This window comes from Apium graveolens, chromosome 2, assembly GCF_009905375.1.
Source record: "Apium graveolens cultivar Ventura chromosome 2, ASM990537v1, whole genome shotgun sequence".
In the NCBI taxonomy this organism is placed as follows: domain Eukaryota; kingdom Viridiplantae; phylum Streptophyta; class Magnoliopsida; order Apiales; family Apiaceae; genus Apium; species Apium graveolens.
This window is the reverse complement of record NC_133648.1, coordinates 141,392,203-141,464,291: the sequence shown is the minus strand read 5'-3', so window position 1 is coordinate 141,464,291 and position 72,089 is coordinate 141,392,203. Positions and strand designations below refer to the sequence as shown.

Below are 72,089 nucleotides of genomic sequence, written 5' to 3'. Positions count from 1 at the left end.
AGAAAATAACACATGCAAATGATTTCTCTTAATCCTTAAATCACAAATCAACCCATAATCAAATAGACAACTCATTTTTAATAAACACTTATCAATTTAACTTTTGGAAATCAAAACCTTTTTTGAAATTTAAACGATCCAAGCATGCAAACACCAAAATCAAATTTTAAGGTATTAGAGTTCAGTTTTTAACATCATAACTCGCCACCGGTTCACCGGAGTTCATCACTGGTGGCGGTGGCTTCACGGTGGTGCCCTCATTCGAGGGTATCCAACCATAGAACCACCGATTCTCTAAAAAAATGCAGCAACACTATATGCAATATGATTTCATCACAATAATCACAGAAACAAGAATTGATCAAGCAAACCCCAGGTCTCGGCTCAAAACCGAACCCAAACACACACACACACTTCACATGCAAGCATAAACACACACATGCACACTCCAATAATGACTTATATGTGTTAAACAAGAGATTTTGAGAAGGATTGGTGAGAGTTATCAAAGAAGCAAGGAGTTTACCAAGAGAAAAGAAGGAGAACCGAGAGAGAGAGAGAGAGAGAGAGAGAGAGAGAGAGAGAGAGAGAGAGAGAGAGAGAGAGAGAGAGAGAGAGAGAGAGAGAGAGAGAGAGAGAGAGAGAGAGAGAGAGAGAGAGAGAGAGAGAGAGAAAGAGAGAAAGAGAGAAGATAGATTGATGTGCTCGGGAAAAAGAAAGAAAAGGGGGGAAAGGATGAGTTTTATACTCAATCAAAATCAAGGGGAATTTAGTACATTTCTAATTCCCTTTTATAAAGTTATTTTCCTTTCTCTTTTTACTCCCATAGATTATTGGTGAAAAAATAAATATATCTCTCTCAGAAAATTGGAAATTATAGCGATTGGCGATTTTGAAATGTAGATCTCGAAATTATCTTTCCAACCATTACTCATAATAGATTTTTGAGGAAACGGTTAATTTTATATGATTTTCGCAAGTTCGAGCTTATAATAACACTTTTCCACTTAAAAATCAATTTAAAATACAAAGACCACCAAATAAATCCTTTCATCATTTTTAAAAAGTCTCTAGGACTACTATAAAGATAACAAAACAAATCCCATGTTTTTATCTTACTCGGATAATTTTATAAAAATGCGCGAAGGTTAAATAAACCTTTATTTAAATCAAATAATTCCTTTAAATTCATAAAAAATGTCACAGAGCACATAGTCATGCACACAAGCAAGCAATCACACATATACGATCACATAACGACTCAGGTCTGATCATAGATTTTATCCCTCTTTAATCGTTATCCTTTTCTACGCGTACCGGGTCACGTTCAGCCTGACGGCCCGACGCTCAGCGTTTCGATTACGCTTCTCATTATCATTATCGATTGACACGTCACTTAGGACGAAATACTTTATTTACACATTCAATTCATTCAATCACACATAATTCACATTTTGTATTCTTTAACTCCTTATTAGGACGGGTTCCGTTCTACCTGACGGCCCGACGACACAGCTTAACTCCTAAGTTGACTCTTTAAATTGGAACATTTTTATTTACGCTCCTATATTCTAATATACAGAAAAGACAATTAATCAGCACTTAGTCACATAATTATAATCACATCACATAAAGCATACTTTATTGACTTAATTACGTCGCAAAATTCTCAGTTGTCACAATCTACTCTCCTTAAAGGGATTTTGTCCCCAGAATCTAATCTAAGCAAATAGATGGGGATACTTTTCTTTCATTTCGCTTTCTAATTCCCAAGTCGATTCTTCAACTAATGGATTTCTCCACAACACTCTAACTAGAGGTACAACTTTATTTCTAAGCGCCCTCTCTTTTCGGTCCAAAATTCGAACTGGCTGTTCCACATAGGACAAATCTGGTTGGATTTCCACTGGTTCCAACTCGATCACATGGCTCGCATCAGCATTATACTTCTTCAGAAGAGATACATGAAATAAATTATGCAGATGTTGCATTTACGGAGGTAGGGCCACCTCATATGCCACTTTCCCAACTCGACGTAATACTTCAAATGGTCCAATATACCTAGGACTCAACTTTCCTTTCTTTCTGAATCGGGTTAAACCTTTCCAAGGAGATATCTTTAATAAGACTTTGTCTCCAGTTTCGAATTGCACATCTTTACGTTCTTGATTTGCGTACTTTGCTTGTCGATCTTGAGCTGTAATTAATCTCTTTCGAATCATTTCGACCTTTTCCTTCGTTTGTTGAACTAGCTCTGGGCCAATTAATTTGCGCTCACCAACTTCGTCCCAATAAGTAGGGGACCTACACTTTCTTCCATACAACGCTTCATAAGGCGGCATGCTAATATTCGCGTGATAACTGTTGTTGTAGGAAAACTCAATTAAGGGCAAATGATCATCCCAATTTCCTTTGAAATCTATTGCACAGGTTCGCAACATATCTTCAATTATCTGAATTGTCCTTTCACTTTGTCCGTCTGTCTGCGGATGATATGCCGTACTCATTTTCAACTTAGTTCCCAAATGATCATGGAATTGTCGCCAAAATCTCGAGTTAAACCTTGGATCTCTATCAGACATGATAAATACAGGAACTCCATGACGCATCACGATCTCATCCAAATACAATTTGACCAACTTTTCCAACGAAAACCTTTCATTTATCGGCAAGAAATGTGCTGACTTGGTCAACCGATCGATTACCACCCAAATCGCATCATGATTTGACATGGTTTTAGGTAATCCTACCACGAAATCCATCGCTATATGCTCCCATTTCCATTCGGGTATATCCAGTGGCTGAAGCAATCCGCTCGGCCTTTGATGTTTCGCTTTGAGTCTTTGGCACGTATAACATTTACTTATCCATTCCACAATTTCCTTTTTCATGTTTGGCCACCAATAACTTTCTTTTAAATCCTGGTACATTTTCGTACTTTCAGGGTGAATTGAAAATCTCGAGTTATGCGCTTCCTGCAAAATCTCATGCTTTGATTCCACGACATTAGGTATCCAAATACGTGAGTTAACACGGTATATTCCTTTTCCATCCTTTTGAGCTTTAATTTCTTCTCCCGACAACTTATCATTTTCGCGATTCATCACTTGCTCTTGACAACATCGAATCTTTTCCAAAATTTCAGGTTGAAATGACATTGCATATATAGCTTCACCTCCAAATTCTGGAGTCTGCACCTCTATTTCCATCTTTTCAAAGTCCTTGATCAATCCTTTCGATGACGTTAATATATTCAACCTTTCCTTGTGACTTAAAGCATCTGCTACCACATTTGTCTTTCCAGGATGATAGTTTATCGCACAATCATAATCTTTGATCAATTCCAACCACCTTCGTTGTCGCATATTCAATTATTTCTGAGTAAAGATATACTTTAAACTCATATGATCCATGTAAATCTCGCACTTTTCCCCGTATAAATAATGCCTCCAAATCTTAAGGGCAAACACGATTGCTGCCAATTCCAAATCATGCGTTGGATACTTTTGCTCGTGCGACTTAAGTTGCCTTGACGCATATGCTATTACCTTCCCGTGTTGCATTAACACACATCCAAGTCCTTTATATGAAGCATCACTTAATATCACAAATTCCCCTTTTTCATCTGGTAATACCAATACTGGGGCGGTTACCAGCCTCTTCTTTAACTCTTGAAAACTATCCTCGCACTTTTCTGTCCAAATAAACTTCTCGTTCTTTCTCGTCAACTTTGTCAACGGAACGACAATCTTCGAGAAATCTTGCATAAATCTCCTGTAATATCCGGCTAATCCCAGAAAACTTCTGACTTTCGTATGAGTCTTGGGTCTTTCCCAATTTATTACAGCTTCTATCTTGGCTGGGTCCACTTTGATTCCTTCTTTATTAACTACATGACCAAGAAATTGCACTTCCTTTAGCCAAAATTCGCACTTTGAAAACTTAGCATACAGCTTCTCTTTTCTCAGAATTTCCAAGGAAATCCTCAAATGCTCCTTATGATCTTCTTCCGTCTTGGAGTAAATCAGTATATCGTCGATAAACACAATAACGAACTTATCCAAATATTGCTTAAACACTCGGTTCATAAGATCCATAAATGCGGCTGGTGCATTCATCAAGCCAAATGCCATTACCAAAAACTCATAGTGTCCATATCTCATTCGGAACGCTGTCTTGGGTATATCTTCCGCTTTGATCTTTAATTGATGATACCTAGATCTTAAATCAATCTTTGAGAAACACGAAGCTCCTTTTAACTGGTCAAACAAGTCATCGATCCGCGGTAGAGGGTACTTATTTTTAATCGTCAACTTATTCAGTTCGTGGTAATCAATACATAACCTCATGCTTCCATCCTTTTTCTTTACAAACAACACCGGTGCGCCCCACGGGGATACACTCGGTCGGATCACTCCTTTGTCCAACAATTCTTGCAACTGAGCTGCCAATTCCTTCATCTCGACCGATGCCATGCGATAGGGAGTTTTTGATACTGGTTCCGTTCCAGGAGCCAAATCAATCGTAAACTCGATTTCTCTATCTGGAGGTAGTCCAAGCAATTCATCAGGAAACACATCTGAAAAACCTCTTACTACCGGAATATCCTCGATCTTCATAGATTCTTTCTCCACATCCACGACATGAGTCATATAGACTTCGCATCCTTGACGTATTAATCTTCTCGCCTCAATAGCCGTTAGGAATTTCTTCTCTTGCCACTTTCCTTTAAATATCACCTCTTCACCATCCTTGGTTCTTAACTTCACCTTTTTACTTTTACATTCTATTTGCGCTTCATGGTTTGACAACCAATCCATTCCTAGTATAACCTCAAATTCTCCTAACTTAAAGGGAATTAAGTCAGCAGAAAAGTGCCGACCTTCTGATAGTCAAATCACAATCAGGACAAATCTTGCTAGCAATAACTTTCTCTTGATTGGCTACCTCTATAATCAAATTAGGTTCTAGAGGGTACGCAACACAATTTAACTTATCAAGGATACTTTCAGAGATAAAAGATCTAGTTGCTCCAGAATCCATCAAAACTTTTACTTCTACTGAGTTAATAACAAGCATACCTGCTACCACGTCCACATATTGCACCGCATCTTTCATCGACATGTTAAAGGTTCTAGCTCTGGGTTGAGCTGATGGTGCTGGGAGAGACGGCGGTCCAGCAATCCTGAGAACATTAGCCTTCTGAACAGGCTCTTTACAATTGCTGGCCATATGGCCCACTTTACCACACTTGAAACAAGCCAAATCAGGCTTCCTCGCTCCACTTGGGCATTCTGAATAGTAATGCCCCTTTTGGTTGCACTTGAAACATGTTACATCCAACTTATTACACCTTCCCGGGTGTCTCTTTCCACAATTCCTGCATTCTTGAATCTGGGGTCTGCTATCCTTCCCCGGTTGTCCTGTTTTCTGGAAACGGTTTTTCTGAGCTCCGTTACCGGGTTTAAACTTCTGGAACTTTTGGTTCTGACCTCCACCATTCTTTCCAAACCTTTCTCTAAACTTTGATCTCCCTTGCTCTTGCTCAGAGCTTTCAAATTTCCTTTTTCTTCCTTCAATTTCTCGCAGCTTCTCGCAGCTTCTCGCTCACCTTCCACTATCATTGCTTTTTGAACTAAGGCAACATAATTCTTGATCTCCAACATTGCTATTTGACTCCTAATCCACGACTTAAGTCCATGTTGGAACCTCTTAGCCTTCTTCGCTTCCGTGTTCACATACTCAGGTACGAATCTAGACAACTCCGAAAATTTCACTTTATACTCCGCTACTGACATATCCTCCTGTCTAAGATCCAGAAATTTCATTTCCAACTGATCTTGCATATAGCTTGGCAAATACTTCTCCAGAAACATCTCAGTGAACTTCTCCCATGTTAAGTCTTTGCCTTCCAACAATGCCTTTGAAGACTCCCACCAGAAACTTGCTTCATCTTTCAGGTAATAACTTGCATACTGAGCTTTCTTATCGTCCTTAACTTCTGCTAACTCAAAAGATTTTTCCATTTCTCTCAACCACGACTGAGCTTTAATCGGGTCTGGCAAACCTAAGAATTCTGGGGGATGAACAGATTGAAAGTGTTTAAAGTTTCCAACTTTAGGGGCCACAGGTTGTTGCAAAAGCTGAGCAAGTCTGCTCATCATGGTGGTTTCTGGGTTTACTTCTGGGTCATGGGTGGGAATTTCTTCTTCTTGGTGATCTAGTGAGTTGGCCATTTCTTACAAACCTGATTGAGTAATTATTTTGCAATACAATGGCATGGCATATATATAACAACAGTTTCTATAAAATCTCTTTTGTGGGTTTTAAGTTTTACCCAATTTGCACATGCAATCCTATTACTTCATAATTCTCATATCAGTGTTGTTTTATCATGGCACAAGGTAGGGTTTCACGATCTTTAAACATGGTTATACGAAAACATGGTTGTATAGAAACATGATATTGAGAACAGTTTATGAGATATTCAAGGTGCACAATGGAAAACAAGACAATGGATTTATTTAAACAAAGGGTACATAAAGATAAGTCTGGCTATCACAGGTTCTGAAATTAGGTACAATAATATAGCAGGGTTAAACAGAGGAAAAACTGGAAAATATCCCCCTATCTACCCCTAACTTCTAACAACTACAGCTACAACATAGATCTGAAATACAACAAGATAAATGAAAAGGGATCCCGGCATCTGACCAAGTATCCCAAAGCCTATTGGCGCTGAAAAACAACAATCTACGGGCTCAACCAACAGTCCCATCTAATCATCTAGAATCTCTCTCAACACAACCAATATCCAGCGAATGATCTTATGCAGCCTTCGGGCCTCAGCATCAGCATCACTAGTGGATGGTCCCTCATCCAATCTCCTCCTGGCAACCTACTCCACCATCTTCACCCGAACTCGCCAGTCATCATCCATAACTGAAGCACTCTTCCTAGACTCTCTGGCTAGCCTATCCACCAAAGCTCCCAACTCAGGAATGCGGGAGTACACAAAGTCTCGATCCTGGGCTAACTTGCCACCAACACTGACAGGTACAATCTTAGGCATCTCAGACTCTGGCTCAGGGACAGGGGTCTCTGAATCTGGCCTCAAGAGTGAAATCTGCATAGGGATCTCACTACTCTCAGAAGGGTCCTCCTGTGGGTCTGAACTAACATACGCAGGCTCCTCTGGAGAGGGTGGAATGGGGTCCACTAGGGTACCAGTCAAACTAATCTCTAATTCTGAGTCACTACCACTACTAGGATCCTGAGAGAAAACACAAAACAGCAACCAAGAAACAATGTTAGGGTTAAATAAAGCTTCCAGCAAACTCACACCCTAACTCTAGTTTCCACTTCACCAATTAACACTTTCCTTAGACTATACCTAATAGTCTAACTCAACTCTATATGAGTCGAACTCTCTCGCGATATACATATATTCCCAAAATACCCTTTTTATTCCTAACTTGTCTCAGGGACTAGATCTTGTAGCTCTGATACCAACTTGTGACGCCCTCAATCTCGGGGTTAGGAAATGAGGACTCACGCACCTTTACTCTAATAATTAAATAAGCATAAACCTCGATTAACTACTAACAGGATCAACATGATAAAGTATGAGACAAGATTACAACTACCAATCATAAGATATAACTTACAAACCCAAAATATTATTAAATAAAAAATATCGATTCCGATTGGGAACCGACAGATTACACATTGTATCTTTACAGATTTCCTTCTAGGCGCGTGCTCACTCAAAAATACCACTACCTGCTCTGGCAACCGGAAGCCCTCAACACGGGAAGGACCGCCACGTACGCTCTTACGAGCAGTGCGCCTAAGCCTGGCCATCTTCTTGCTTAACTGCCATGGTTAGATTAAAACAAAATATATGAGTATAAAAATCAGCAAGTAACTATAAAGCAGTTCTACGATATCAAATCACAATATACTTTACCAAACTCAGGGCATTCTACTTTATTAGTTCTAGGTGGCAAATTTCCAGCTTTTGGGTTAAGGAAAGGTTTTGAAGGAACAATATGGAGCTTTTAAGAAACAAGGCTCAACGTAGGTCGAAAGCCAACATTCATCACAAATCATTAAAGGATCAGAATAGATCTTTCAAAAAGAGGAAACCAACAGTATTTCAATATATGGAATCAATCATATGATCAACAGATTTAAGAATCAGGGTTCTCGAGCTTGAAGCTTCGCATTGACATAATCTACTCTTTTCAAAACAATATAAACCATTTTCATTTTTCAAGAATCAATTTACAGAACAGAAAGTTTCTGTTCCCTTTTAAATAATCATTTAGAACCCTTGATTGGATCACTTTATCTTTCCATTTCATTATAATACAGGTGATCAGCCCGTACCGACCTCCATCCGGTCTTTAAGGTACCAATCGGCATAATTTCAGCCTTAAGTTGGACTAGCCCTGCTAGCCTCTTACCATGACTGGAGTAGTCCCACTAGCCTCTTACGTCCCAATCCAATCCATCAGGAATTCATTTGAAAACCTTGAGTTGGAAAAACAAATAGGTTTTCTAAAATCCATTTTATCATTACCAAGAATATGAAATCATTCGGACTCTTTCGAGTCGAAACTCATTCTTTAGTCAGATTTTAAGATAAACAAAGTTCAGGGAGTGATTCAAAGATAAGCAAGGAACAATTCTTAAGGATTCTGTATCAAGGATAACAAGGCACTTAAGTTAGAAGGATCAACATCTGTTTAGGGATCAATAGGGTGATCAGGAAATAAGGTATCATTAAACAGGGTTCACAAGGATAATTATAGGATTCAATACAATTCATGGCTTCATAAATAACTTGAACAGAAAGGACAGATTATCAAAGGGTTGAATCAGTAAGCTCATCAATAACAGTTTATCAAGATCAAAGGCAGGGTATCTCAAATCAATATCAGGGTTTCACAATTAAACAGTTCAATACTCTACATGGTATGAACAACATTCTCTTTATAACCATTTACACAAGTAATCAGAGTTACTTGCCTGAATTTGCTTTCCTGAAGGTTGAACTACTGCCATCTAGTATATCCTTTCCTTTCCTAGCCTGAATGCCCTCACGTTCCAAATCTACAATCAAAACCAAAACCTTAATCACTTTCTCAACTCTCGTTCCCGGAACGATCACTCTATTACGATAACTCGATTATATTCTTGACTCGAGTATACAATATAGCTTATACACATAAGCACATAACACATAACACATTCCTTTCTCGTAACCTTTATATCTTTATATACTTAACAATCGAAAGTACTTGCTTAACCTTAGCTATTTCTCAAATCACACTAATATAATTCTTACGAGTACACGATTTATTCACAACTAAACTTTTACGACCATAACTATCACTTATGGTTATCAAAATCAATCAATCTCCACCTTAGCTTACATAAACATATAACATAATCAAAAATCTTTAAAAAGAATCATTCTCTTCTCTTTTAACATCAAAATTCGAACCCAAATAAACATATAAATCACATAATCTCTAAAATTACTCATGCATTGACTTAGCATCAAATCAATTCCTTTTATTCCTACATTTCATTCGGCAATATTCACAAAACACGATTCAAGGGTCGAACATTGACATGCAAGCATTAGATTTGCTTAAAAACTTGAGATTATTCCAACACTCATCCTTTTTAGCTTATTTTTAACTTGACATTTACAGGCAAGACTATACTTTAACATGCATCACTAATTCCTCTTGTAAATCAACATGCAAATCTCAAGACTAGCTAATTATCCAAGAATCAAGTTACAAAATTTTAACTCCCTTTTCATTAGTACAAAACTCGGAGCAAAACTTAGCATGCAATAACAATTTCACTCATTTTAATCCATTAACCATTCTAATAACAATCCATAATTACTTTATTCAACAAGAAAAATCAAATCAATCACTCCAAGGATCAAAACCATTCGGGTTTTTCAAGAAAACAACACATGCAAATGATTTCTCTTAATCCTTAAATCACAAATCAACCCATAATCAAATCGACAACTCATTTCTAATAAACACTTATAAATTTAACTTTTGGAAATCAAAACCCTTTTTGAAATTTAAACGATCCAAGCATGCAAACACCAAAATCAAATTTTAAGGTATTAGAGTTCAGTTTTTAATATCACAACTCACCACCGGTTCACCGGAGTTCATCACCGGTGGCGGTGGCTTCACGGTTGTGCCCTCATTCGAGGGTATCCAACCATAAAACCTCTGATTCTATAAAAAAATGCAGCAACACTACATGCAATATGATTTCATCACAATAATCACAAAAACAAGAATTGATCAAGCAAACCCCGGGTCTCGGCTCAAAACCGAACCCAAACACACACACACTTCGCATGCAAGCATAAACACACACATGCACACTCCAATAATCACTTATATGTTTTAATCAAGAGATTTTGAGAAGGATTGGTGAGAGTTATCAAAGAAGCAAGGAGTTTACCAAGAGAAAAGAAGAAGAACAGAGAGAGAGAGAGAGAGAGAGTAGCCGAGAGAGAGTGTGAGAAAGAAAGAGAGAAGAGAGATTGATATGCTCGGGAAAAAGAAAGAAAAGTGGGGAAAGGATGAGTTTTATACTCAATCAAAATCAAGGGCAATTTAGTACATTTCTAATTCCCTTTTATAAAGTGATTTTCCTTTCTCTTTTTAATCCCATAGATTATTGATGGAAAAATAAATATATCTCCATCAGAAAATTGGAAATTATAGCGATTGACGATTTTGAAACGTAGATCTCGAAATTAGCTTTCCAACCATTACTCATAATAGATTTTTGAGCAAACGGTTAATTTTATATGATTTTCGCAAGTTCGATCTTATAATAATATTTTTCCACTTAAAAATCAATTTAAAATACAAAGACCACCAAATAAATCCTTTCATCATTTTTAAAAAGTCTCTAGGACTACTATGAAGATAACAAAATAAATCCCATGTTTTTATCTTACTCGGATAATTTTATAAAAATGCGCGAAGGTTAAATAAACCTTTATTTAAATCAAATAATTCCTTTAAATTCACAAAAAATGTTACAGAGCACATAGTCATGCACACAGACAAGCAATCACACATATACGATCACATAACGACTCAGGTCTGATCATAGATTTTATCCCTCTTTAATCTTTATCCTTTTCTACGCGTACCGGGTCACGTTCAGCCTGACGGCCCGACGCTCAGCGTTTCGATTACGCTTCTCATTATCATTATCGATCGACACGTCACTTAGGACGAAATACTTTATTTACACATTCATTTCATTCAATCACACATAATTCTCATTTTATATTCTTTAACTCCTTATTAGGACGGGTTCCGTTCTACCTGACGGCCCGACGACACAGCTTAACTTCTAAGCTGACTCTTTAAATTGGAACGTTTTTATTAACGCTCCTATATGCTAATATACAGAAAAGACAATTAATCAGCACTTAGTCACATAATTATAATCACATCACATAAAGCATACTTTATTGACTTAATTATGTCGCAAAATTGAAAGTCATCACAAATAGCCTACACTAACAGTGTTAAATTAAGTTAACGGTTGTACATGAAATGTACTCTTTTGTTAATTTCCGATACAGATTTTGTTATTTTCAAAGTCCAGATACCCAAATTGTACAACATAAAAACTTGAGCTACACATCTTGCGTTTTACTCTTTAAATTATCATTCTTCACAAACTTGTTGCAGTAACTAACAACTACCAGGAATCACGATAGCTTGAGCATTCATAGGATACATGCAATTATAACAATTTGTTATGATATTGTAACCGCTCTTATGTTCATATTTTATATATCTTGTATATATTTTTTTTCTCTTGGTGGGCTTGATAAAATTTTTAATCATACAACCTGTAAAGAGGTTGCTTATGATCTGCCAAGATAGCTTTGCTCGACAAAATTAGTTTCTTGTGTGGGAGTTGGTAATCCTCAGCTCACCCCTATTTTCTTGAAGCATAGAAGAGACCCAAGGCCATACAAATTATTAAGTTTTTAGGTCCGCGGAGATCTATCTATTATGTAAAAAAATATTTTGTTGAATGTGGAGTCCCCATTTGAGAGTTTCAAATTCGGCTGCAAATGCGTACAGAACGTAAAAACAATCATGCTGCAATAGCCAGTTCCTACAGCACCACCTCAATGTTATTTTTGAATACATTTTTAGGAATGAAACTTTATCAAAGTCGTGCCAAATATTATCGGGATAATACATGTGCCTGCTGGTCTAGTTTTACGAAGATTACAAATTGAATATGAAAATCAAATCCCACCAGGACACCAACTACCACCCTTGGCATTCTTAAATTCCTTCCCTCATCTTAAAATAGTCTCCCACAATTCAACCCCCCCTCTCCAGCTCTTCCTCCTCGCTCATTAATCCGCATTTAATGTATTTATAATCCATCCTGAGTCCCAACATTAATGCCCACCATAAAAATTCCACACCAATTTGTACTGCTACGTACTACTAACATTGTTCAAAACACAACATTTTTCATTTCCACTATTCAGTTGAATGGTTAAGAAAATGAAGCTTATTCCATTCCTTTTCAAACCTGCAGAACCAACACTATCTTCTTCTTCATGGCCGTGGCCATATTGTCGAAACCCCAAGACTCTGTCTTTTCGAGACAAAACGATAATGCAATCAGTTTATATTGATGCAGAGTCGAACTTCACTGACTCATCAGTTTACGGGTTGTCTGAAGGTACAACTGAGCAAGAAGAGGATCAATTTTCGAGTGAGGGTTTAGATGAGTCAATAGAGAATGTGATTCGAGGGGCGAGATCATCGACGGAAAGGCTATTTTTCGATAATCAGGTAGGAGAAGCAACTAGTTGTGTACTCGGAGATCACCATCAGCTAGCCAAGCCTAACGACGACAATGATGTTATCAGCAAAAATGATTGTGTTACAAGTAATGAAACTAAAGTAGTGTTAATGGAAATGGACTCGAGGGATCCGTTGGAAGATTTCAAGAAATCAATGGAGGAAGTGGTGGAGGCAAGTGGCTTCAACATAAACGAAAACTGGGATTCCCTTCATCAGCTTTTAAGTTGGTATTTAGAATTCAACTGTAAAACCAACCATGTGTATGTAATTGGAGCTTTCATCGACTTGTTGGTTTCACTCGAGTTCTCTTCTGCTTCCATCTCTTCTCCAACTATATCATCCTCATGTGAAAATGAACAGACTAGTTCTTTTGATTCACCATCAGAACCTGTCACATCAGAGTCTCCTAATTTGTCTTTCACTTCCAACTGTTCAACGGGTCCTTGTTTATTGACTCCCACTGAAGAAGAGGAAGATGACGACGATGCAGGTCTTGATCGTTGTTTCACTCATCATCAGGAGTAAAACAACATTAGTCACGATTTTCTAGTTCCTTACCCCATGTATAGTCTAGTATTTATCTATTTTAATGTAACATTTGATGATCCTGACAAAAAAATATATAACATTTGATGATAGTAACGAATCAACACTGTCACATCGAGTATTTGTCAACCGAATAAGTCAAATTAAACAAACCAAATATGGAGATATATATATGAATGCCGAATAGCTAAGTCTTATTTTCCTTTCTTTAAATTTTAGCATATTTAGCTTAATGAATGCATTAATGCACTGTCAAATGGTGTCTTTTCCCTGAAAAAAGAAAAGTTAAACGGTTTTTCTGTGAGAGATAGCAACGGTACCATGTTAGGTGGGGGATAGCTGAAAAACAAATTTGGGGTATGCATTGGTTGTAAAATCAGAAAAGATTTATTATTTGTATATACAGTTGGTGGGTAGAAACAACATTTGCTTTAACCTTTCAACGGCATTTCACATTTCATAGATTGATGTGATGATTCATAAATCACTAGCTAGCTAGATTCAATTGGCGTTGCTTTGTTTACAGGTGTAAGTTGTGACTTAAATAAGGCTACGTAAGCCTTACACAACTCAGTTGCAACTCAATACAAACTGCAATAGTCTTGACCATTAATTGGAAAAGAAACCAGTTAAATATCAAAAGTAGTCACCAAAGTGAAGGCCATATATCATTTCTTTCACTAATCTTAACCGGGTATCATTTTGATCACTAAAGTCATATAAATATCAAATAGATAACTCTAAAAATGTGATTATAAAGTAAATATTATCATATATTATGTTCTACACATTTTTCTTCAACGCTACTATAACCAAATGAAAAGTTGTGAACTCTAGTATTTTAGATAATATATCTAGATTTAAAAATAATTATTTACTATTTATTTTAAATTTTCTAGTTATTTTATCTTACTTAATTAAAAATAAATAGTAAATAAAAATTTTAAAATCTAGATATATTATCTAATATATTAGAGTTCATAACTTTTCATTTGATTATAGTAGCGTTGAAGAAAAATGCGTAGAACTTAACAAAAGATAATATTTATTTTTTCGTCACATTTTTGGAGTTATTTATTTGATAATTATACGACTTTAGTGATTAAAGTGATACCCCGTAAAGATCAATGAAAAAATTGATATATCACTTTCACTTCAGTGACCAATTTGATATTTAACCCGAAAAGAAACTAAAATCATACTCCCTCAGTCTCAACCATTTCTTTACACTTTTCTTTTTGGGATATCCATCCAATTCTTTACATTTCAAAACTTACCCAAAATAGTTAATGGGTCCCACCACTTTTCCACTTTTTCTCTTTTTTAACACTACTTTTTACTCCACTATCTCCCTTTTATATATTAAAAATCATTGGGTCCCACCATTTCACTAACTTTTCTTTCTCTTTTTCACTAATTTATACATATTTCTTAGCTTCCGTGCCCAAATCAAACGTAAAGAATTGGCCGGGACGAAGGGAGTATGATATAGCAAGTTAGCAACCATGCATCGTCATAGGCAGAAGAACATTTTGTATGGAGTGGTCATTTGCATATTTTAATTCGGTTTGTGTTATTTGACATACAATAATACAAAAATTTATAAATTTTAATTATTTTCATCAATTTTTCTAGTATGTATCCAAGTACACACGGTAAGAATCCATATTTCATAAGTGTCAAAATTGTATCGGTGCAGATTTATAGGCATATAAGGGAGTCAATCATTATTAATAAGCTCTATATCAATAAAATCTTGACAACTTATCATGCGCGGATTGTTAGTACGTGTCTCATATATAAGAAAAATCATATTTTGATTGCTGTAACTTTTGTGTATGAGGGGTCCACTATTATTAAAAAATTAAATTAAAATAACTTAAATTTATAAATTTTCTTATTTATTATTTGCCAACAAGCATATGCTAGAAAAATCAATTTTAATACATACTTTCTGTGCATATATATACCCATGCACCGGCAAACATGATGATAAACTTAGTGCTCGTTTGAGAAATTTTAAAATAAATAAGTTATGACTTAAATTGAATAATTGACTGATAAATAATAAATTGATAAGTTGATAAATGCTTATAAGTTATACAAGTGTTTTGATAATTTAACTTATATGTCAGAATTTTTTTTGATTAAATTAACTAAAATAAATAATTTTTAAATATAATTATCTTAATTCTTATATTTTAAGTTTGATTAACATTTTAAAAAATATATTTTAAAATTAAAATTTATAAAAAAATGAAAAATAAAAGATAAGTTGAGAAAAATAAGTTAAATTTAAAATCAATTTAACTTATATTTTGATTGCTGTAACTTTTGTGTATGAGGGGGTCCACTATTATTAAAAAATTAAATTAAAATAACTTAAATTTATAAATTTTCTTATTTATTATTTGCCAACAAGCATATGCTAGAAAAATCAATTTTAATACATACTTTATGTGCATATATATACCCATGCACCGGCAAACATGATGATAAACTTAGTGTCCGTTTGAGAAATCTTAAAATAAGTAAGTTATGATTTAAATTGAATAAGTGACTGATAAGTAATAAATTGATAAGTTGATAAATGCTTATAAGTTATACAAGTGTTTGGATAATTTAACTTATATGTCAGAATTTTTTTGATTAAATTAACTAAAATAAATAATTTTTAAATATAACTATCTTATTTCTTATATTTTAAGTTTGATTAACATTTTAAAAAATATATTTTAAAATTAAAATTTATAAAAAAATGAAAAATAAAAAATAAGTTGAGAAAAAGTACGTCGTTACCAACATTCAACTTATCAGCTTATAAGTTAAATTCAAACTTATAAGTTGGGTCGACAAACACTCGTCAATAAGCTGTTACAGGTTTATAAGCCAATAAACTGGTTTATAAAATTTTCCAAACAGGCCCTTAATCATAAACCTGAAAGGTGAAACTTTTTACTCTGTCTTATCAGAGGAGCAGCTTATCAAAGTTTATATTTGTTTTATATTTCTTTCACAAGGTCACAAATAAATGGAAAGAAATTCGTTCTCTAAGCTAAGGACCAAACTGCCACACTCACCGTTTCATTCACTCTTTTACAATTTTTTCTCTCATGTTCGGCACGTATTTTAAGATAATTATAAATTATTGTTTAATAATTTATTTTAAAAAATTTCTTTTTCTATAAAAATTTGAACATCATATTTTAGTTTAGAAGAAAAAATTAAAAAATATATAATTAATTACATTTTGTAAGAGTTTTAAAGTACGCGCCGAGCCCCGTCCCTCGTGAGCATCATCTGATCTTCTATTTTAATTGAAATTTATCATAAAAAACATTAACATTTAGAAATAATCAAAAGAGATTACAATGTCTAGCTTTCTACTCCCACCATCCCAAATTAGTGATCATGCTTAATTTTTGCATGTTGCCTTGATCGCATATCTTTGTTAACTATTTTTAAAAAAATAATTATGAATAAAAATTTAAGATTTAAATTTTTATTCACAATTTTTTTAAAAAAAATAATTAACGGAGATATGCGGTCAACGTATCTTAAAATACGCCTAAAAGTCAAATATGACCATATGGGATGGAGGGAGTACCATTTAACCAATATCTCTTTAACCTTGAAGATTTTTTCAAGGCAATTTTACCGTTCTGTCCTCCGTATTTTTTCGTATTTACAGCCCCTGCCATCCTCCTATCCTCATCACACATCATCATCGCACGGTTCTCCCGTCCCCCCGTGCGCCCTCTTTCTTCCCGCTCGTGTACTGCATAGTGCACAACCATCCCCATTTATACTTTCCAACCACCACTCCATACACTTTAATGCTTCATCATCCTCCCTCACCTATCTTCTTCTCCTTCCCTTTTTCCCCTTTTTATTTCTCTCTTCTCTCTTCCCTTTTCTTCTCTTTACCCCAGGTTTCTTCCTGTTGTTCTTCTCTCTTTTTCTTCTTTAGTATCTTCAGTTTTGTGATGGTGCGGTTGTTGGTATGCGTTTCTATTCCGCCAATTTCCGTCTGTTTGAGATATGCATGGAGCTTGTCGTTTCCTCTTCTTTTTTACCTGTTATTCATGTGTTTCTTCCACATTCTTGGTTCTTGATTGTTGTTGGATGTGTCACTTATTCACCCAGTCCGCTAAGGCAAATGAACAGAAGAAAAAAGAACATAAAGACAATGTACCTGACCCCAGAGCTGGGAGCACTCCTTCATAGTGCCATCGAGTCCGGCCAGGTTCATTTTCTTCCAATCAGCCTCCGAAGGAATTCTGGCCATAAAGCGCAAATTTAACTTCGAGCTCCGGACTGCCTGCATTCGGACCTTCATCCTCCAGGCCCTTTCCCTTACCAGCTCCGGACCTAGAACCTGCTTCGAAATTCTCAGCCCGAGGAGGTTTCGTCCCAAGTGTCCGGAGCCTCTTCTTTTTTCGTCCGGACTCAACACCCGGAACTTCTCCAATAGGCCCAAGATCCTCAAGGTTCTCGAACTCATCACCAACTTCCAGCTCAACATCCTTCTGCGGAGCCCTCTCAGTAACATCAACCTCCGGCCTTGATACAACATTGCTCTGGGACCCCTCCTCTACATAAGCATTAGATCCGGACCCAGCAACAACAACTTTCTTTGGTAGCTTGAAACTTTGCCCACACCCTTTAGTGCATCACTATATGCCGAAGACGACATATCCGGATTATAGTACGGTAAGCCTGCAAAAGAATAAATCAAAAACACAAGTCAAAAATAAGAAGAACAACAACAGAAGAAAGCAGACGATAAGTCCAGACAAGAAAACATATAAGCAGTCCGGATATAAAAAACAGATAACTTACAGCCTAGCCTATGCATAGTCTTGTGAATCATGAAAGTGTCACGAGTCATTTGGAAACCCAGACATTTGTAAAAAGCAAAAACCATCCGGATAGCATCTCCCCGGAGAATATCCCTACGGAAACGAGTCCGGACTCCCTCATCAACGATATGAGGGAGATAATGCAAGTCCAACCCCCTCAGCATGATCAACTCTCCATTCCAGTACTTTAATAAAGACTGCTGAATGACGGGCCTGTAGGAGCCACCATACCCACACTACGGAGCCCGGAACCGAAGTTCATACAGATGAAACTGGCTGGACCGGACCAGATGGAAAATATGATGCCACAACTTAAAGGTGGGCTGTACTTAAACTGGTTGCAGCTAGCAATGAACCAACTCATCCACTTGATCCTATTCAGAGTTATTTGCATCGGAGATAGCTTATACTCATACTTACACAAATATTTGAGAAATAAGTGCCAGTGCAGAAATATTGACAGATCAGCTCTAACCATGATGCAAGCAATAACTTCAATCTCCCATCTCAAGATCAAGTTCCCAACCCCGACAGGAGTCGGGGAGATAAAAGGAGATTATGGAGTTGCCGAAACATGCTACACCCAGGGGTTAGTTATGGTAGAAACCCACCAGGATAACAAAAGGAAGGAAACAGTCCTTCGCAAGCAACAAAGCATGAAGAAGCACCGACCCCGGACAAGGGAAGAAGCAACAAAAGAAGTACAATTCATTGAGTCGAGTCCAGAACAAGAAGAAAATATAACAAGTCCGGAAGGACCGGCAAGCAACCAAGTCATGGTAGTGGACAAGGCAAATCAGGTCCTAGACCAAGCCAGTCCTACCATGCAAGCAACCAAGGAACCTGAACAAGTAAACTCCTATCTGAAGAAGAACTCTGAAGCCCGAATCCATCAAATGGTTTCAAATAAAGAACAAGCAAAAATTGAAGTTGCAGTAGAAACAGAAGAAGTCCAGGTTGATGAGAGCAGTCCTAACAAAAAAGTGAAAGTTGGGTCAGGACTCGAGGAGTCCTTCAAGGAAAGATTAGCGTCCCTGCTCCGGGAGTACAAAGATGTTTTTTCCTGGAGCCCAAGAGATATGCCAAGACTATATGAGTCCATAGCAATGCACAACTTGGATGTCAACCCCAACAGAAAACCAGTCAAACAGAAGAGAAGAAATTTTTCCCCGGAGAGGCAAAAAGCCATTGACGAAGAAGTGGAGAAGCTACTCAAAGCAGGAATCATCAAAGAAATCAAATATCCGGAGTGGATAGCTAATGTTGTTATGGTAAAGAAGTCCAATAACAAATGGAGAATGTGTGTGGACTACACAAATCTGAATGATGCATGCCCGAAGGACCCATACCCTCTCCCAAATATTAATCAGCTGATAGATGCTACCTCTGGACACATCATGCTTAGTTTCATGGACGCCTTCTCCGGATACAACCAGATCAAAATGAACCCGAACGATATACCTAAGACAGCATTCATAACTCATAGAGCAGTCTATGCTTACATGATGCTACCCTTCGGACTGACAAGCGCAGGATCCACTTACCAAAGAGCCATGAACAAGATATTCAAGTCCCAGATTGGGAGGAACTTGGAGTGCTATGTCAATGACATGATTTCCAAATCAACAACTATACCAGGACATGTGGAAGATCTGAAGGAATGATTTGACTGAAGGGTTTTTAGCACATAAACGCAACGAAAATGTAAATTTAAATCTTAAAAATCGAAAACCTCCGCAGGATCCATGCGAAAAATAATATTTAATTCGTAATTCAGTATGTTTATCTTAAGAAGCTTTACGTTAATGGAAAGATGGAGGTCTTGAATGATCACCACGTAGCCCGTCGCTGGAACGATCTACGCCTTGAAGGTATCCATAAGAATGATCGCCCGGAGGATGGGTGTGTACTAGCACGTTTTTGAGGCCGCCTTCTTGCTCTCTCTATCTCTCTTCAAGCTGTTAGGGTTTATGTTTTATCAAATAAAATGTGTAACCCTAATTCTATTAGAAAAAGATATTATATAGGCAAGAGCTAATGGACCTCCAACCCTAAACTTAATTTTAGAGTTATTATTATTATTAAATTTGAAATTCTAATTATTGTATTATTAAGTCTCACTTAATCGTCCAGTAACTTAATTTCGGATTTAATATTAAATTTGAATTTCCTATTTATTTAATTAGTTAAGTCACACTTAATTAAAAACAAATAATTCGAATTACTTACATTTAATTTAAATCCGAATTTAAATTAAATAATACTCCAGTCATTCTTTGTGCGATCCTTTAGGTTATTATTACGTTGGAAACAATTTTAAATCTAATTTAAAATCATAAACAATGAGCGGTATCTAGTAATACATCATTGTTACCCAAGTAATAATAATTAAATCGGTGATCGATTAAACCTTTTGTGTATAATGTACAATGTACTATAATCCTTTTAACCATATATTATAGATTAAACTCGAGGCATGTTATGTGGTATCCTCTTCAAAATTTAATCCAGGTTTCCTTGATCGATGAGTAGACTATAACATCAAATCAACATTTGAGCATGGCCATGCATTTTCATAGTCTAACTCAAACAAGAGGCCAATAATATCACTCCTAAAATAGGAGGGTTAAATCCTTACTAGATCATTCATATTTCTCATATGATTCATCATATACCCAATATACACTTTTATCATCACCCGGTCAAAGGTAACTTTTAATGCAACCAAAGTATATTAATTCTCATATAGAAATATAATGATTTTAAGTCTAAGGACCAATACATCATTAACACTGTGAGAATTACTTATGACACAACAGACATGTAGAATCTTACATTGGGTCTTCCAGCACCATGTATATAATACATGTGCCTGTGTTTTGACTTTAGTATCACTATACCTATGATCAATGAGATGTGATCATCAGTCAATATTCACACTAGTCTTAATGTATTATTATTATCCCTTAATAATAATACTCGACTAGGGATCTTTAGGAATATCGATACTATTCTCATAATCTCATTTCTAAGTCACGTACTTAGAGATATAAAATTACATATCATATTTCAAGGACATTTATTAATCTAACATCTTATCGCAGAAAATAAAGATATAATAAATTACTAAAGAATAATCCATATGATCAGAAATAATAATCCAAATATTTCATAATATAAACATAATAGTGTTGTCTCTAGGGCACAAACACTAACAATCTCACACTTGCACTAGAGCCAATCACCCATATATCTAATACCCATGGAACTAGTATGACCTTCGTGCTTTTGCTGCGACAAAGCCTTAGTCAGTGGGTCTGCAACATTATCATCAGTATGCACTTTACATATATGTATATCTCCTCTTTCATTAATCTCTCGAAGGAGGTGATATCTCCTAAGTATATGCTTTGCCCGGGAATGGGACCTTGGTTCTTTAGCATGCGCGATGACTCCATTATTATCACAGTAAAGATCAACTGCATCTGTGATCGATGGAACCACACCAAGTCCCGTTATGAATTTTCGTATCCAAGCAGCCTCTTTGGCTGCTTCACTGGCAGCAATATACTCAGCTTCCATTGTAGAATCAGCTACTGTCTCTTTTGACAAATACAAAAAACTTTCATTAACTTCAATATAATACAGTCGGGATAAACCCCCAACTGTCGATACAACCAGGTAGTAAAACAAATATCATACTAAAAATAATTAGATGATTTGTTTCCTAATCGTTTAACACATAGAATTTAAAAATTCTTGAAATTAAAAACGAAATCAAAGAAATCCCGAACAATCCAAATTGTACCAACATCTCTGAAAATAGCAACATCGCAATTGACCATATCACATAAAAACCATTGTTAGCCCAATGTTCAAAAACACCAATCGCTGAGATTGGAGAAACGACACCACAGCTATCTACTTGCCGGACACCGGCTATAGACATGCCGAAAACACCCCAGCTATCTACATGCCGTATACCAGCTATAGATATGCCGAAAGTGTAAACACGTGAAAGATGAACAATCTTTGGTTGTGAAAGGTGAGCTCTTGCAATAATCAACATCGCTCCAGATTCAACATAGGCTTTGCAGATCACCAAGAATATCAATAAACTCGTTCTCAACCGATTCAACATGAAATAAACCCAACCATAATTAAACAAAAACATAATAAAGCACTCCAAAAGGAGAGACAAAACACACACTCCAAAAGGAAAGACACACAAACACCCAAAAAATTGGGTTTTATTGAAGGGAAATTAATAAGGACAAAAGAGAATGAAGGGTTGGGGCTTTCCACCGGAGAAAACCAGTGGAAGCCCCTTGATTTACTTGAAAATAAACAAACCCTAGGAGATGAGAGGAGAGGAGGGAGGCGGCTAGGAAACGCCATCAACTACTGTCTCTTGCTTTGAACTCTTCCAGCTTACAACACCTCCATTAAGGAAAAACACAAAACCTGACTGAGATACTGAATCGTCTCTGTCTGTCTGAAAGTTGGCGTCAATTTAACCCTTTACAACAGCTTATCATCTTCTCCATACACCAAGAATGAATCTTTAGTCCTTTTCAAGTACTTAAGAATATTCTTGACTGCTGTCCAGTGACCCTCGCCAGGATTAGACTGGTATCTGCTCGTCATGCTCAAGGCATACGAAACATCAGGTCGAGTACATATCATCACATACATTATAGATCCAATTTCCGAAGTATATGGAACTTTGCTCATACGGACCTTATCATCTAATGATTTTGGGCAGTTGTCTTTTGAGATCAATATCCCATGAGACATTGGGACATATCCTCTTTTTGCCTCTTGCATCCCGAAACGATGCAATACTTTGTCAATGTATGTACTCTGACTTAGGCCGATTAATTTCCTTGATTTATCTCTATAGATCTTGATCCCTAATATATAGGTAGCATCACCTAAGTCCTTCATCAAAAAACTATTTCCCAACCAAGTCTTAACAGCATGTAGAGAAGGTATGTCACTCCCTATTAGTAATATGTCATCTACATATAGTACTAGGAATGCCATATGGCTCCCACTAACCTTCTTGTAAACACATGGTTCATTTTCATTTGAATAAAGCCAAATTCTTTAATCGTTTCATCAAAATGATGATTTCATCTCCTTGAGGCTTGCCTCAATCCATAAATAGATTGAAGCAACTTACAGACCATCTTAGCAAACTTGGGATCGATAAAACCATCAGGTTGTATCATGTATACATCCTCTTCAAGGCTCCCATTTAAGAAAGCGGTTTTGACATCCATTTGCCAAATCTCATAGTCGTAGTAAGCAGCTATTGCTTGCAAAATCCCGATGTACTTGACCATAGCAACTAGTGAAAAGGTCTCATCATAGTCTATACCATGAACTTGTTTGAAACCTTTTGTTACCAGTCGCGCTTTATAGGTCTGTACTTTACCATCTATGTCAATTTTCTTCTTGAAAACCCACTTGCACCCTATAGGTTTTACCCCTTCAGGTGGATCAACTAAAGTCCATACTTTATTTTGATACATGGATTCCATTTCGGATTTCATGGTCTCTAGCCATCTCTCGAAGTCTGGACTATTCATAGCATCTTGGTAGGTAAGAGGCTCGTCATTATCTATGAGCATTACATCATCATCTTGAGTCAAGATAAATCCATAATATCTCTCTGGCTCATGACGTGCCCCACTAGATCTACGAACAACCTGTGTTTTTGGAGCAGGAACATCTTGATGTACTTCCTGCCCATTTTCCAACTCTGGTTCAATATTATTTTGTACAACTCGATCTTCATCGAGATCTATAGTCCTCCCACTAATTTTTTTTGAACGTAACTCTCTTTCAAGAAATACAGCGGTTCGAGCAACAAACACTTTTTTTCTCGGTAGGATTATAGAAACTATACCCTTTAGTTTCTTCAGGATATCCCACAAAATAACATTTATCCGATTTTGGTCCCAGCTTGTCAGACACCAAGCATTTCACAAACGCTTCGCATCCCCATATTTTCATAAAAGACATTCCCTGACGTTTCTCAGTCCATATCTCATATGGAGTCTTTTGAACCGATTTAGTTGGAACTCGGTTTAGTGTATATGCAGCCGTTTCTAGAGCATAACCTCAGAAACTTATTGGAAGATCTGCTAGACTCATCATCGATCGCACCATGTCCAACAAGGTACGATTTCTCCTCTCAGAAACTCCATTCCATTGAGGCATTCCAGGAGGAGTAAGTTGTGATACGATACCACACTCCTTCAAGAAACCTTTTGCTCGAGGCTTAAGTATTCTCCTCCACGATTTGATCATAGAACTTTTATACTTTCCCCTATTTGCTTTTCCACTTTAGCCTTGTATTCTTTGAACTTTTCAAAAGAATCGGATTTGTTCTTCAAAAGATACACATATCCATATCTACTGAAATCATCAGTAAAAGTAATGAAGTAGTAAAAGCCACCTTTTGCCATCGTACGCATTGGACCACATACATCACTATGTATAAGTCCTAATCATTCGGTGGCCCTTTCACCATGTCCGGATTGCATTCTTCGTATGATTCAAAATCAAACTTATCCAAGTAACCATCTTTATGTAATTTGAAAATGCGTTTCTCATTTATGTGACCTAAACGACAATGCCAAGGTATGTTTGATTTGAGTCTTTCATCTTAATACGTTTATTATCATTATTTATGTTATATACAGGAGTATCTATATCAAGAACATATAAACCATTAAACAAACGTGCAATCCCGTAGGTAACATTATTGAATGAAAAGGAACAACAATTGTTCTGAATCAAAAATGAAAAACCTTTCTTGTTCAAACAAGAAACCGAAATAATGCTTCTGCAAATCGCAGGCACGTAAAAATAGTTATCTAGTTCTAAAACAAGCCCAGTGGGCAACGATAAATGATAAGTCCCTACAGCTAAAGCATCAATCTTTGCTCCATTGCCAACTCGTAGGTCGACTTCTCCCTTCGCCAATGTCCTACTTCCCTGCAGTTTCTGCATATTTATACAAATGTGAGAACCACATCCAATATCTAATACCCAAGATGTAGAAGTAGACAAATTGACTTCAATAACATAAATACCTGAATCAGAAGCAGTAACAACAGCCTTCTTCTTCTTCAGATCCTCCAAATAAGCATGACAGTTCCTCTTCCAATGACCTGGTTTCTTGCAATAGTGACAATCACCAACCTTTGGAACACCCCTTTAGGCTTCAAAGCCTTGGTCTGATCAGGTTTCGGATTGGCATTCGATTTAGATCTCATCTTCCTCTTACCTTTCCATTTACCCTTTCCTTTTGCCTTCCCCTTATTCACCATCAACATGAGAGCAGGGGATGTCTTCTGAACATTGGTCTTAGCAGTTTTCAACATAGCCAATAGTTCGGTGGGGTTCTTATCTATCTCATTCATATTGTAATTCATCACAAATTGAGAATAACTGCTGTTTAAAGATTGCAAAATTAGGTCAATCTGGTGCTCCACAGCAATCGGGGCACCCAACTTGGCAAGGTACTCAATATACCCAATCATCCTTAGAACATGCGGTCAAACCGGATCACGTTCTCCCTGCTTACGTGCATGCAATGATTTGAAAGTATCAAACCTCTCCTAACGATCCTGTCCTTCAAACATACGTTTAAGGTGCTCAATCATATCATAAGAATCCATATTCTGATGTTGTTTCTGAAGTTCAGCACTCATGGTCGCTAACATGAGACATTGAACATCCGTGTCATCATCGATATATTTATGATAAATATTATGTTGAGCACGGGATGCTCCTTCAGTGAGAGATGTAGGGCGAGGGATATCTATGACATAGAGCTTGCGCTCTTGTTTGAGGACAATCCTCAAGTTCCTCTTCCAGTCAAGGAAGTTTCTTCCTGTCAGCTTGTCCTTCTCAAGGACTGATCGCACAGAGAAGTTGTTTGAATTGATTGCCATTTGATATCTACAATGTTTAAAATGCATAATATAAATTATTTTACAGATGATTATTAAGTTATGTTCAAGTGATTATTCATATATATTCAAAATATATATCTCCCACTATTTTATCAAATTAATAGCCCTAACTTTTAATTCGGAAAGAGTATCTTCTATATACTTTCGAGTGAGCCAAGATGTAAATTTTCACAACGTTTTAGTTTAGCTTTGGCTTTACTCCTAAAACATGATTCAATAAGGTAGACAACATTTGTCAGTTATATCAACTATATAACTCTTGGATAGTTTAGTGGAACAACATTTATTCTTATTTATCCAATAAATCTCACCAAACTCTATGCCTCTAAGTTCACAATCCTATTGTGGTAACTTAGTTAAGTTAAAACCCAAAGGTCTAAAAAGTATCATATACTTTAACACGCCGTCCCACGATAGATGGGAGTACTTCGCTCTGGCTAACCCATGAAAGTGTTTGTCCTAAATCCAATCATGTATGATGAGTTAGGAAGAACTTTCTTGTATTCCTATTTGATTTCATTTGAATTAATAAAAGACTTGTTATATTTTTATGGGCTTTATCTATTTAAAGTGTATTAAATAAGATGTTCCATAGTTTAGAGTAAAGCTTCTAGAATTATAATGAGATTATAATAGTGAGATCTAGAAGACGACAACTCTGGACTTAAACAGTTCCTGATCATAGGATAACTAATCGGATGTTAGTAGATCCGCAAAGATTGGTACATACTATGCTTCCTCCCTTCAGGAGGATGTTTGTTCTCATAGGCATTTGTGTGGTGACACTATAGCTAGTATGTAGGTGCTTATTAGGGAATAATTTCACTGAACATGACTCGATAAGTTGAACAACTAATGGAGATTACTCACGTGTCAATAGTTATTCACTGAGTGATAGTTGTACAAGTGTCCTTAGACTTGAGATCGTTAAAGGTATCTTATATATAATGAACCGTACTTTGGTTTAGTCCTTAGTCTCAAGGACATCCATTAGGTCTATTCTGGGCATAGGGATTTGTGTATAGAGATAGTTAACGTCAATAGAGGATCTACCCCTTCCAGTATAGGAAGAGAATATCCTATGTTATTCTTAGTATGCGAGTTCTGGAATCTCTGGCCAGAGTGTATGAAATTAGAAATGAGTTTCTAATTTGCATTAATATGAACTTTGCATTATGAATAAGAAATCATATGATTAAATTTGATAGGCCTGACATGAGATCCATGTCTTGTATTTATTCGGGATATTATAAGGGTAGAAGGAATTCATTGTATGGTAACTAGTCACTGACATGTTCTTGATATTCTAAGCAGTGAATTCATATTATCCGGATAGTCGCGATATGTTGAGAAGCATCACTCACGATGTAGAATAAATATAATTAATCAGTTAATTATATTTAGTGAATTTTAGTATTCATGTAAATAATTAATAAAAGTTTATTATTATTTATTTCTACTACCGGCATAATATTGAACCTACAGGGTCACACCATAAAAGAATATTTTCTTTGATGAAATAATGAGAGAGAGAATTATTTTCTAAATAGTTAAGAAAAAGAAATAATGATTAAAATAGTTTTAATTATTATTAAAGCATTTTATAAAGATAAAATGTGGGGGTTAATATATATAAAGATATATTATAAAACCCTAGGAGAGCCCTATAAATAGAATGAGATGGCTCATTCTATTTACATAATTTTGGTTTTGTGAAAACCCTAGCCTCCATCTTCTTCCTCTCTCTCTCTCTAAAAAAAACTCCATTTTATAAAAGCTCGGTTTTATAAAAGGTTCATTGAAGAGGATCGTTTTTGGTGGATACCGGTAGAGTGCTTCACACACTGAGGAGCAACTGCTAGCACTCCATTTTTATAAAGCTTCGATTCACAAGGTATGGTTTCGATTCCTCGGTTTTTCCTTTTATACGTTTTTCTATATGTGCGGTATATGGTTTTTACGGAATAAATGTTATTTCATGCTTGCGCTCATCCGTAAATTCCTTCAATGGCATTAGAGCTAGGTTCTGCATATAGAGATTCATATAAAAAATTTCAGATTTTTTTATGCATGTATGGATTTATTATGATTTTTGCAAGTTTATTTGGATTTAATTATGAATTAATTCGAAATAATTTTTGCATGAGATTTTGACTACTGATCTGGGTTCTACAAGTATTGTAGATTGTCTAGGTATTTTTTTCATATTTTTGTGATGTGTAGATTATTTGTTATGAATTTTTAAAAATTGTTTTAATTAAAATTCATGGAATAATTATGCATGTGAATAAATATGATTAAAATTTGCACTAGGACCCATGGCTGATATGGTAATTTTCTGCTATTCCCTGATTTAAGAAATCATATTATTTTGATTTTTATTAATTTATTAATTAAACGTTAATTGATTTATTAATAATAAAATTGAAATAATAAATTAATAAGGAGTTATTAAGGAAGGGAGTAAAAGGAAAGGGGGTTACATTTGTTTTTTTTGTAAAAGGCTGGTAGACAAACGGGCAGGTGACTGACAGAAAAGAAAAAAAAACTGTTGCTGTAACGGTCGGCTGTGCCCGGCGCGTGCGCTGCACGCGAGGAAGGGGTGTGTTGCGAATTCCGTGAATGCGTTACACACTGTTGCGCATTTACGGAATGCGTTACACGCGTAAATGGCTCAACAGTGTTGTAACGCATTACGTACATGCGTTACAGCCCGTCTGTCCACATTAAATTTGATTTTTTGGGAGTTTCGTAAATCCGTTTTGGGCGTGCAATATATCGTTGGATTCGTTTTTCCGAGACGGATCTAATGGAGTGGTCAAATATTTTTATATATAAAAGTTTTGAACTGTTTATATTCCCGAAAGTGTTTTAAAGCATGTTTTAATTATTTTAATTTCTTTTAAATGCTATAATAAATCCATACATCATTATATCAATGTGTGACATGATATTACTTGCATGATTACTTGTTTATTTATTTTTATATATGAGATATATGCCCGTGTTTACCATGCGATGATAGATTTAGGTGAACTTAAATCAATATAAGGCGTGCTCTAGAAAATCTAGAATAGGAATCGTTTCTTGCCTTGAAAATACTATTATGAATACAATCATGAGATTCTTGTGTTTATGAAACACATAATCAAATATGAATTTTCAATTTTGAGAGAAAGGATGATTCTGTCAACAACAGATTTCTATCTGTAAGAAAGGGTTATTAAGTGACGCCTCTTGACAATGCTCCACCCGATCTGGGAATCATCTGATTATCGATTATTGATTTGAAATATTTATTTAAAAGGAAGAATCTCTTTATAATATGATTATGATTGTAACGTAATATAATCCCTCTAAAATTAAATAATATCAAGTAGTAATTGGCCAATGACACAACAGGCTTGTGTCGGTCATAGCCTTCCAACATGATAGAAAGTGGTTCTTATTTTTAAATCATTGTCGTTTCGTGCTGCAGCCGAGGGATTTGATTTCGAAATAAGAAATACTTGTCTATTACATAGAGATGGGTACATTGAATTAGAATCTAAAGGTCGTTACGTGTTACAGTCGTGGGTCGTTGGAGACTGATTCAAATGTACGAAATGTTGGGTTAGACTTGACTTAGAATATTGAGTTTGTCGTGCTACAGCCGTGACTCAATTATTCAAGAGGCTAAAATTATATTAGGGAATAACATAAGATGTAATTGACAAGAGTTGTCTGCTTATTGAACATCACATTACGTTTCGTGCTACAGCCGGGGTTGTGTAATGGAATGTAGGATCCCTATTCCCACTAGCATTATGAATCCTTAATTTTCACTTAGGGGTTGTATAAATTAGATAAACTAGTGGGAGCCACTTATGAATAAAGACCCGATTCATATAGTGTTTTGAAATGAAATTGAATATTTGCTAAGTGTTGTTATGTGTTTATCATTTATATATTTACTATATTCGTTATGTCTTCTGCACTATCACTCTGGAGTATACTAGATGCTCACAAGTTGACTGGTCCTAATTTTGCTGACTGGCTTCGGAACTTGAGAATTGTTCTCAGGGTGGAGAAGCTGGAATATGTGCTTGACTCACCTAAGCCTACTGAACCTGCTAACGATGCACATAATGATGAACATGTTGTGTATCGTAAGTGGATAGATGATGCAAATGTTGCTCAATGCATCATGCTAACTTCCATGAACATTGAGCTACAGAAGCAGCATGAGCATATGGATGCTCACACTATCCTTATGCATCTACAAGAGTTGTATGATGTGGCAGGGAGGACAGCTCGATATGAGATATCGAAGGAGCTGTTCGGTTGTAGGATGTCTGAGGGATCATCCGTGAATGACCATGTACTTAAGATGATCAATTTGATTGAACGTCTTGGACAACTTGGTTTTGCCATAGATGGGGAGGTGAGCCAAGACTTGGTCTTGCAATCACTTCCGGGTTCATTTTCGCAGTTTGTTGTGAACTTTCACATGAATAAGCTGGATGTCAGCCTGGTTGAACTCCACAACATGTTGAAGACTGCGGAATCGAATTTTCCCCCTAAGAAGAGCTCTGTTCTTCTAATTGGTGAAGGTTTCAATCCTAAGAAAAGTAAGAAGAACCCTTCCAAGAAGAAGAAAGTAGGTGAGAAAAAGCCTGTTCCACCAAAAGCTGAAGACCCCAAGAGCAAAGCTGTTTGCTTTCATTGTAACAAGGTGGGGCACTGGAAGTAGAACCACAAGGTTTACCTTGCAGAATTGAAGAAGAAGAAGGGTAGTGAGACTACCACTTTTGCTTCAGGTGTGTTCATGATTGAAGTGAATATGTCATTAAATCAAATTTCTACTTGGGTATTAGATACCGCTTGTGGTTCTCATATTTGCAATTCGTTGCAGGGACTAAGGAGAAGTAGGACTCTTGAGGAAGAGGAGGTGATTCTACGGATGGGAAATGGAGCAAGAGTTGCTGCTGAAGCTGTAGGATCATTTCATTTACATATGCCTACGGGCAAGACTATTGTTTTAAATAATTGTTATTTTGTTCCTTCGATTGTGAGGAATATTATTTCTATTCCCATGTTAGACTTGGATGGATTTTCGTCTGTTATTCAGAATAATAAATGTTCAATTCTTAGAGATAACATTCTTTATGGAAGTGGTATTTTAAATAATGGTTTGTATGTATGTGACGTAGAGCATGATTTACTACAAATTGAACATAGTAATAAAAGAAAAAGGGATGATGAAAATCTCACCTTTTTATGGCACTACAGACTTGGTCATATTAGTGAAAATAGACTGCGGACATTGCATGTGGAAGGGTTACTTGACCCCTTTGATTTTGAATCATATCCTACATGCGAGTCTTGTCTATTGGGTAAAATGACCAAATCTCCATTTAGTGGACATGGAGAGAGGGCTGCAGATTTGTTAGGATTGGTACACACAGATGTATGTGGACCAATGTCTACGCAAGCCATGGGTGGATTTTCATACTTCATTACTTTCATAGATGATCGATCTAGATTCGGATATGTGTATTTGATGAAACACAGGTCTGAAGCCTTTGAAAAGTTCAAAGAATATAAGCATGAAGTGGAGAAACAAACCAAACATAGTATTATAACTCTTCGATCAGATCGAGGTGGTGAGTACTTGAATGGAGAGTTTCTAGATTATCTCAAAGAAAATGGTATAGTCTCCCAGTGGACTCCTCCATATACTCCACAGTTAAATGGGGTATCTGAAAGGAGAAATCGAACTTTGTTAGACATGGTTCGGTCCATGATGAGCTAAGCGAATCTTCCAGTATTCCTGTGGGGTTATGCATTGGAAACCTCAGCATATTTACTGAATAAGGTGCCTTCCAAATCTGTTCCTCAAACTCCATATGAGATATGGAAAGAAAGGAAACCGAGTCTTAAACACGTTAAGATTTGGGGATGTCCAGCTTATGTCAAGAAAGTTGACCCAGATAAGCTGGAATCTCGATCCGTAAAATATAGTTTTGTGGGATATCCTAAAGAGACTTTAGGGTATTACTTTTACACCGATCATAGGGTGTTTGTCTCCAGAAATGCTACCTTCTTGGAAAAGCAGTTTATCCTTGAAGGAAACAGTGGGTGCAAAATTGAACTTGATGAAGTTCAAGAAGCACAAACTACTACAAATCAAGTGGAAACACCTGTTCAGACTGAACAACTTTCTGTAGAACAGCCCATTCGTAGGTCAGGGAGAGTGTCTCGCCAACCTGAGAGGTATTATGGCCTTGTCATTGAGAATGACAATGAGTTGTCAATCATTGATGATGACGACCCTGTGAACTATAATGAGGCTATGAGTAGTGTTGACTCAGAGAAATGGCAAAGTACCATGAAATCCAAAATGAAATCTATGTATACCAACCAAGTATGGACTTTGGTTGAAGCACCTAAGGGTGTGAAGCCTATTGAGTGCAAATGGGTATACAAAAGAAAGATTGGAGCAGATGGCCAGGTGGAGACCTATAAGGCCAGGCTCGTGGCAAAAGGATTCAAACAAAGGCAAGGGATTGACTTTGATGAAACTTTTTCGCCTGTAGCCCTGTTAAAATCAATTCGGATTTTGCTTGCAATTGCTGCTTACTACGACTATGAGATCTGGCAAATGGACGTGAAAACGGCCTTCCTCAATGGGAAACTTGAAGAGGAAGTGTATATGACACAACCAGAGGGTTTTCTTTCTAAGGGAAATGAACACCTAGTGTGTAAACTTCTGCGAACCATATATGGTTTAAAGCAAGCTTCTCGTAGATGGAACATCCATTTTGATGAGACAATCAAAGAGTTTGGTTTTATCAAAAACATAGATGAACCATGTGTCTACAAGAAGGTTAGTGGGAGCGCGGTAACATTTCTTGTATTGTATGTGGATGACATACTTCTTATAGGAAATGATATACCGATGCTGCAATCAGTCAAAGTGTGGCTATTGAAGAACTTCACAATGAAGGACTTGGGAGAAGCATCCTACATTCTCGGTATGAAGATCTATATAGATAGATCTAGAAGAATGATAGGTCTTACCCTAGGTACATACATCCAGAAAGTGCTTAAAAGGTTTAGCATGGAAAACTCCAAAAGAGGTTTTCATACAAATGAGCCATGGAGTGTCCCTTTCCGAAAAGATGTCTCCTAAGACACTTGAGGAAATAGAGCGTATGAGTAAGATTCCTTATGCTTCAGCAATAGGATCTATCTTGTACGCGATGTTATGTACTAGGCCTGATGTTGCTTATTCAATCAGTATGACGAGCAGATATCAGTCCAATCCAGGTGAAGGCCACTGGAAAGCAGTGAAGAACATCCTTAAGTACTTGCGAAGGACTAAGGATATTTTTCTTGTTTTTGGTGGCGGATCTGAGTTGAAAATAGAGGGTTATACTGACTCTAGTTTTCAATAAGAAAGTTATGATAGCAAATCCATGTCAGGGTACGTGTTCGGTGGTGCGATTAGTTGGAAGAGTTCCAAACAGTCTACAACGGCTGACTCCACAGCGGAAGCATAATATATACCTGCAAGTGAGGCTGCAAAAGAAGCCGTTTAGATGAGGAAATTTGTTTCTCAGTTGGGAGTTGTTCCTAGCATTGAGGAGCCTATTGTATTGTATTGTGATAACAAAGCAGCAATAACACATGCCAAGGAACCTAGGTCTCATAAAAATTCCAAACATGTTTTGCGACGCTTTCATTTGATTAGGGAAATCATTGAAAGAGGAGATGTCAAGATTGAGAGAGTTGACACACATAACAACGTAGCAGACCCACTCACAAAGTCATTGTATCAGATTCACTTTGATCGTCATAAAGAGAAGATGGGTATTAGATACCAAGGTGATTGGCTTTAGTTCAAGTGGGAGATTGAAAGTGTTTGTCCAAAATCCAATCATGTATGATGAGTTAGGAAGAAGTTTCTTGTATTCCTATTTGATTTCATTTGAATTAATAAAAGACTTGTTATATTTTTATGGGCTTTATCTATTTAAAGTGTATTAAATAAGATGTTCCATAGTTTAGAGTAAAGCTTCTAGAATTATAATGAGATTATAATAGTGTGATCTAGAAGACGACAACTCTGGACTTAAACAGTTCCTGATCATAGGATAACTAATCGAATGTTAGTGGATCCGCAAAGATTGGTACATACTATACTTGCTCCCTTCAGGAGGATGTCTGTTCTCATAGGCATTTGTGTGGTGACACTATAGCTAGCATGTAGGTGCTTATTAGGGAATAAGTTCACTGAACATGACTCACATAGTTGAACAACTGATGGAGTTCACTCACGTGTCAGCAGTTGTTCACATAGTGATAGTTGTACAAGTGTCCTTAGACTTGAGATCGTTAAAGGTATCTTATATATAATGAACTGTGCTTTGGTTTAGTCCTTAGTCTCAAGGACATCCATTAGATCTATTCTGGGCATAGGGATTTGTGTATAGAGATAGTTGACGTCAATAGAGGATCTACCCCTTCCAGTATAGGAAGAAAATATCCTATGTTATTCTTAGTATGCGAGTTCTGAAATCTCTGGCCAGAGTGTATGAAATTAGAAAGGAGTTTCTAATTTGCATTAATATGAACTTTGCATTATGAATAAGAAATCATATGATTAAATTTGATAGGCCTGACACGAGATCCATGCCATGTATTTATTCGGGATATTATAAGGGGAGAAGGAATTCGTTGTACGGTAACTAGTCACTGACAGGTTCTTGATATTCTAAGCAGTGAATTCATATTATCCGGATAGTCGCGATATGTTGAGAAGCATCACTCACGATGTAGAATAAATATAATTAATCAGTTAATTATATTTAGTGAATTTTAGTATTCATGTAAATAATTAATAAAAGTTTATTGTTATTTATTTCTACTACCGGCATAATATTGAACCTACAGGGTCACACCATAAAAGAATATTTTCTTTGATGAAATAATGAGAGAGAGAATTATTTTCTAAATAGTTAAGAAAAAGAAATAATGATTAAAATAGTTTTAATTATTATTAAAGCATTTTATAAAGATAAAATGTGGGGGTTAATATATATAAAGATATATTATAAAACCCTAGGAGAGCCCTATAAATAGAATGAGATGGCTCATTCTATTTACATAATTTTGGTTTTGTGAAAAGCCTAGCCTCCATCTTCTTCCTCTCTCTCTCTAAAAAAAACTTCATTTTATAAAAGCTCGGTTTTATAAAAGGTTCATCGAAGAGGATCGTTTTTGGTGGATATCGGTAGAGTGCTTCACACACTGAGGAGCAACTGCTAGCACTCCATTTTTATAAAGCTTCGATTCACAAGGTATGGTTGCGATTCCTCAGTTATTCCTTTTATACGTTTTTCTATATGTGCGGTATATGGTTTTTACGGAATAAATGTTATTTCACGCTTCCGCTCATCCGTAAATTCCTTCAAAATAGTTCCTGGTCGTAGGATTACTAACTGGTAATTAATAATCCGCAAAGATCGGTACATACTATGCTTGCTTCATTATGAAGGATGTCTGTTCTCATAGACATTTGTGTGGTGACACTATAGCTAGTATGTAGGTGCTTATTATAGAATAAGTTCACTGAACATGACTCAAACAGCTGAACAACTGATGGAGTTCACTCACGTGTCAGCAGTTGTTCAGATAGTGATAGTTGTACAAGTATCCTTAAACTTGAGGTCATCATAATCATCTTGTGTACACTGAAATATGCTTTGGTTTAGTTCTTAGTCTCAAGGGACAATTATAAGGGCTCTACAGGGTATAGGAATTTGTACACGAAGATAGTGTATGATCAATAAAGGATCTACCCCTTCCAGTGAAGGAAGAGAATTTTCAATGCGGATCCACTTATGCTAGTTCAGGAATCTCTGGCCAGAGTGAATGAAATTAGAAAGGAGTTTCTAATTTACATTAAATAGAACTAAGCATAGTGAATGGGAAAGCAAGTGATTAAATAAGATAGGCTTGACACAAGTTCCATGCCTTGTATTTAATCGCGACATTGCAGGGTAGAAGGAATTGATTATACGATAACTACTCACTGAATAGGTTCTTGGTATTCTAAGCAGTGAATTCGTATTATCCGGATAGTCACGATATGCTGAGAAGTATCCCTCACGATGTAGAATAAATATAAATAATTAATTAATCATATTTAATGAATTAGAGAATTTATATAAATAATGATAAAATAGTTTTATTAGTATTTATTTCTACTACCGGCTTAATATTGAACCTACAGGGTCACACCATAAAAGATAATGATTTAATGGTGGAGGAATTAATTAATAATGGCTGATAATTATTTATTTATGAAATAAATAATTAATTGGCAAATTTAATAATTGATTAAATGAGATTTAATAGATTATAAATTAATTAAGAAAAGGTTCTTAATATTATTAAATAAGAATTTAATTTTTGGAAATTAAATCAAGTGAGAGAATTATTTCTAAAGAGTTTAGAAAAAGGATTAATAATTAAAAGGTGTTTTAATTATTAGTGAGAATAATAAAGGGTTAATAATAATAATATTTTATGGGAAAATTTTTAGCTGAAAATTTTGCCTATAAATATACTATTATAGACCCTATTTTTGTCTCAACCAAAAAGATTTACAAAACCCTAATTCTCTCCATCTCCTCCTCCTTCATTACATCGTTTTCTTGGTGGATACCGGTGGAGTGCTTCACACTTGAGGAGCAGCTGCTAAGGATCTACGTTTATCGTTTTTGGATCGCCATTAAGGACCTTCATCTTTCCATTAACGTAAAGCTTCTTAAGGTAAACATACTGAACTACGAATTAAATATTAATTTTCGCATGGATCCTTGAATAAAATACTTCAAATTAATACTCGTCAATGGTTTGATTTCCAAGTAGTGGAGAAGTCACATCGGTCTCGCTTAAAACCCACAGCCTTACATGTTCTATGAACCCGTTGTTGACAAAATCGCCCCATGTCGGAAATAAAGAAGATTCGTATTTCATTCCGTGTTTCATAAACACAAGAATCTCATAATCGTTAGTAAATTTTAAAATCTTGAGTCTTACAGATTTTATCTTGTTTAGGCATGGCATGGGTGACGTATCTAATACATACATTCATGCATGATTAATCTAATTAAAGCATGCATCATTAACTATTCTATACATACATTCATACATCAATATGTAAAGTGCAATAAAGTAAATGTGTTTGGTTATGGCGGCCCCATCCTATGTGATCTTTATCAAGCTCATGATAAAGATCAAGGTCAATCTAATATGGTGATGGAAATAAATACAACTACTTATTACATAAGTCTTCTTCTTTATTTAGACTTCTTGTATGCCTCATTTTCTTCTTTGAATCACCTCCATTGGATAGCCTTCTTGAGTCTTCAATTACATTACATGATTGAAATTAAAACTAATCTAATGAAATTACAAGAATAACTCGAGTTACATTCGAGATTTATGATTACAAAGATTGACGACATGCAAGTCGTATTTAAAACCAAAACCAAAACCATTACACTAAGGTCGAAAGGCCATAACCATCCACCATGCTCATACAACACATAGAAGCATGTTAAAACACATAATCTGATCTTAACATATCATATTATCCATGATCTAATCATAAAAAAATTATGACAAAAATCAGAAAAATCAGAATCAAATCAGAAAAACAAGAATCACTGTTTACGGGCAATAAACGACGTCAAACGCCTTACAAACGAGTTGTTGATAGCTTATGCTATCAGTTTTGTTCCGACGATTGTTTACCTATGGAATAGGGTATTCGTTTGCGTAAATCGGACACCAGACCCAGATTTCAGAAAATCTGCAGCAGCCAATTCAGAATCTGTATCTAATATGATTCTCATAATTAGAACAAACATAAATCATGTATATATGAGTATATATATATATTACATAATCATCTTATGATTATACAACTCACATGAATATCATATATTCAAAACCATACATATACAAGCATATTATATCAACATCAAATCATGGCGAAACATGTACATGCTCATATATCGAAAACGGTTAAACACATAAACGAATTAAAAACTTTTCGCAAGTAGCTCTGATGCCATTGAAGGGTTTTTAGCACATAAACGCAACAAAAACATAAATTTAAATCTTAAAAATCGAAACACTCTGCAGGATCCATGCGAAAAATAATATTTAATTCGTAGTTCGGTATGTTTACCTTAAGAAACTTTACGTTAATGGAAAGATGGAGGTCTTGAATGATCACCACTTAGCCCGTCGCTGGAACGATCTACGCCTTGAAGGTATCCACACGAATGATCGGCCGGAGGATGGGTGTGTACTAGCAGGTTCTTGAGGTCGCCTTCTTGCTCTCTCTATCTCTCTTCAAGCTGCTAGGGTTTATGTTTTATCAAATAAAATGTGTAACCCTAATTCTATTAGAAAAAGATATTATATAGGCAAGAACTAATGGGCCTCCAACCCTAAACTTAATTTTAGAGTTATTATTATTATTAAATTTGAAATTCTAATTATTGTATTATTAAGTCTCACTTAATCATCCAATAACTTAATTTCGGATTTAATAGTAAATTCGAATTTCCTATTTATTTAATTAATTAAATCACACATAATTAATAAAAAATAATTCGAATTACTTACATTTAATTTAAATCCGAATTTAAATTAAATAATCTTCCAATCATTCTTTGTGCGACCCTTTAGGTTATTATTACGTTGGCAACAATTTTAAATCTAATTTAAAAACATAAACAATGAGCGGCATCTAGTAATACATCATTGTTACCCAAGTAAAAGTAATTAAATCGGTGATCGATTAAACCTTTTGTGTATAATGTACAATGTACTATAATCCTTTTAACTATATATTATAGATTAAACTCGAGGCATGTTATGTGTCATCCTCTTCATAATTTAATCCAGGTTTCCTTGATCGATGAGTAGACTATAACATCAAATCAACATTTGAGCATGGCCATGCATTTTCGTAGTCTAACTCAAACAAGAGGCCAATAATATCACTCCTAAAATAGGAGGGTTAAATCCTTTCTAGATCATTCATATTTCTCATATGATTCATAATATACCCAATATACAGTTTTATCATCACCCGATCAAAGGTAACTTTTAATGCAACCAAAGTATATTAATTCTCATATAGAAATATAATGATTTCAAGTCTAAGGACCAATACATCATTATCACTGTGAGAATTACTTATGACACAACAGACATGTAAAATCTCACATTGGGTCTTCCAGCACCATGTATATAATACATGTGTCTGTGTTTTGACTTTAGTATCACTATACCTATGATCAATGAGATGTGATCATCAGTCAACATTCACACTAGTCTTAATGCATTATTATTGTCTCTTTATAATAATACTCGACTAGGGATCTTTAGGAATATCAATACTATTCTCATAATCTCATTTCTAAGTCACGTACTTAGAGATATAAAATTACATATCATATTCCAAGGACATTTATTAATCTAACATCTTATCACAGAAAATAAAGATATAATAAATTACTAAAGAATAATCCATATGATCAGAATTAATGATCCAAATGTTTCATAATATAAACATAATAGTGTTGTCTCTAGGGCACAAACACTAACATTGACAACCTAAGAAAGAACCAACTCAAGCTGAATCCGGAGAAATGTAACTTCAGAGTAGGAGCAGGTAAGTTCCTAGGATTCATGATTAGCAATAGAGGAATAGAATCCAATCCGGAGAAAACAAAAGCAATCCAGGAGATGAAGGCTCCCAGGACCCAAAAAGATGTTCAGAAGCTAGCAGGATCCCTAGCAGCACTCAGGAGATTTGTCTCAAAGCTAGCAGAGAGGTGCCTACCATTCTTTGATTTACTCAAAGGAGCAAGCAACGAGAAAGAGGTGAACTGGAGTCCGGAGTGCCAAAAGGCATTTGAGGAAATTAAGTCTTACCTCTCTCAGCCACCAGTCCTAACCAAAGCTCAGCCATGAGAGCCTCTCTACTTATACTTGTCAGTAGGAGCACAAGCCGTAGGAGCCACCCTAATCAGGGAAGAAAATGGAAAACAACAACCAGTTTACTATATAAGCCAAGTCGTCAAAGACGCAGAAACAAGATACCCAAGATTGTAGAAGTTTTCCTTTGCCTTAGTCATAACTTCAAGAAAACTAAGGCACTACTTCCAAGGAAGAGAAATCAGAGTGGTGACAAATCAGCCCCTAAGGAAAATAATTCACAAGCCAGACATTTCGGGAAGACTTATCAATTGGGTTGTGGAGTTAAGCCAGTTCAATTTAAGCTTCATTCCCAGAACCGCCGTTAAAGCTCAAGCACTTGCAGATTTCATAATCGAATGCAACTTCCCAGAAGAAGACCCAGAACCAATGGACATGGATCTCGAGCCAGAAAAAGAGGCGAGCCCGGGAGCTTGGACCTTGAAAGTAGATGGTTCTTCAAAAAGCGAAAGGTCGGGAGCCGGGCTCATACTCAAAAGTCCTGAAGGATTCACAATTCAAACAGATATATCTTTTGGATTCCCCGTAACAAACAATCAGGCAGAATATGAGGCGCTGATTGCAGGACTAAAACTTTCCAAGACTCTGAGAGTCCAGGACCTAAAAATCTACAGTGACTCCTAGATAGTGGTCAAGCAAACAAATGGAGAATACATAGCAAAGGACCCTACTCTGGCGAAGTACCAAGCATTGGTTCAAAGTACTTAGCCTCAATACCAAACAATCAAGTCCTTCAAATATGTCGAGAAGAAAATGAAGAAGCGGATATTCTATCCAAATTAGTCCGGAACTCATCAGATCTGGACTGCTCAGTTTACTTCGAAGAACTCCACAAACCATCTATTGAATCAGAAGAGGTCTTGGAGATTGAAAGCAACCAGAACTGGATGACTCCCTTCATCAACTACTTGGAGAAAGGAGAGCTCCTAGAAGATAAAGGAAAAGCTCAAAGACTGAAAGCAAAAGCAGCCAAGTTCTTCCTCGAAGAAGGACTACTCTACCGCAGGACTTTCTCATCTCCTATCCTGAAGTGTATTGGCCCAGAAGAAGCAAAATACTGTTTGACGAAAGTTCATGAAGGGATATGCGGAGATCACATGTCTGCAAAGGCCCTAACACATAAGATCATAAGACAAGGCTACTACTAGCCAACTATCCACCAGGATGCAATAGAGTTCGTGAAAAAATGCAAGGAATGCCAACTCTTCAGCAATGTGTCCCGGACCAGCCCAATCCTACCCTCCTCAGTCCTGTCACCTATCCCCTTCGCCGTCTGGGGTATTGACATCATGGGACCCTTTCCCCGGGCCAAAGGAGATCTCAGGTACTTGTTAGTCTCAATTGACTACATGACCAAATGGGTTGAAGCAAAAGTAATGAGAACAATCAATCAACAAGACTACATAAAGTTTATGGAAAACATTTTGATGAGGTTCGGGATACCACGAATCCTAGTATCAGACAATGGACCCCAATTCATCGGATCAGAATTCGAGTCCTACCTTCAAGAGCGCGGGATCAAGCACAAAAAGTCATCAGTAGCATATCCCCAAGGAAACGGCCAAGTAGAAGTCACCAACATAATCCTGCTCCGAGGTATTGAAAAAAGACTCAAAGAGAGCAAAAGCAAGTGGCCAGAAGAACTTCTAAGTGTACTTTGGTCCCCCAGGACAAGTACCAGAGAAAGTCCATTCAAACTAGCGTATGGAACAAAAGTGCTTCCTATTGAAGTGGGATCTCCTTCTCACAGAGCAATAAACTTTGAAGAAGAAGCAAATGAAGAAGGACTCAGAACAAACATGGAGCTAATTGATGAGGTCCGAGACCAAGCTATAGAAAGGATGAAAAAATACAAGGAGAAAACAAGAGAGCACTTCAGTAAGAAGTCTAGAGTCAAAAACTTCCAAGTTGGAGACTTAGTCCTTCGAGACACAGAAGCATCAGATCCCACAAACACTGGGAAGCTAATGCCCAAATTGGAAGTCCCATACAAGGTCAAAGAAGTCCTGAGGCCAGGAACATACAAGCTCCTGAACATGGATGGCTCAGAAGTCCCAAATACTTTGCATGGACTAAGGCTAAGAAAATTCTACCAGTAGGAGAACAAACAAAGCAACCAAAAGTCTTGTAGCCAATATGGAAAAAAACTAATTTGTTTCTCCTTATATTCTGTATGAATGATTAATGAAAAACATTTCCTCTTTATATTCATCAAAACCACCACCAGTCCGGACAAGCTGAAAGAGATATGTCCTAAGTCCAATCATGTATGAGGATTTAAGAATAACTTTTATGTAATCTGTTTAGATTTCATTGATATTAATAAAAGACTTATTTTGTTTTTATTGCGGGCTCTATCTATTTAAATGTTTAAATAAGATATACCATAGTTTAGAGTAAAGCTTTTTATGGATTATGATGAGATCATAATAATGAGACCTAAAAGATGATAACTCTAAACTTAAATAGTTTCTGGTCGTAGGATTACTAACTGGTAATTAATTATCCACAAAGATCGGTACATACTATGCTTGCTTCATTATGAAGGATGTCTGTTCTCATAGACATTTGTGTGGTGACACTATAGCTAATATGTAGGTGCTTATTATAGAATAAGTTCCCTGAACATGACTCACACAACTGAACAACTGATGGAGTTCACTCGCGTTTCAGCAGTTGTTCACATAGTGATAGTTGTACAAGTATCCTTAGACTTGAGGTCATCATAGTCATCTTGTGTACACTGAACTATGCTTTGGTTTAGTTCTTAGTCTCAAGGGACAATTATAAGGGCTCTACTGGGTATAGGAATTTGTACACGAAGATAGTGTATGATCAATAAAGGATCTACCCCTTCCAGTGAAGAAAGAGAATGTTCAATGTTGATCCACTTATACTAGTTCAGGAATCTCTAGCCATAGTGAATGAAATTAGAAAGGAGTTTCTAATTTACATTAAATAGAACTAAGCATAGTGAATGGGAAAGCAAGTGATTAAATAAGATAGGCTTGACACAAGTTCCATGCCTTGTATTTAATCATGACATTGCAGGATAGAAGGAATTAATTGTACGGTAACTACTCACTGAATAGGTTCTTCGTATTCTAAGCAGTGAATTCGTATTATCCGGATATTCGCGATATGCTGAGAAGTATCCCTCACGATGTAGAATAAATATGATTAATTAATTAATCATATTTAATGAATTAGAGAATTTATATAAATAATGATAAAATAGTTTTATTATTATTTATTTCTACTACCGGCTTAATATTGAACCTAGAGGGTCACACCATAAAAGAGAATGATTTAATGGTGGAGAAATTAATTAATAATGGCTGATAATTATTTATTTATTAAATAAATAATTAATTTGCAAATTTAATAATTGATTAAATGAGATTTAATTGATTATAAATTAATTAAGAAAAAGTTCTTAATATTATTAATTAAGAATTTAATTTTTGGAAATAAAATCAAGTGAGAGAATTATTTCTAAAGTGTTTAGAAAAAGGTTTAATAATTAAAAGGTGTTTTAATTATTAGTGAGAATAATAAAGGGTTAATAATAATAATATTTTATGAGAAAATTTTGAGCTGAAAATTTTGCCTATAAATATACTATTTTTGCCTCAACAAAAAAGATTTACAAAACCCTAATTCTCTCCATCTCCTCCTCCTTCATTATATCATTTTCTTGGTGGATACCGGTGGAATGCTTCACACTTGAGGAGCAGCTGCTAAGGATCTCCATTCATCATTCTTGGATCGCTGTTAAAGACCTCCATCTTTCCATTAACGTAAAGCTTCTTAAGGTAAACATACTGAACTACGAATTAAATATTATTTTTCGCATGGATCCTACGGAGGGTTATGTTTTTTTTAAGATTTAAATTTACGTCTTCGTTGCGTTTATGTGCTAAAAACCCTTCAATGGTATCAGAGCTACTTGCGAAAAGTTTTTAATTCGTTTATGTGTTTAACTATTTTCGATATATTAGCATGTACGTGATTCGCCATGATTTGATGTTGATATAATATACTTATATATGTATAGTTTTGAATATATGATATTCAAGTGAGTTGTATAATCAGAAGATGATTATGTAATTTGTATATATACTGATATATACATGATTTATGTTTGTTTTAATTATGAGAATCATATTAGATACGGATTCTGAATTGGATGCTGCAGATTTGCTGAAATCTGGGTCTGGTGTCCGATTTACGCAAACGAATACCCTATTCCATAGGTAAACGAGCGTATGAACAAAACTGATAGATAAAGCTATTAACGACTCGTCTGTAAGGCGTTTGACGTCGTTTACTGCCCGTAAACAGTGATTCTTATTTTTCTGATTTGATTCTGATTTTTCTGATTTTTGTCATATTTTCTTTTTATGATTAGATCATGGATAATATGATATGTTAAGATCATATTATGTGTTTTAACATGATTTTATGTGTTGTATGAGCATGGTGGATGGTTATGGCCTTTCGACCTTGCATGTCGTCAATCTTTGTAATCATAAATCTCGAATGTAACTCGAGTTATTCTTGTAAGTTCATTAGATTAGTTTTACTTTCAATCATGTAATGTAATTGAAGACTCAAGAAGGCTATCCAATGGAGGTGATACAAAGAATAAGATGAGGCATACAAGAAGACTTATGTAAAAAGTAGTTGTATTTATTTCCATCACCATATTAGATTGACCTTGATCTTTATCATGAGCTTGATAAAGATCACATAGGATGGGGCCATAACCAAACATATTTACTTTATTCCACTTTACATTTACTTGTTTATTTAATTTTATATATGAGATATATGCCTATGTTTACCATGCGATGATAAATTTAGGTTAACTTAAATCAATATAAGGCGTGCTCTAGAAAATCTAGAATAGGATTCGTTTCTTGCCTTAACAATAAATATTATGAATACGATCATGAGATTCTTGTGTTTATGAAACACGTAATTGAATATGAATTTTCAATATTGAGAGAATGGATGATTCTGTCAACAACAGATTTCTATCTGTAAGAAAGGGTTATTAAGTGACGCCTCTTGACAATGCTCCACCCGATCTGGGAATCATCTGATTATCGATTATTGATTTGAAATATTTAATTTAAAAGGAAGAATCTCTTTATAATATGATTATGATTGTAACGTAATATAATCCCTCTAGAATTAAATAATATCAAATAGTAATTGGCCAATGACACAACGGGCTTGTGTTGGTCATAGCCTTTCAACATGGTAGAAAGTGGTTCTTATTTTTAAATCATTGTCGTTTCGTGCTACAGCCGAGGGCTTTGATTTCGAAATAAGAAATACTTGTCTATTACATAGAGATGTGTACATTGAATTATAATCTAAAGGTCGGTACGTGCTACAGCCGTGGGCCGTTGGAGATTGATTTAATTGTACGAAATGTTGGGTTAAAATTGACTTAGAATATTGAGTTTATCGTGCCACAGCCGTGACTCAATTATTCAAGAGGCTAAACTTATATTAGGGAATAACATAAGATGTAATTGACAAGAGTTGTCTGCCTATTGAACATCACATGATGTTTCGTGCCAAAGCCGAGGTTCTGTGATGGAATGTAGGATCCCTATTCCCAATAGCATTATGAATGCTTAATTTTCACTTAGGGGGTTGAAAAAATTAGATAAACTAGTGGGAGACACTTATGAATAATGACCCGATTCATATAGTGTTTTAAAATGAAATTGAATATTTGCTAAGTGTTGTTATGTGTTTATCATTTACAGATTTACTATATTCGTCATGTTTTCTGCACTATCACTCCGGAGCATACTAGATGTTCACAAGTTGACTGGTCGTAATTTAGCTGTTTGTTTTCACCGTAACAAGTTGGGGCACTGGAAGAGGAACTGCAAGGTTTACCTTGTAGAATTGAAGAAGAAGGGTAGTGAGACTACCGCTTCTGATTCAGGCATGTTCATGATCGAAGTTAATATGTCACTAGGTCAAATTTCTACTTGGGTATTAGATACCGCCTGTGGTTCTCATATTTGCAATTCGTTGCACGGACTAAAGGGAAGTAGGACTCTTGAAAAAGATGAGGTGATTCTACGTATGGGCAATGAAGCAAGGGTTGCGGCCATATCTGTAGGATCATTTAGTTTACATATACCTACGGGAAAGACTATTATTTTGAATAATTGTTATTACGTTCCCTCTATTGTGAGGAATATTGTTTCTATTCCTATGTTGGATGTGGATGGTTTTTCATTTATTATTAAGAATAATGAATGTTCTATCCTTAGAGATAATGTTCTTTTTGAACGTGGCATTTTAAATAATGGTCTGTATGTGTGTGACGTAGAGCATGATTTACTTCAGATTGAACAAACTAATAAAAGAAAACTAGATGATGAAAATCAGACCTATTTATGGCACTATAGGCTAGGTCATATTAGTGAAAATAGACTGCGGATATTGCATAAGGAAGGGTTACTTGACCCATTTGATTTTGAATCATATCTCACATGCGAGTCTTGTCTATTGGGTAAAATGACCAAATCTCCATTTAGTGGACATGGAGAGAGGGCTGCAGATTTGCTAGGATTGGTACACACAGATGTATGTGGACCAATGTCTACGCAAGCCATGGGTGGATTTTCGTACTTCATTAATTTTATAGATGATAGATCTAGATTCGGATATGTGTATTCGATGAAACACAAGTCTGAAGCCTTTGAAAAGTTCAAAGAATATAAACATGAAGTGGAGAAACAAACCAAACACAGTATTATAACTCTTCGATCAGTTCGAGGTGGTGAATACTTGAATGGAGAGTTTCTAGATTATCTCAAAGAAAATGGTATAGTCTCCCACTGGACTCCTCCATATACTCCACAGTTAAATGGGGTATCTGAAAGGAGAAATCAAACTTTGTTAGACATGGTTCGGTCCATGATGAGCTTCCAGTATTCCTATGGGGTTATGCATTGGAAACCTCAGCATATTTACTGACTAAGGTGCCTTCCAAATCTGTTCCTCAAACACCATATGAGATATGGAGAGAAAGGAAACCGAGTCTTAAACACGCTAAGATTTGGGGATGTCCAGCTTATGTCAAGAAAGTTGACCCAGATAAGCTGGAATCTCGATCCGTAAAATGTAATTTTGTGGGATATCCTAAAGAGACTTTGGGGTATTACTTTTACACAGATCATCGGGTGTTTGTCTCCAGACATGCTACCTTCTTGGAAAAAGGAGTTTATCCTTGAAGGAAACAGTGGGAGCAAAATTGAACTTGATGAAGTTCAAGAAGCACAAACTACTATGGATCAAGTGGAAATACCTGTTCAGACTAAACAACCTTCTGTGGAACAGCCCATTCTTAGGACAGGGAGAGTGTCTCGCCAATCTGAGAGGTATTATAGCCTTGTCATTGAGAATAACAATGAGTTGTCAATCATTGATGATGACGACCCTGTGACCTATAATGAGGTTATGAGTAGTGTTGACTCAGAGAAATGGCATAGTGCCATGAAATCCAAAATGGAATCTATGTATACCAACCAAGTATGGACTCTGGTTTAGGCGCCTGAAGGTGTTAAGCCTATTGGGTGCAAGTGGGTATACAAAAGAAAGATTGGAGCAGATGGCCAGGTGGAGACCTATAAGGCCAGGCTCGTGGTAAAAGGATTCAAACAAAGGCAAGGGATTGACTTTGATGAAACTTTTTCGCCTGTAGCCCTGTTAAAATCAGTTCGGATTTTGCTTGCGATTGCTGCTTAAGTACTTGCGAAGGACTCGGGACATTTTTCTTATTTTTGGTGGTGAATCTGAGTTGAAAATAGAGGAGATGTCAATGTCGAGAGAGTTGACACACATAACAACGTAGCAGACCCACTCACAAAGCCACTTTCTCAGAGTCACTTTGATCGTCATAAAGACAAGATGGGTATTAGATACCAGAGTGATTGGCTTTAGTACAAGTGGGAGATTGAAAGAGATATGGCCTAAGTCCAATCATGTACGAGGATTTAGGAATAACTTTTATGTAATCTGTTTTGATTTCATTGATATTAATAAAAGACTTGTTTTGTTTTTATTACGGGCTCTCTCTATTTAAATGTTTAAATAAGATATATCATAGTTTAGAGTAAAGATTTTTATGGACTATGATGAGATCATAATAATGAGACCTAAAAGATGATAACTCTAAACTTAAATAGTTCCTGGTCATAGGATTACTAACTGGTAATTAATAATCCGCAAAGATCGGTACATACTATGCTTGCTTCATTATAAAGGATGTCTGTTCTCATAGACATTTGTGTGGTGACACTATAGCTAGTATGTAGGTGCTTATTATAGAATAAGTTCACTGAACATGACTCACACAGCTGAACAACTGATGGAGTTCACTCACGTGTCAGCAGTTGTTCATATAGTGATAGTTGTACAAGTATCCTTAGACTTGAGGTCATCATAGTCATCTTGTGTACACTGAACTATGCTTTGGTTTAGTTCTTAGTCTCAAGGGACAATTATAAGGGCTCTACTGGGTATAGGAATTTGTACACGAAGATAGTGTATGATCAATAAAGGATCTACCCCTTTCAGTGAAGGAAGAGAATGTTAAATGTTGATCCACTTATGCTAGTTCAGGAATCTCTGGCCAGGGTGAATAAAATTAGAAAGGAGTTTCTAATTTACATAAAATAGAACTAAGCATAGTGAATGGGAAAGCAAGTGATTAAATAAGATAGGCTTGACACAAGTTCCATGCCTTGTATTTAATCGTGACATTGCAGGGTAGAAGGAATTAATTGTACGGTAACTACTCACTGAATAGGTTCTTGGTATTCTAAGCAGTGAATTCGTATTATCCGGATATTCGCGATATGCTGAGAAGTATCCCTCACGATGTAGAATAAATATGAGTAATAGAGAATTAGAGAATTTATATAAATAATGATAAAATAGTTTTATTATTATTTATTTCTACTACCGGCTTAATATTGAACCTACAGGGTCACACCATAAAAGAGAATGATTTAATGATGGAGAAATTAATTAATAATGGCTGATAATTATTTATTTATGAAATAAATAATTAATTGACAAAGTTAATAATTGATTAAATGAGATTTAATTGATTATAAATTAATTAAGAAAAAGTTCTTAATATTATTAATTAAGAATTTAATTTTTGGAAATTAAATCAAGTGAGAGAATTATTTCTGAAGTGTTTAGAAAAAGGTTTAATAATTAAAAGGTGTTTTAATTATTAGTGAGAATAATAAAGGGTTAATAATAATATTTTATGGGAAAATTTTCAGCTGAAAATTTTGCCTATAAATATACTATTATAGACCTTATTTTTGCCTCAACCAAAAAGATTTACAAAACCCTAATTCTCTCCATCTCCTCCTCCTTCATTACATCGTTTTCTTGGTGGATACCAGTGTAGTGCTTCACACTTGAGGAGCAGCTGTTAAGGATCTCTGTTCATCGTTTTTGGATCGCCATTAAAGACCTCCATCTTTCCATTAACGTAAAGCTTCTTAAGGTAAACATACTGAACTACGAATTAAATATTATTTTTCGCATGGATCCTGCGGAGGGCTTCGTTTTTTTAAGATTTAAATTTACGTTTTCGTTGCGTTTATGTGCTAAAAACCCTTCACAAGCCATTAGTCAGGACTAGTGCAACCAATTTTACTTAGAATTAATTTTCTGAAAAAAAAGCAACCACTAGTCCGGACAAACTATTAGTCAGGACTAAAGCAACCTTTTATACTTAGAATTAATTTTTTATCTAAAAAGCCACCACTAGTCCGAAAAAGCCATTAGTCAGGACTAGTGCAACCATTTTTACTTAGAATTAATTTTTTAACAAAAAAACAACCACTAGTCCGGACAAGCTATTAGGCAGGACTAGAGCAACCTTTTGTACTTAAAATTAATTTTCTAACTAAAAAGCAACCACTAGTCCGGATAAGCCATTAGTCAGGACTAGTGCAACCATTTTTACTTAGAATTAATTTTCTAACTAAAAAACAACCACAAGTCCGGACAAGCTATTAGTCAGGACTAGTGCAACCATTTTGTCTTAGAATTAATTTTCTAAGTAAAAAAGCCAACCACTAGTCCGGTCAAAATATTAGTCCGGACTCCTGCAACCATTTTCAGCTAGAATTAACTTTCTAAGAAAGAGCTAAACACTAATCCGGACTAGATATGAGTCCAGGACTAGAGCAAAACTACAACTTAGAAAAAAAATTCTAAGGCAAAAACAAACTACAATTGCAAAGCAAAATAGCAGCAATAAAAGCAAATATTAAAAGAGTAATCGGACAAGACAAGTCCGGAAACAAGTACGAATATTACAAAGAGCAAAGCTATCAAAAGTCTAACAGCAATATCCAAGTTACAAATCAGAGAAAGATCAAGGCTCCGGAGCATTAGGAGGAAGGAAGTTGGGGCAAGGACCATAAAATGGCTTTGGCTCCCATAGTCCAAGTTATATATCTTCCTGCGCCTTGATAAACTCATTAACAAAGCTATCCCAATCGGCTTCCAGATTAGTCTTGATATGTCTCTCCGCAACGAGCAATCTCCGGAGCACCGGCATTGGCATGGCCTTATCATACTCTTCAGATCTCTTGAACTCTGCAATGACTTCAGCTTCCGGCCTCACAGCCGACATCTGCCTCCTTCTCAGCATTCTCAGCCCGGGTAGTGACATCAGAAAGGTATTTGTTCAGTCCAGAAAGAGAAGTATCCTTCACAATGATCTGATCCAGGAGCTGACAAATCTCAGTGTCCTTATCAGCAATAGCAGTCTGGGCATCTTTAAGCTCATGATAGGCCAAAGAAGCATATCCAGCCATATATCCACCAAGCTGCAGAAAATAGATTACTTAGAAAACTATTCTAAGGAAAATGAACAGAAGAAAAAAGAACATAAAACAATGTACCTGACCCGAGAACCGGGAGCACTCCTTCATAGTTCCATCGAATCCGGACAGGTTCATTTTCTTCCAATCAGCCTCCGAAGGAATTCCGCTATAAAGCGAGTAACTTTAACTTCCAGCTCCGGACTTCCTGCATTCGGACCTTCATCCTCCAGGCCCTTTCCCTTACCAGCTCCGGACCCAGAACCCACTTCGAAATTCTCGGCCCCAGGAGGTTTCGTCCCAAGTGTCCGGAGCCTCTTCTTTTTTCGTCCGGACTCAACACCCGGAACTTCCCCAATTGGCCCAAGATCCTCAAGGTTCTCGAACTCATCACCAACTTCCAGCTCAACATCCTTCTGCGGAGCCCTCTCAGTAACATCAACCTCCGGCCTTGATACAACATTGCTCCGGGACCCCTCCTCCACAGAAGCATTAGATCCAGACCCAGCAACAACAACTTTCTTCGGCAACTTGAAAGCTTTGCCCAAACCCTTCAGTGCATCACTATATGCCGAAGACGATATATCCGTATTATATTGCGGTAAGCCTGCAAAAGAATAAAGCAAAAACACAAGTCAAAAACAATGAAGAACAACAACAAAAGAAAGCAGACGACAAGTCCAGAAAAGAAAATATATAAGTAGTCCGGATATAAAAACAGATAACTTACAGCCTAGCCTATGCATAGTCTTGTGAATCATGAAAGTGTCATGGGTCATTTGGAAACCCAGACATTCGCAAAAAATAAAAACCATCCGGATAGCATCTCCCCGGAGAACATCCCTACAGAACCAAGTCCAGACTCCCTCAGTAGTGATATGGGGGAGATAATGCAAGTCCAACCCCCTCAGCATGATCAACTCCCCATTCCAGTACTTCAATGAAGACTGCTGAATGACGGGCCTGTAGGAGCCACCATACCCACACTCCGAAGCCCGTAACAGAAGTTCATACAGAGGAAACTGGCTGGACCGGACCAGATGGAAAATATGATGCCACAACTTAAAGGTGGGCTGCACTTTAAACTGGTTACAGCTAGCAATGAACCAACTCATCCACTTGATCCCATTCGGAGTTATTTACATCAGAGATAGCTTATACTCATACTTACACAAATGTTTGAGAAATAAGTGCCAATGCGGAAACATTGGCAGATCAGCTCTAACCATGATACAAACAATAACTTCAATCTCCCATCTCAAGATCAAGTTCCCAACCCCGACAGGAGTCGGGGAGATAAAAGGAGATTATGGAGTTGCCGAAACATGCTACACCCAGGGGTTAGTTATGGCAGAAACCCATCAGGATAACAAAAGGAAGGCAACAGTCCATTTGACACCTAGCCAACACAACTAGCAATGAAATCCAATTTTTCTCCAATTTTTAAATATCCATGTCTTTTATTATTAAGAGAATATCCTAAATTCTAAATATAGACAAGTAATTAAACCTCGACAAACAAACAAACCATGACCATGATCAAGCACTTTAGCAACCTATAAGACTTAGTGAAATACAGTTATCTCTAGCATGCAAATCAGTTCGATAAGACTTAATATCACTAAATACGACATCACTACACTAGCATCAATATCAAAAGTCAATCAGAAAAATTATCTAAGGGATCATGTTATTATGCAAATACATGGACTACATGAACAAACTACTATAAAAAATACCAAAAATAAAAAAAACTACATGGAAAATATGTAACTATATGAACTAAACTATCATGAATTTGCAAACTATATGCGACTCATACAAAACATATTCCTTCAACTACCACCCCCAAACTTAAAATATTCACTGTCCTTAGTGAAGGTAATAGTAAAGAATCAGGCATACCTAATCCGAATCAGGATCCTCACCCTCAACAGGTGGAGTTTCAGGCGTGTATGGAGGTGGATACACGGAGTCCTCACCAAATACTGGCCACTGGATGTCAACACCGGTAGCTCTGAATGCAGTCCCAAGTGTCTGGGTGTGATCACGTGCAAACCTGCTGTGGATGTCATACATCACATCCATCCTTCTAGCCAGACGCCTATACTGCGCCATGCTCATGCCAGCTCCAACATCAGCTCCTTTCTCCTCCTCATGTGCCTGCTACAATGGCCCCACATCAACTCCTAGCTGAGATTTCCAAGCACTCCTGCTCGTCTTGGTGGCCCCAGCAGCTGGTCTCCCACCAGGTAGATGGTCAAAAGTATAACCAAGCCCTTTCCGATCGGGCTTCCCTCCATCCCACTCTTATATCATAGGCAAAGTAGTGCTGCCAATAGGAGCACTCGTGTGACCGCCTCAACCCCGGGGTCAGAGTTGACATCACTAAACAAAATTACTAGAAATACAAACAAGAAGATTATTATTAATATATACTAACTCGAATGTGATGACTGAGAATTTCGTGACGTAATTAAGTGAATAAAGTATGATTTATGTGTTGTGATTATAAACTATGTGATTAAGTGTTGATTAATTGTTTTTATGGTATATAAGTATCTGGGAACGTAGATAGAAGCGTTCCAATTTAAAGAGTCAGCTTAGGAGTTAAGCTGTGTTGTCGGGCCGTCAGGTTGAACAGAACCCGTCCTAAAAAGGGGTTAAAGTATTTAAAATGTGAATTATGTGTTATTATGTGAAATGAAATGTTTGAGTAAAGTATTCCGTTCTAGTGATGTGTCGGTTGGTAAAGGTAATTGTGAAGCGTAACTGAAATGCTGAGCGTCGGGCCGACAGGCAGAACGTGACCCGGTATGCGTAAAGAGGAATAATAACAAAAAGGGAAAATTTTTATGACCAGACATGAATTGTGATGTGTCAGTATATGTGCTTGCTTGTCTGTATGCGTGATTACATGATTTGTTAATATTATTATGGGTTTAAGGGAATTATTCGATTTTAAATAAGGTTTATTTAACCCTTGCACGTTTTTATAAAATTATCTGAGTAAGGTAAGGGCATGGAATTTGTTTTTTTATCTTCGAAATAGTCCTAGAGACTTTATAAAAATGATAGACGGATTTATTTTATGATCGTTGCATTTTAAAATGATTATTATGTGTTAAAATGCTATTTTCAGCATAAACTTGTGAAAATCATATAAAATCAACCGTACGCTCAAAAGTTTATTATGAGTAATGGTTGGAAAGCTAATTTCGAGATCTACGTCTTAAAATTGTCATCCACAATAATTTTCAACTTTCTGAGAGAGATATATTTATTATTCAATCAATATATTATGGGAGTAAAAAGAGAAAGGAAATCAAATCAAAAGGGAAATTAGTAGATTACTAAACTACCCCTACCCCCTATTATATATAACTCAATTCTTTCTCTCCCCTTTTTTTTTCTTCTTCTCCCGTGAACACTCTTCTCTCTCCCTCTCTTTCTTTCTCACTCTCTCTCGGTCACTCTCTTTCTCTCTCTCTCGGCTTTCTTCTCTCTCTCGGTACATCCCTCTTTCCCTTGCCTATATGTCAACAATCCTTCATAAATCCTCTTGATAATTATATATATGTAGGTAGAAGTGTGTGCATGTGTGTGTATACCCTTGCATGCGAGTGTATGCGTGTATATGGTTTCGAGATCGAGTTGATTATCGTATGTACAATTCCTAAAAACTGAAATGATGTGGCTTCCTTGATGTTTGTGCTTTGCATGTGTGTTATTTTGATTGTTCAGAGGTAATCAGAGGCTTCAAGGTGGAGACCCGAATTTGGGCATCACCGGGAAGTCACCGCCACCGGCTGTGATCTCTGGTGAGCCGGTGGTGAACGGTGATGTAGTTTCTGAGTTCTATAAATCCGTAAAACCCATGTTTAGCTCTTGCATGCAATGATTTCTTGAAAGTTAAAAAAAAGGGTTTTGTGTTTCTTTTTGAATTTAAGGGCGTTAGTTGATAAAATGGGTTTATATGATTGTGATGGAAAGATTTTAACTTGTTTAATTGTTTGGTTATATGAGAAATTGAAATTTGAGGGTTGCATGTTGAATTTTGGTTCAGGTTTAGTATAAATAAAAGGGAATTGGATTTTTGTGACTTAATCTTGCATAAACTAAGTTTAATTAGTAAGTAATGAGAGTGCATGTTGATTTAAAAGAGGAATTAGTGATGCATGTCAATGTTTGGTTCTCCAAATATGATTTATGGTTATAACCGAATGAAAAATGAGTATAAAGGGAATGGTTTGATGCATTTATGTTTGATTGGAAAATTCGACTAAGGTTTTGTGTTATTAGGTGATGTTTTGATGAGTAACTCGAAATTATGATTAAATAAGTGCTTGATTTAATTAAGAGATGAACTTGAATTGCATGTAAGCAAATATGTATGATTTGGTTCGAATTTTGAAAAGGATGTTAGTTTAAATATTGGATTATGCTAGAACTAAAGTTGCATGGTGTATTTGATTGTATATATATGATTATGGTTCGAATTTTTATGATTAAAGAAAGGAGAATGATTCTTTAAAGGTTTTTGAATGAGATATGTGTTTATGTGAACTAAAGTGAGTATTTGGTTGATTTTGTGTGATAATGCCGAATAGGCCATAGAGATTAAAAGTCAAAAACATGGTTTTTATGATCGAAAGGATGATTGAGTGTGTATAAGTGAATATCTATGAAATTGTTTGCTTGATTGTAGTATGTGGTTCGAATTAGGGGATAAAAAAAAAGGGAACTAAGTTGTTTGATTTTAAAAGAGCTATAAGTGATAGTTATGGTCGTAAATATTTAGTTGTGAATGAATCGTGTACTCGCATGAGTTATACTAGTTTGATTTAAAGATTAGTCGAGATTAAAGCGAGTATAAGTTGATTATTGAGTATATAAGGATATTAAGGCTATGAGAAAAGAATGTGTTATGTGCTATGTGCATGTGTGTATAAACTATACTCGTATAGTTCGAGTCAAGAGAATAATCGAGCTATCGTATTATGTGAACATTCCGGGAACGAGAGTTGAGAAACTAATTAAGGTTTTGGTTTTGATTATAGATTCGGAGCGTGAGGGCATTCAGGCTAGGAAAGGGAAAGGTATACTAGGTGGCAGTAGTTCAACCTTTAGGAAAGCGAATTCAGGCAAGTAACTCTATTTACTTATGTAAATGGTTATAGAGAGGATATTGTTAATGCTAAGTAGAGTATTGAATTGTTAAAGTAATGTATCCTTGTTATTGATACCCTGTTATTAATCTTGTGAACTTATTATTGATAAGCTTATTGATCCACCCTTTGGTAACCCCTTTTTCCTATTCTGATTATTTGTTATACCATGAACTGTTATAAACTCTATAAGTACCCTCACGAACCCCTTATAATGATGCTTCATTCCTTGTTTACCTTATACTCTATTGATCCTTGAAACGGTTTTGATTTCCCTAACTTGAATACCTTGTTATCAGTTGATCAAGATTCCTAGAATTGTACTTTGCTTATCCTTGATTCACTTCCTTAACTTTGAATTCTTGAAATGGAACTTAAGAATGAATTTCGACTTGAAAGAGTCCGAATGATTTCATATTCTTGGTAATGATAAAATGAATTTAGAAAACTTACTTTTTCCAACTCAAGGTTTTCCAAACGAATTCCTGATGGATTGGATTGGGACGTAAGAGGCTAGTGGGACTAGTCCAGTCATAGTAAGAGGCTAGCGGGGCTAGTCCAGTTTAAGGCTGAAATTATGCCGTTGGTACCTTAAAGAGCGGATGGAGGTCGGTACGGGCTGATCACCCGTATTATTATGAAATGAAAGATAAAGTGGTACAATCAAGGGTTCCATAATTGTTTAAAAAGGAATTGAAACTTCCTAGTCAGTAATTGAAAATGAAAAATGGTTTATATTGCTTTGAAAAGAGTTGATTGTGATATTGTGAAGCTTATAGCTCGTGAACCCTGATTTTTTATTCTGTTGATCATATAATTGATTCCTTATAATGAAAAGATTGTCGCTTTCCATTCGAAAGATCATTTGTGATCCTGTTAATGATTTATGATGAATGTCGGCTTTCACCCTGCCTTGAGCCTTATTCCTTGAAAGCCCAAAATTTTTCTTCATAACCCTTTTCGTAACCTAAAAGATAGAAATCTGCTACCTAGAATTGATAAAGTAGAATGCCCTGAGTTCAGTAAAGTATATTGTGAATTTTATATTATAGGACTGCTTTTTAGTTACTTGCTGAGTTTTATACTCATATGTTTTATTTTAATCTAACCATGGCAGTTAAGCAAGAAGATGGCCAGGCTTAGGCGCACTGCTCGTAAGAGCGTACCTGGTGGTCCCTATCATGTTGAGGGCTTTCGGTTGCCAGAGCAGGTAGTAAAGTTTTTGAGTGAGCAAATGCTTAGCCCGAGAGTTGTAAAGATACAATGGGTTATATGTCGGTTCCAAGACGGGATCGACTATGTATATTTGGTTTTTATTTTGGGGTTGTAAGCTATATTTTATGATTGGTAGTTGTAATCTTGTCTCATACTTTATCATGTTTGATCCTGTTAGTAGCGAATCGGGGTTTATGCTTATTTAATTAGTAGAGTGGGTCCTCATTTCCTAACCCCGAGATTGAGGGTGTCACATCGACCCCGAATACATACATACATACATACATACATAAATTCCTCATAATTTCTTACATATTTTTTTATGTATCTACCTACCTGATGGGCTGAAGAAGATAAACGGGAAGGAAATTGGAAGGAAGAAGGGAAGACGGCTTGGAAATGGGCAGGAGGGAGGTCAACCGGAAAGAAAAAAAATGGAACGGCGAAGTGGGGAAGGGAAGGGAAGACAGAGGAGGAGCTTTGTAACGGAAACGAAAGAGGTAGGTGTTGCCGGAAAATCGAAAGAAAGAAGAAGAAGGGAGGTGCGGGTGTGGTGATTGGAAAAAAAAAAGAATGGTGAAGTGAGGGGGAAACAGGGAGTGAGGGAGAGATATAAAATGCTTTATTTAATTAGTAATTGTAACATTCTAACATGTTTTCTAATCTGACACGTAGCTGTGGTAATTGAGAAGTATCCTTAATTAATTGACACGTAACATTTAAGATAAATACGTAAGTTTTGTGGTTCGATTTGTCTTAAAATTTGAAATTAACGGACTGAAATGCACGAAAAACAATTTCAGAAAATTACGAAAGTAGTCTTAAAATGTCATAAATATCCCGAAGTTTATAAAACTATAAATTTTAAAATTTTAAAATAATTCTTGAAGTGCACTTTATACCCGCTTTTAACCATTAAACTGAACAACACGCGGGTGAAATTAATCCCGAAAATTTCCAAATTAATTTTAAAATTCTCAGAATATTATAAACTTAATAAAATATGAGTTTCGAGATTTTTGAATAATTCTGAAATTAAATATTGATTCTACAAATAAACACAATCAGAAAATCATTTAAGGATAAATAATTAGTGAAATATTGTTTCTCAATTTTATAAAATCCTAAAAATAATTATTGTAATTATAAAACTATAAAACTAATTTTTAGAAATAATCCATATTTTTATGAAATTAAAATTGTAATAAAATCACTTTTAAAAGCATAACAAAACCATATATCTCAATAATAAATCACACAATTCAACCCATATATCAATATATCACAGATAAATAATAAAAATTAACACACTGCTGCCAAAAATCAATTCACACATTTTATTTAATTTTGTATTCAATTATTACACTCTTAAAATATTAAAAATAAAAGAAAATACACGAGTCGTTATAACCCAGGATCTGCCACTGCTCATGTGCTGGCTAATGAACACCAACTGCCACGCACAATTTCATCACGATGGACGCATACGGTATAGACCCCATGGTACTCCCCCTAAAGAACTTCAGAATACCCTGATAAATCACCATACCAAGATCCACATAATCGCCTTGAAGAATGCCCCACAACAGCCGTGCACGCTCCACAGTAATCTCATGCACATGCGAAGATGGCATGATGTTAGCATAAATAAACACGTTCCATGCATGGGCAAACCTGTTCATGCTGGAAGACGGAAATGTAGAGTACTCAATAGTGCCCCTCTTGATCTTCCAGTGTGTATCAGGCATGCATAGTGTAGCAACAATAAGATCCAGATCAAAATCCTCTAGAGACTTATCATTCCAAGTATCCTGCACGGGCTTCCTCGCGGGCTGCTCAATCACTCTCCTAATAGCATCAGCACTATACTCCACAGTCATCCCTCGCACCACCGTGAAGCCATTCTTCTCAGCCTTCGTGTTCGCATAGAACTCACGAACAACACTCATGGGCACAGCAGCGGGTGCCTCACAAAAAGGAACCCAGCCCATCTCCAGAATCATCTCTAACAGCTTACCATCCTTCTTCGATGACAGAAAACCTCTCTCCTTAGCAATAGGCTTTGAGAGAAGCCCCGTATACTCCGATTTAGCCTCGGGAGTAGAAAAACTCGGCCTTACACTACCCACACAAGAAGAATCAATGGTGATGCTGCTTACTTGAGTTCTTTATCTCTTAGGTGCCATTGGAATTGAGTAGAGAGAATAAGAGTTTGTGTTTGAGAGAGAATTTGTGTTTGAGAAATTTGTGAAGTGGTGAAGAAGTTTGTGTATAAGTGTATGTATTTATAGGAGGTGAAAAAAGAATTATATATAGAATAGAAGTGGGAATTGTATATAAGAATAGTGGGAATAATGGGTTTGATTTGGAGAGGGAAATTTCGGATGTGGGAGAGTAAATTTCGGGTAGGAATTGATTTTCTAGCAAAAATCCCGATTTTTCCTCTTCAAAACTGCTATTTTTATTTTTCTGCCTCGGGACCTCGGCGCGGCCGCGCGTTAAGATAACACGGGTGCACTCTACTTCTGCCAAGTCGGTGCGGCCGCGCACCAGATTAGCGCGGGCGCACCGTGTCTTTGTAATTTTAGCGCGGCCGCGCGCTAGATCAGCGCGGCCGCGCATGGCTTCTAAAGTTGGCCCTGATTTTTTCTGTTTTTCTAATTTTTTAAAGATTTTCTCTTTTCTTCTTGCTTCCTCTACTTACTAATGTACAACAAACTTGGGTTGCCTCCCAAGAAGCGCTTGCTTTACATCGTTAGCTTGACATAAAAACTCGAGATCAAACGAACTATAAAAGGGCACTAACCACCTCGCAGTTTGCCATGTCACCATAGTAATGCTTCAACCTCTGACCATTTACCTTGAATGTTTGGCCCAGATCATTTTCAAAAATCTCCATCGCTCCATGTGGAAACACAGTTTTGACAATGAACGAACCTGACCATCTTGACTTCAACTTTTCAGGAAAAAGACGGAGACGAGAGTTAAACAAAAGAACTTGTTGCCCCGACACAAATAATTTGAGCATTAGACCCCGATCGTGCCAACTCTTGACTTTCTCCTTATACATTTTGTTTTTCTCATATGATTGAAGTCAAAACTTGTCGAGCTCATTTAATTGGAACATCCTCTTCTTACCAGCTACATCCAAATCCAGATTCAATTTCTTCAAAGCCCAATACACCTTATGATCGAGCTCCACATGCAAATGAAACCCCTTACCATAAACCAACTGAAACAGCGACATTCCCAAGGGAGTCTTATATGCTGTTCTATAAGCCTAAACAGCTTCATCAAGCTTCAAAGACCAATCTTTCATTGATGGACACACAACTTTCTCTAAGATGCGCTTAATCTCTCTGTTAGATACCTCAGCTTGACCATTCATCTGAGGATGATAAGCCGTATCAATGCGATGATTCACATCATACCTTTGCATCATAGCAGTGAACTTGCGGTTGCAAAAATGCGACCCCTAATCACTGATTATGACTCTTGGAGTTCCAAACCTTGTGAATATCTTCTTGTGAAGAAAATTAAGTACCAGATTCGCATCATTCGTTGGCAATGCCTTAACTTTAACCCATTTCGACACATAATGAACCGCCAACAAGATATACTGATTGTTACACGATGAGACAAATGGTCCCATGAAGTCAATTCCCCAGACATCGAAGACATCAACTTCGAGAAGCACATTAAGAGGCATCTCATCCCTCTTAGACATATTACCCACACGTTGACATTGATCATATTTCAAAATAAACCGATGAGCATCTTTAAACAAGGTTGGCCAAAAGAAACCTGCTTGAAGAATATGAGCTGCTATCTTTTCTCCACCATAGTGTCCTCCATAACCCGTTGAGTGGCAATCTCGCAAGATCCCCCCCGTTTCACTGTATGGAATACATTTCCTGATGATTTGGTCAGCTCTTTGACGAAAAATAAATGGCTCATCCCACATATACCACTTCATGTAGAAACTTTTTCCTTTGAGCGTATGATAAGTCGGGAAGCATGATGTTACTCATAAGGTAGTTCACAATGTCTCCAAACCATGGTTCCTCTTGCACTCCAAACAGCTGCTCATCGGGAAAAGACTCATTTATCAATGTCTTGTCCAGTGAAGTAGCATTAGGGTTCTCTAAACGCGAGAGATGATTAACGACTTGATTTTCAGTCCCCTTTCTGTCCTTGATCTCTAATTCAAATTCTTGCACCAGAAGAACCCATCTAATCAATCTAGGCTTCGATTCCTTCTTTGAGACGAGATAATGAATTGCAGCATGATCAGTGTAAACTGTCACATTAGTCCCAAGTAGATAAGATCGAAATTTCTCAAAACCATAGACAATAGCCAAAAGTTCTTTCTCCGTAGTAGTATAATTCAGTTGAGCACCATTCAAGGTCTTACTAGCATAGTAGACCACATGAAATATGTTGTTCTTTCTCTGCCCAAGAACTGCTCCAACTACATAGTCATTGGCATTGCACATCATCTCAAAAGGTTCATTCTAGTTAGGTGCAGTTATGACATGTGCCGTGATTAAACTCTTCTTCAATGTCTCAAAAGCGGCAAGGCACTCGTCATCAAACTTGAAAGGGACATCTTTCATTAGTAAATTGCATAATGGCTTCAAAATCTTGGACAAGTCCTTGATGAATCTCCTATAGAAACTCGCATGACCAAGAAAACTGTGAATTCCCTTAACAGAAATTGGTGGAGGAAAATTTTCAATGACCCCCACCTTGGCTTTGTCCACCTCAAGACCCTTACTAGAAACCTTGTGCCCAAGAATAATGCCCTGTCGCACCATAAAGTGACATTTCTCCCAATTGAGAACCAAGTTGGTCTCAACGCACCTCTTGAGAACATGTCCAAGATTTTGCAAGCATTCAACAAAAGAATCGCCAAATACAAAGAAATGGTCCATGAACACCTCCACATTCTGGCCAATCATATCAGAAAAGATGGCCATCATACATCTCTGAAATGTGGCTGATGCACCACATAGACTAAATGAAACTCGTCTGAAGGCGAAAGTACCAAATAGACAAGTAAAAATAGTCTTCTCTTGATCTTCCGGAGCAATACAAATCTGATTGTAACCTGAATAACCATCCAGAAGAAAGTAATACTCGTGACCAGCTAATCGGTGAAGCATCTGGTCAATAAAAGGCAGAGGGAAGTGATCCTTCCTAGTGGCCTTGCTTAGCTTCCTGTAGTCCATACAAACTCTACATCCCGTAACTGTTCAAGTAGGAATGAGCTCATTCTTCTCATTAACAACAATTGTGATACCTCCCGTCTTCGGTACACACTGAACTGGACTCACCCAAGAACTGTCAGAAATGGGATAAATAATTCCTGCATCTAGCCACTTAAGAATTTCCTTCTTCACTACTTCCTTCATGATTGGATTAAGTCTTCTTTGTTGCTCGACCGTAGGCTTGCTACCTTCCTCTAGCAAAATTTATGCATGCAATAAGAATGGTTGATTCCCTAAATATATGCTATAGTCCATCCAATTGCCGATTTGAACTCTCTTAAAATCCTCAAAAGCTTCTCCTCATCGCTACCTGAAAGGTCAGATACAATAATAATAGGAAAAGTAGATGCATCACCTAAAAACGCATACCTCAAATGTTCAGGTAAAGGCTTAAGATCAAGAGTAGGAGCTTCCTCAATAGATGGCTTGAGGCATTTAGGAGCTTTGTTCAATTCCTCCATCCCAAGAGATTCAAAAGGCATATCAATCTTCCTCTTCCAGGGAGAAGCATTTAGATATTGCAATTGCTCTTCACCTTCATCCTCCTCACTATCTGAATTCCCCAATAAGGCCTTCTCTAATGCATCAAATCTTAGCAATTGATCAAGTTCAGAAGTAACCATATAATTGACCAACTCCACCTTTAAGCACTCCTCATTCTCCGTAGGAAATTTCATAGCATTTAACACATTAAAAGTTACATCCTAATCCGACACTCGCATTGTAAGCTCACCCTTCTGCACATTTATCAATGTTCGGCCAGTTGCCAAGAAAGGTCTTCCCAAAATTTTGGGAATCTTCTTATCCTCATCGAAATCAAGAATTACGAAATTAGCAGAGAAAATGAGTTTATCAACCTTGACCAAGACATCCTCCACACTTCCTCGCGAATATGTAATAGAACGGTCGGCCAACTGCAAAGTCATATAAGTCGGTTTTGGATCAGGCAAGTTTAACTTCTTGAAGATTGACAAAGGCATCAGATTGATGCTTGCTCCCAGGTCACATAAGCATCTGTTAAAAGACATTTTTCCAATAGTGCATGGAATAGTGAAGCTTCCTGGATCCTTGAGCTTCGGAGGCAACTTCTATTGTAGCACATCACTGCATTCCTCCGTGAGAGCGATAGTCTCTAAATCATCTAGCTTCACTTTCCGAGAGAGTATACCTTTTATAAACTTTGCGTAACTAGGCATCTGCTCAAGAGCCTCAACGAAAGGTATGTTGATATGAAGTTTCTTGAATACCTCCAGAAACTTCTCAAATTGCTTATCCGCCTTTTTCTTCTGCAGCCGCTTAGGAAAAGGCGGTGGAGGATAGATCTATTTCTCCCCTGTATTACCCTCAGGAAGAGTGTGCTCAACAGTAGTCTTCCTTGGTTCCACTTCTACTTCCTGCTGCTCTACTTCTTCTTCAGCCCCAGCTTCTTCAGTCGAAACTTGAGTTTATTCGGGATTCACAACCTTTCCAGACCTCAAAATGATTGCCTTCACATGCTCCTTAGCTTCTCTCTATCCTGGCACTTCAGTGTCACTAGGTAATGTACCAGGTTGATGATTAAGCAAGGCATTATCAATTTGTCCAATATGATTTTCCAAGGTCTTGATAAAAATAGCTTGACTCTTGCACATAAGCTTCAACTCCTCTAATTTATATTTTTCATTAGCTTGTTGCAGCTGAAGTTGCTGCCTTGGTGCAAATTGCGGTTGCTGAAAACCAGGGGGTTGTACTACTTAGCTGGATACCGTTGGTAAGGCTGCTGAACCACATTCTGAGCGTTGCTAAAACTGAAATTAGGATGATTGCGGTTGTTGGGATGATAAGTGGTTGGCACAGGTTGTTGCGATCGCTGAAAATTGCTCACGAACTGAGCTGATTCACTAGAAATAGCGCACTGATAAGTCTCATGGGCACTAGCACAAAGCTCACAGACACTAGTGATTTGATTAACTCCATAGTTAGTTAAAGTGTCCACCTTCATCGTCAAAGCCTTAAGTTGGGCAGCTATAGCAGTTGCTGCATCCAACTCTAGAATTCCTGCTACTTTTCTCTAAGTCAGTCTCTGGGAAGGATTCTGGTATTCATTAGCAGCCATCAGTTCAATCAATTCATAAGCCTCATTGTAGCTCTTAGCCCACAAGGCTCCTCCTGATGCTGCATCGAGTATGGGTCTAGAACTAGCACCCAATCCATTATAGAAACAGTTTATAATCATCCAATCAGGCATGCCATAGTGTGGGCACTTCCTTAGCATCTTCTTATATCGATCCTAAGCCTCACACAGAGATTCTCCAGTTTGCTGAGCAAACTGAGTAAGAGCATTCCTGATTGCAGCAGTCTTTTCCATAAGGAAGAATTTAGTGAGAAACTTTTGAGCAAGATCCTCCCAAGTACTGATAGACCCTGGTGGTAGAGAATATAACCAGCACTTCACTTTATCCCTTAGAGAGAATGGGAAGAGTCACAGCTTGATAGCATCTTCAGTCACACCATTGAACTTGAAAGTGCCGCAGATATCAATAAAATCCCTGATGTGCATGTTGGGGTCTTCAGTAGGAGAACCCCCAAACTGAACTGAGTTCTGTATCATCTAAATCGTGCTTGATTTGATCTCAAAAGTGTTAGCCGAGATGGCTGGCCTGATGATGCTTGACTGAATATCATTGATCTTAGGCTGAGAATAGTCCATCAAAGCCTTAGGAATTTCTGCTTAATCCCCCATCATTACTAAAACAGGTTCCTCTACTTCTTCTTCTTCTTCTTCTTCTTCTTCTTCTTCTTCTTCTTCTTCTTCTTCTTCTTCTTCTTCTTCTTCTTCTTCTTCTTCTTCTTCTTCTTCTTCTTCTTCTTCTTCTTCTTCTTCTTCTTCTTCTTCTTCTTCTTCTTCTTCTTCTTCTTCTTCTTCTTCTTCTTCTTCTTCTTCTTCTTCTTCTTCTTCTTCTTCTTCTTCTTCTTCTTCTTCTTCTTCTTCTTCTTCTTCTTCTTCTTCTTCTTCTTCTTCTTCTTCTTCTTCTTCTTCTTCTTCTTCTTCTTCTTCTTCTTCTTCTTCTTCTTCTTCTTCTTCTTCTTCTTCTTCTTCTTCTTCTTCTTCTTCTTCTTCTTCTTCTTCTTCTTCTTCTTCTTCTTCTTCTTCTTCTTCTTCTTCTTCTTCTTCTTCTTCTTCTTCTTCTTCTTCTTCTTCTATCTTCTCGTCATCCTCAAAAACCTCCCTTCGAACCACTACAACTTCTTCCTCGGCTTTATCCAGAGTTCTCTTACAAGATCGCGAATGCGTATGCATACATGCTCTCTAGAGTACCTGAAATAAGACAAAGGAATAGATAAGTAACAATGTCCGAGTCTATGAACTTTAACGATCACTGATGACAAACACATAAATAAAAAATTAACACTGCAGTCCCCAGCAGCGGTGCCAAAAACTTGTTAGTCGCTAAACACGCGCTAATAATACACGCAAGTATACGCGTTCACAAGCAATATAGAATTATTTCTAGTTCGTTCCCACAGAGACTGGGTTGGTTAACTAATTAATTTATGCACTTATGCACCGATGATATGGATATTATCCAATGCTAAGACGAATAACAATTCGTGATTGTTTATAACTAAGAATTAAACTAACAATTATAACTAAGAGAATAAGAATGTTGGATTAATATATATGATAAATAATGGATTCTAACTTTATTCAATAGCCTTTTCGTTCTTAACCTTAGCATTTAATGGTGATGACACTAATCAGATAACACGAAACTGATAAACGCCAACTTTCGTTGCACGAATACCATACTACCAGACATCCACAAAAGAGATAGAAGCTGCATAGATACCAATTATATTGAGACCCTATATGTCTATTGTAATATCCGAGATATATCGTGTAATTATTGTTGCTAATAGATAATTATTGTATGTATTCAGTATCTATTCTGTGAATTATTTGTTAAGTGTTAAATGTGTTTGGATGTTTAAAAATATTATTAATTGAGTATTTCAATTTTTATATGTTCCAAATAAAATATAGATAATTGTCATCTCTTCCTAATTAGTTTTATGTTGATTTATGAATTTATAGGAATCATATGGATTTTATAAAATCTTTTTCCGGGTATTTAAAATCTATTTTATAAAAACGGGAACCAACCAACGTCATCCGTTTTTATGTTTTTAGAACCCGAAACTCTTCCGAGAACTCCTTCCTAACCTAATTGCAATATTCTGAGCATTTTCCATGTTTCGACTTTTTCGATCCGGCGTACGGTTTGTCCTGCGCGGGTCCCGGCGCAACATTTTCGATACAATATTTGTTTCGGTAAATCAATAAAACTCGTATTTTCGATAAACGGGAGCTTTTTATTAAACTATCACAATTATCACCTCGTAATACGTGTAACCAGGCGCTGAGACCAAGACCGCAGTACAAATTGTACTGATTTGGATAATTATCTCGAAAACCGGTACCGTTTGGATCAGTTTTTATAAATAAACGTACCATTTTATATCCGGAATGATCCAACGGGATACTAATTTCCCATAATTATAAATAGCCTCTACCGTATTTTATTTGTACCAGAAATCATTTGCAAACAGTATTTACAGAGTTTTTTACAGAGAAAATACTATAATTATATTTTGTTCTTCGTAATCAAACACAAATTCGAAGGCGTTATCGATATCCGATTTTGGCGTATATATACTCAAAACGAAGCTACTGAAATCTAGAATCCAAATATTCCATCAATTTCAAACCAGAAACATCAGGTGATTTCCTATTTAATTAATTATATTCGAATTTATTGGTATTTAAATTATGAATTTTTGTACGAGAGATTGTTTGTATGATTTGATGATTGTATGTTGTAGAGCTTGTTTTCCTGATCATTTTGGTATATTATACTCTTGATTTAGAGTTCAATAGCATGTTTAATTTTGGGTTTGATTCTCGGAATTTAGAAATTTGGGTTTATATTACTTTGAATGTTTTCAATTCGATTTGGGGAAATCTTTGTTAGGGGTTTTCAGTCGATCTTGATGGGTTCTTTGTGTTCCTTATCAAATTTGCAATTGAACCATGTATTTAGATATCACAAACGATTCCTGATAAGTACGGAGTTGTCTTTTACAGTTTTCGCCGGAGTTTATGTCGATTTTGGCCGGAGGTTGTGTTCCAGACATGGTTTGTGATGATTGTTACTTGATTAGTGTTTCTGGGAAGGCTGTAAATGAATTCCAAGCAAAAACCAGACCAGAGCATTAATCGGGGTCGCCGGAGCTTCCCGACCTCGCCGGATTCTGCAAAATTTCCGGCGGGTCTGGGTTGTTCTTGGCAATCCGATTGTTAACCCGTTTTGTTTATATTTTTGACCAGGTTTTGATCTAAAAAGTTCCTAAATCAGAAATATTTTTGGCAGATTTGCAAATTAGTACCTGAAAGTTTTTGAAACTTTCAGGAACTGGATTTCTGTTTTAAAATCTTTTAAAAACTGGATTTCTTTTATAAAATCATTTCCAGAATTGATTTTTATTTTCAAAAAATTCTGAAATCATTTTTTTTAATTTAAAAATAAATCTAAATTACTTAATTAATTAATTTTAATTAATATATAATTAATTAATTGATCAATTAATTTATATATTAATTGATTAATTAGTTTGATTATTTATTAATTGATTTTAATTGATTATTTAATTGGATTTAATTATTTATAAATGATTTAAAAATTCGGAAAAATAGTTTCGAGCTTTAAAATATTATTTTAAATTGTTTTCAAGGCTCGATAATTATTATAAAATTGTTTTGAAGCCAGAATTGGCCAGCCGAATCTTGTTTATTACTCCGAAACTGATCCAACGACCCGTTTTAATTCCGAAAAAAAATGTTTTAAAAATCATTTTAAATAACCGAAAACCTGTTTATGACCCGAGACTTCTTTATAAATGATATATCATTAATTATGTGATGTGCTATGTGTTATATGTGACTTGTTGGTTGACTGTCGATTTATATGTTCCGTGATTACTTGTTTATAGCGTAACTTTCAATCCGTTAATCAGATTTGGGTAAAATGAAGGGTAGATAGAAGTGTATGTCGAATAGAATCATATGAGTTAAATATTAATAGATACTTATGATTCCTAGCAGAGTAAGCAAGGCATAGGAAAGAAAAGCAGGTGATCAGAAAATAGAATTGACATGTAGAAAATACAGTAAGTGATCAGAGGATAAAAGCGAGGCATATGAGAAGCCGACGAGTGATTGTTGAATGGAGTCATTAGACAAGTACAAGTGAAGATGAAATCGATTATGATAAGGCAAGTACTTCTAAACCTTTTTCGATATATAATGCAAATATTTCTACACTTTCTCGTAACATATTGTTAAGTGTTCAAAATAGCTTTGTTTTATGTTGAAAGTACTTTGAATCCTTCAGCCTTGAACCTGAGCCACATCATTTGATCTTTGAGCCGTAAGCCTTATTCTTTTTGAACCATTTCTTGTTGATTTACCAGATACTAAACCACACAAACACGATGCCGCTCCACAAATATATATCCATCATATCCCAAACACTGGAACAGAATTGTTTACACATACAAAAACTTTTATACTCAACCATACCTTGTGACATCAAAGTGCTAAAACCTTGTAAAAACATTATTTATCTAATACCCGATTATTCTACAGGCTGGAGGCCACTTCTTTTATATACTTTGACATACCCTTTTGGTACCCATGAATTTTCACCATGCTCTTATACAAATGTTTTATTGTTATTGATTATGATCCGGTTTTATGAATTATATTGTTTATCATATTGAACTGCTTTAGAATTGGATAATTTTCTTTATGTGGACCAGATTCGTGGTCAGACCATATCGATGGTCAAGTTAGGCCAATGTGTGCCTTGGATCCAGTAGTTAGAGCAGTGCTGTGTGCTTTACTCGGGGTTAGTGCATGACTGATCAGCAGCCTAATCTTGGTTTTAAAATACTTAAAATGAATATCCAATTCTATTAGTTGTTTAACAAGAAACTTGATTCTTTTGAATCATCTCGTTTGATCATTGTTTAACCTCAGTTATTGATAATATGACTCTGAGCTAGTTAGCTCACTCTTGCAAATCTTTTTATATATTTTACAGTTAAGAAGGATATGGATGATAGTGAAGTTCTTCAGTCCAAAGTGCGAGCTAGGATTCTAGATTATGTTGGATCAAGCTAGCAGGAGCTTATCACAGTAGTGAAATAGTAAGATTGTAAGAGTAATCTCATTATCAGTTGTAAGTTAAATTAGTTGGGATTTGGTACGTTGTAATAAAAGTTAAGGTTGTGGCTTGTTTTCATACTTTAACCTGTTGCGATCCGTGGTTATGAAAAGCAGGGTCATTGCAAAAAATATTTCACATACAGGTTTATATATTGTGGACCCCAAACTTCTGACCCGGGTTTGGAGGGCGCCATATCTATAGAATTTGACAATATAATCCATCATGATTACATAGGGCAAGTAAGATGGTTAAAATTACCTACAAATCATGCATGACAATAACACATGAACCTATGCTAGCATGGCAAGTTCTAAACCCTTAAATTCACTTTCGCTTCATTAAGAATTAACAAGCTATTTTATAAGTTCACGACGCTCATAAGACGAATAAGCACAACCAATACTAGGTTATCAAACAATCACCACACACTAAGGTATCGAAACAAATTAACTAAAGAAATTCATAAATAAATCAGCTGGAACCCCACGATAATGATTAGCCCATAATTGGACTCATCATCAATGTGGGTCCCGATGAAAGCATGATTTAATAAACGTAGTCTTTATACTGAATAAATAATAAAACCAAGTACGAAACAAGAGTAAGATTCACGAATAAGAAAACTAGCATCCCAATTACAACTTAGAATAAAGATTTACAAGTAAAAACAAGATCTTCTTTGTCTTCGTTGAATCGTGCTAACACGGTCTTCTTACGGCTCTCCTTGTGCTCTAGTATATCCGTCTCTTCAGAAAACGTCCTTTATTTAAGTATATATAGTAGCCCATGCAAGATAGAAGTCCTCCAATTGTAAATCAACTAGAATCATGATTCTGCGATCCTGACCCGGCGCAGTCACGTGCTTCATCAATGCGGGTGCGTTGCTTTCTGACAAATGAGCGCGGCCGTGCGCTAGACCAGCGCGGGCGCGCCGTGCTTCTGGAAAAACTTCTGAATTTATTTAATTCCTGCTGTAATCGAGTTGGCTTCCGGAGCTTTATTCTTTGAACATCATCCTAACACCATATTAGCACCAAAACAATGCTAATTCACCCGATTCTTAGAATAATGTCTGAAATGCAAAAACACTAGAAAACATATTAAAACACCAACAACTTGAGTACATTTACACCAATTCAAAGTTTTATGGAGTGTAATAAAGTGTCATAAATGCCACTCAAAAGTAATTGGGGATAGGATGTCGCTGCACCACAAAATATGATACGTGATTTTAATGTATTGTTCATAATATATGGAGAATTTTTTTTAAATATCTTGGGTGCTATTGAAAATGTTGTGCGCATCGTTCTATCATTTGTAGGTAAAAATAGGAAATTAGTTCAGCGGAAGATACCCTTTGCCAGATCAAAGCCGCTTGCTCCCGGGGAGCGGTTAATTGTGCATGGTGCCGAGGGAATGGAATGTAAGTGTTTTCAAACTAAGTATGTTAACTCATCGGTCCTTTAGCTCTTATTTTAATGTTTATGTTTTGTTATAATGTGTTTTTATATTTAGGTGAATATAGTAATATGGTTCAGTAGAAGATACAGTTCACGAAATCAAAGCCTTTTCCTAGGAAACAGTATTTACATTTCCATCAATGTGATGCTATAGAATGTAAGTCTGTGCATTTTTTATAATTTATTGTCAATGTAGTACTTAGTGCCTGATTTTTCAGGGTGATCCGTGTCTTTGGTGGATTCCAGGTGAAAATGGTAAAACGGATCGCCAGGGTGTGGCCACAACCGGGTCAAGATGCCCTAGCAGCCTATGACCTTTAATAGCAATAGTATTGATGAATTCTTCCAGTATGTCATAATATTTTTCTTCTTTTGCAAATCTGGCGCTTAGATATTTTTGTGGGCTCATTACAGGTTTTGAGAACTTATCATG

The 72,089-nt window shown here is 36.3% G+C and overlaps 2 protein-coding genes and 1 non-coding gene across 5 annotated transcripts in view; all 3 read left to right on the top strand.

Annotated features, from left to right (window-relative positions):
* The first annotated feature begins 41,669 nt into the window (after window positions 1–41,669).
* On the top strand, window positions 41,670–42,479 carry LOC141693863 (uncharacterized). Its single transcript, XM_074499051.1, has one exon. It carries the CDS (start codon window positions 41,670–41,672, stop codon window positions 42,477–42,479), a length of 810 nt encoding a protein of 269 aa, XP_074355152.1.
* A 22,674-nt stretch (window positions 42,480–65,153) lies between these two features.
* Window positions 65,154–65,260, top strand: LOC141709140 (small nucleolar RNA R71). Its single transcript, XR_012569732.1, has one exon. It is a non-coding gene; the product is annotated as a small nucleolar RNA R71 (small nucleolar RNA).
* Window positions 65,261–71,482: 6,222 nt separating this feature from the next.
* Window positions 71,483–72,089, top strand: part of LOC141707887 (uncharacterized) — a 9,207-nt gene continuing 8,600 nt past the window's right edge. For all 3 annotated transcript variants that reach the window (XM_074511314.1, XM_074511313.1, XM_074511312.1), the window contains exons 1-3: window positions 71,483–71,619; window positions 71,712–71,813; window positions 71,903–72,089. The exon at window positions 71,903–72,089 is cut by the window's right edge and continues 244 nt beyond it. The gene's annotated coding sequence lies outside the window, so the exon portion shown is untranslated. The remainder of the gene's footprint in view (window positions 71,620–71,711; window positions 71,814–71,902) is intronic.

Coding starts and splice junctions, on each gene's coding strand:
- LOC141693863 (XM_074499051.1), top strand. CDS start 41,670: ATGGGACCCTTTCCCCGGGCCAAAGGAGATCTCAGGTACTTGTTAGTC.